Consider the following 71542-nt stretch of genomic DNA (forward strand, 5'->3'; position numbering starts at 1 on the left):
TCGCAAGAAAAGTGACTGGTTTCACTGGACTCTTGCTCAAGAGTTGGGGGGCTCCTACGAGCTGTGGCCAGTGGCCTGAAGGGGCATCTTGGATGACTGGGGGTGAGCAGGAATCGGGCGAAAACTTGGGCTAACGTACAGCGCAAAAATATTTCACTGCCAGCAATCCCAGCTCCGGGGATAACCGCTCCCTTTTATCTAGCTTATGTAGGTAACACCTCTAGGTGACCGGGAATACCCTGTGAGTTCATTTTTCAGCTCTGCCAGCGTCAGATGAAAAGAAAATGAAATAATGAAATAAAACAAAATAAAATAAAATTAAAATGAAATGAAATAAAATTGAAATGAAAACATAAAGTAAAATGAAATGAAATAACATAAAGTAAAATGAAGATGAGATAAAAAATGAAATGAAATGAAATGAAATGAAATAAAATAAAATAAAAATAACATAAAATTATATAAAATGAAGTAACATAAAATAACATAAAATAAAACGAAAGAAACCAAGCCAAAATGAAATGAAATGAAAGAAACCAAACCAAAATGAAATAAAATGAAAGAAACCAAACCAAAATGAAATAAAATGAAAGAAACCAAGCCAAAATGAAATAAAATGAAAGAAACCAAACCAAAATGAAATGAAATGAAAGAAACCAAACCAAAATGAAATAAAATGAAAGAAACCAAGCCAAAATGAAATAAAATGAAAGAAACCAAACCAAAATGAAATAAAATGAAAGAAACCAAACCGAAATGAAGTAAAATGGCATTAAAATGCAATGCCATGCAATGCAAGGCAATGCCACACGATGGTCGCAGTGCAATCAGCCCGGTGGAAGGACGCCAGCCCAGCCCCCCCGACCCGCGCTGCCCCCGCCGCCCGCACCGCTCCCCCCCCCCCGCCCCCCCGGAACCCCCTGCGCGCGCTCAGGGCGCCTCCCCCCGCGGCGGGGGCGTGTCCGTGGCCGTGCCCGTGCGCGGGGCGGGGCGCGGAGACGGGCGCGGGGCGGGGCGCGGAGGGGCGCGGAGCGGCGCGGGGGCGCGGAGCGGGGGCGCAGCATGAGGGCGCGGCCCCCGCCGGCCGCCCCAGCGCCCCCGCGCCATGGAGGCCTTCGCCGCCCGCGGCTACGGCACCGGCGGGCCCGACAACCGGCCGCTCTTCGGGGAGACCTCGGCCAGGGTAAGCGCTGCGGCGGGGCGGGACCAGCGCTCCCGCAGGGGCTCCCCGGGCCCCCCAATAAACCCCCGATGGGAAAATGCAGCAGCAAGCGCCCCCCCCACCCCCGCCTTAATGCCCCCCGATAATGAACGAACCCCCCCGGTAAGGGCAGCCCTCCCCGGTCTCAGGCAGAGCAACGAGCACCGCGGGCAGCCTGACACGGCAAGGAACCTGCCCGAATCCTGCCGACACGTTGAAAAAGGAAAACCCACCCCGTAAAATAAGACAGCGTATCCCGCCCCAACAGCATCAAAAAACAGTAAAGCGACAGCAAAGCTGCACCCCACTGGGAAAAATATAGGAGCCCCCCAAATTCCAAAACAAACCCCTCAGATTGCCAGAATTATTAAAAAAAAAAAAAACCCACAAAATAAAACAAAAGCGAACCTTTCCTGATCAGTGCCCAAAACAAAAATAATCCATCAAAACCACCCCAAACAAAAAAACCCTAATTTAAAAAAAAAAAAAGAAACCACATCCCCAGAACAATCCCCCAAAGCAAGACCCCCTCCCCAAATAAAAAAGAAACTCCCAAAACACCCCCCCCCCCCCAAGGAATAAACTTCCAAATAATCCCCCCCAAACCACCCCCCCTTCCCCAGGCCCCCGGGGGCAGCCGGGGCCGGGGGACCCTCGAAGGGGCCAGGGTGCCCCGGCCGGGTGCGTGTGGCCCTGCAGCCCCCCAAAGCGGGGCCCGGGCCCGCAGCACCCCGAGCTGCACCTCGCCAATTCTGGGGGGGCTCTTTGCTTGGCTGGGGATGGGGGGGGGCTGCTTTTGGCGCTCTCCCGGTAATTAATTTTTTCCCTCGGCGGCTGACGCGCGGCGGTGCCGGCTCTGCAGGTGTCGATCCCCGTCAGCCGCTCGGCCGTCGGCGCTGCCGCGGGTCGGCGTCCGCTTCGGGGGGCTGCGCTGGGGAGGGGGCTCCCCGGGGTGACGGGGGTTTCCAGCGGGGTGACGGCGGTTCCTGCCTTGGCGTTTGTCCTGTTAGGAGAGGTGACCCGTCACCGTGCGCGTGGGTTTGGAGGGGCGCGGGCTGAAATCGCGCTAAGTTATTCACAAAAGCGTATAAAATGCATCGTCCCTCCCCCCTAAATACTGGGAAATGCTGCTGACATGATAATGTTTAATAAAAACGTAAATAAAGTGATACCAGCCAGATTTGGGGGGAAGAACAGAATGATGTGGGATAGGAGGAGGACAGGTGGGACCCCGAGAGGCTGAACTGCGGGGGGACGGGTGTCTCCGCCGGCGGGTGCCAGCCCTGATGGGAAGCGCTGGAGGAGAGGGGACTTCCACCACAGTGCCCTCTGCGGGGGTTCCGATGGCTGATCCTTGGCCGGGGATTTTGGGAAACTTCCAGGGGTGGGGACTTTGGAGCTGGGCAGTGATCCCAGCAGGCAAACACCAAACTTTCCAGCCCAGGTCAAGCCTTCAGTCCCCAGCCTCCCGGCTCTCTCTGGCTGCGGCTCCGCTCGTGAAGGAGAGTGGTAAGCAATAAACATGGGATGCTAATTCCAGTTCCCAGGTTCGAACAGGGATCCGGTGTCCCGCACATCACCCCCTGCCTATCTCCTGCGGCCCCCCGGCTGTTTTTGAAGCGGGACCGGCAGTGGCTGGTGGTCTCTCGCTGCCGTAGCCGTGTCCGACGGACAAGGGATCGCTGCGCTGGCCGGGGGGGGTTTCCTCCGTGATTCACTGGGGTTGCTTAGAGACAGACGCTGGTGAGGTCCAGAGCTGGAAATGTTCCGTCTTGGAAACAGTGAAGCTAAACTTTGCCTTAAAACGGGAGCAGGTCTGCTGGGAGAAGCGCACCTGGCCGGGTCCTGGCTCCGCTTTTGGGTCTCTGCAAGTGATGGCCGGTGCTGGCAGCCCGGGACCCTCTGCTCGGGGTGGGCACGAGGCCGTGGTGGGGGGCAGGGGCAGTGCTCGTGCCCCAGGAAGCCCTGCGCCCAAATAGGGGGTCTTGCGCTGTTGCCAGCAGTTGGAGATGGATGTAGAGATGGGGATGCCCTCTTCTTGCCTTCTTACGCTCTCCGGGTCTCCAGGCTGGTGGCTCTGGGGCTAGAGCCAGGCTGTGGGGACGAGGGAGCCGGGCAGCAGCATTGCTCTCCTTCCCCTGCCGTGGTCCTGCTGCTCCTGCCGAGCTCGCCCTCCCGTGCCGGCTGCCGAGCAGAGGTTGGGGGCAAGCTGGTACCAAAACCGTCTCTGGTGGGAAGGGAGAGCGTAGCAAGACGATGCTGATGAATGCCAAGCGCTGTGGATTCAGCTGTGGTTACTTGGGGAAGCAGCGCTGGCAGCGAGTGGGTATGAGATGATGCAAAGCAAAGGCACGAGCAGAAAGGCGACGGGAGACGGAGCACCACAGATGCAGGACTTCTTGGGAGCGAAGTTGGAAGTAGAAGCTACTTGGGTTCTTCTGTGATGGGAGCATTTAAATATAAACAGGTGGGTGTTAATGGCTGCGGTTTGGAAGCAGAAGGCAATAGAGACTGAGCCCCCAAGATGGCAGTGAGGAGCTGTTGAGCCCTGTGTCTTGAAGCAGGAGGGTGGCCAGCGTGGTCCTGAGCACAGCTCTTCTCACCTATAGCGTATACTGTCTGCTATTCCACGGAGTTTAATGTGGCACCAGATTAAGGTATCCCCTATGGCCGCACTGGGCTGGCGTCTCGCTGCGATTGCTGCTGACCATCTGGACTTGTTGACGTAAGGCATAAAAATGGCTTTTCCGTCATGCCTGCAGAGATGCCACCCGGCACCCACCCTCCAGGGGACCAGCCCGTTCCCCCGTCCTGGCCAAGCCTCTGCCGGGAGCTTGTGCCCCGTGGGCTCAGCCTGCAAGCTGCTGTCTTGGAGGATGCAAGGTACCGAGCTGGAACAGGGTGAAGAACAAAGCTGTCGCTCTGTCAAAGCCTGTGCTGCGGGCACAGCGGTGCGGATACACCCTCAGTCCTGCCTCGGTTTCCCTGTTGCGCAGAGTAACCCTGACCTGGATCCCAAAGGATCCTGGACTGTGCCCTCCTGCTTTGCGAGGACTTGATGCTTCCTGACCTTGTCTGCCTTGCCCAGAGGCAGCTGGAGGGAGACCTCTGCACCGCAGCAGGTCCCTGGGGCCAGCCGGGTGCCTCCAGCCCCTGCAACACCCTCCCCGGAGCAGGGGGAGAGGGCAGAGACCCTCCTGTTTCAAAACGCAGCTTGTGCAATGCTGACACGTGGAATTCATCAGGAACAGCTCACTACATCTCGGCTGCCGGCTGGCTGAACGGGGATCCCCATCAGCGCATCGCGCGCTGCTGGGCTGTATCAGAAGTTAGTGTCCGTGTGCGAGCACCCTGAGCCGGTGCAGGTGACCCCCAGCAGCCTGCATGCTCACTGCTTTGGTGTGCACGCTGCTTTTTTTTTTTTTTTGGTCTTTTTACTCTAGCAGCTGTCATAATACATTGTGATGCTGGAGAAAAATCCTCCCTGCATCAGCTGTGCTGGTTGTAAGAGCTGGCTGTGCCAGCTGGGTGACATGGCTTGTAGGACGCACGTCGTCACAGCCCGTTTCTGCGTGCCTGGTATCCACAAGCCTCTGCCCCGGCTGGGCTGCGCGCTCGGGACACGGCGCGGAGGTGAAAGGCTCCGTCATCCCCAATCCCTTTAGCCGTCTTGGCCTCTGCTTGTGTATTTTTAACCTTTTTGCTGTGCTAAGCTGCCTGGGGCTGAAGTGTCAGCGGGCACTGGGGAATACAGCCTCTCGCCGCTTTGCCAAGCCTGGGATTTCAGGATCAGTGGCTCTTATCTCCAGATCCTGAAATACCACCTTCTGCCGGTGGCGCATTTGGAAAATTTTAGCGACCGCGGGTTTAAGCACAGGGAAGGGGATGCCCTGACCCGCAGGGACTGGCTGCCACGCGGCAAAGCTGCTCCACTGCCGGCATCTGTACCCGATCCAGCCGTCGCCACGATGCCCATCACTCGGCGGCGTGACATGAGAGGTCCCTGTGCCAGGGGGACGCTCTCTCCCGCACCCCCTAAAATAGGCAGAGAGGAACGCTCCGTGGTCACCATGGAGTCTGACCCCGCCGCTTTCTCCCAGCAGACCAGTCTCTGTCCTGGCGAAATGGGTGAATTCTCCCCATCTTAAAATTGCCACCCTCCAGGTCTCTAGTTAGGAGAGACCTAATCACGGCTGAGTTTCTGGATGGTGTATCCTGTCCGTAGGTGTGCGACCGTGTGTCCGTCCCTCTGAGCCTCTCCGTGGGGAGCTGGCTGTGACCGCGCGCTCACCAGGTTACCTGTACGGGGTGGCCACCCACTGCTGCTCTGCAGCCGGCTCCTCGGCTTTCCCTCCTCTTCCTCTGCTGTTCGAAACCCATCTCCCCACAGCCCAAAGGGAGAAGGGATCCCGCTGCTCACCTCCTGCCAGCCTTTTTGTCCTTGGGGAGCCGAGCCCGAATGCAAACTCTGGTCCCCCTCCATAAAATCACCTTGGTGGGCTCAGCCGGGTCTGCAGGGCAAGGGCAGAGCAAAAACGCCGTCCTCTCCTGGTACCGGAGTTGCTTTTGAGGGTAAGGGCCTTTCCACATACCGTCTAGATTAAAGCTAGCTTTGAGTCCTTTAATTATTTTATTTTAGCTTAGGTGGAGGAGCCCAGCTGAGCTGTCGCAGTGTGCTCTCGTGGAGGTAGCGTGCTTGCATTTTGTCCCGTTGCTTCTGTTACTTGCCTGCAGTTACTTCTCTTAGCTCATTATTTGGGGTCGGTGGTGGGTACCTCGTAGATGGCTCCCAGAGGCTGCTGTTGTATCGCCGACACCACATGCGGAAACGCTGGTGAGAAGGGGTTTGTGCCTGGCTGGCGGGGACTTTGTGCGGGGGTGTTGGTGACGATTTCCTACGGGGGTGGGTCACTTCCCACTGCTGCAGCCATTGCCGTGCCCCCACGGCTTGGGGCCTCTGAGCTGCAGGAACATAAACGGTCTGGTTCTATGCAGAGGAGCTGGGGACTAATAGAAGAGGTTTTAAAGAGTCTGCTTGCTGTGGTCCTTCCCCTTGGAGCTGAACAAGACCAGGGCACAGCATCCACCTGTTACTGAACCACAACCTCGGGCACCCGAGCTCCACCGCGCCGTAGGTCAGGGCTGGTGCGCTCCTGCAAGAGCGTGCTTTGCTCTCCGCCTCCTCCTCTGCTCTCTCCTCCTGCCCCGCTGCTGCCCTGCGTTACTTCTTCATGACCTGGGGCTTCTCCTGCTACAAATCATCTTCCAAAATGTAATGCTATGAGGGCAGAAGGGTGCAAGACCAGGTGGAGGGAAACCTGGGTTGCCCTGCCTGCTGGCTGGGATGTCTCTGGCAAGATGCTTTCACTGCTCGAACTCTTTTCTCACTTTCTTTTAAATGTACCTACCTAATGACTCTCAGTATAATTAAGTGAAGTTCTGGGTTTTTTTTCTCTCTGCACATCTTTTCTGCTGTAGCTGCTGCTCTAGCATTTTATTTGGGGAGCCAGCTGTCTGGGGTGTTACACCCAGCCTGACTTCGGCGATAAATGTTTATATTCAGAACACCACCACGAAGAAAGGCAGGAGGCAGGTGTCCTGGCAGGGACGGCAGTGTTCTCCTTGTGCATCAGGTCGTTTCTCACTCCAGCGAGTGCCTCGGTACGGGGGCCTGCCCTGGGCGCGCCTCGGAGCCCGCGGTCACGCAGCCCGGTGCCACTGCTGGTCCCTGCCCTGATGCCATCTGGGGTGGGATTGCGATGCTGACACCGAGGGACGCCTCTTCCCAGGTGCAAAAAGGTTGTCTCCTCCTAGCCGAGTGTTTTATACTGATGGGAAGCAGCAAAAAGAAGTCGGGGGGGTATATGTGTCTGTCCACGCAGGGCCACCATGAGGCGTGTTCAGGTCTGCTGGTGTTAGGGGGGGACATTTGGGGTACAGGGAACACTTCAGCTCCTTCCCAGCAGCCCACAAATTCCCACCTAAGACACTATCAAGCTATTTGTTTTCAGGCACTGAGGCTAAAATAAGCTTTTTCTGACAACCTCCATCTGTGCACTCCCACTTTTTAAAAATTTTTAAAAAGGATTTGCACAACTGTAATGGATTTGGACATAGCAAAGAAGCCAGTTGCAAACGGGCAAACCTGCTGCGCAAGGACTTGGCCAGCACAACCTCCCTGAGGTCCGTGGAGTCGGAGGAAGGGAACCCTTCCCGCGTGGCAGAGCTGAGCGCCTCGACGGTGCTGCTGGGTGTGCTGGGGATAGTACAGGTGCTGGCTGATGCGGTGCTCTGGGCGTTGTTGGTTACCAGCCTGTTTTATGTGGGGTTTTTTGGTTTTTTTTTGGCAAGGTGTGTGTGTAACTGTCCTCTCTTCTCTTCAGGACAGAGTCATCAATCTAGTTGTTGGCGGCTTAACGTCCGTGCTGCTTCTAGTAAGTATCTCCCATCCTGTGTTTCGTGCCTCCCTTAGGGGACGGGGTGAAAACCAGAGTTCCTCCCCAACACAGGCAGCGAAACTTTACCAACTGAGCAGGCTGTAGTTTGGGACCCAGGCAGTCACTCTGGGGTGCATCTGACTTTTGAAACTCTTTGACAACACGAGAAGGAGAATACCTTTCTTCAAGCCATGCTTTAAGATCTGGCTGTGCAATAAAAAGCCCCAAGGCCATGGGCAGATTGTCCATCCCAGCTGAACGTGAGGCTGCGTGAGATGACAAAGTGTTTATGACCCAGGAAAAGTGTTTGCTTCTCCATATTTCCTTCTATTTAGGATTTATCTCTCCTATTTATGGCTTATAGGAGTTTTTCCAAAGTTTGTCACTTTGTCTCGAGCTATGCTTTCCCCAGGCTTTAAAGACAAACCCAACGCCATCGCGACTGGAGAGCATCAGTCCCGCGGTCCGTGGCGGCAGCATCGTTTGCGAGCTGCGGTGCAGGGAGGCGGCAGGGAGAGCCAGGTGCCAGCTGGTGGAAAGCTTGGCTGAGGGGATGCTCCTCCACGGGCAGCGTGCACCCCCGTGCCTGCTGGCTTTAGGGGTACTTGGAGGATGGTTTCCAGCAACAAGCCAGAGCAGGAAAGCTTTCATCCTTTTTTTTCCCCATCCCTCTAAGGCTGCAGTTGCTTCAAAGCGACTTTCCTCTAGAATTTTACATTTCCCTCCAGCTCTTCATGGGGTGGGAGTTGAAGAGCAGGGAGGGGCGTGCGGCCCTGGATGCGAGCGCTGCGGTACGCCAGCCGTGGGGGCGAGCCTCTCCTCGCAGGCGAGAGCAAAGTCTTCATCTTTGTTTTCCTCCATACAGGTCACTCTAATCAGTGCTTTTGTCTTCCCGCAACTACCTCCAAAACCTGTGAATATATTTTTTGCTTTCTGCATCTCCTTGTGTTGCATTTCTGCTGGCATACTTGTAAGTACCGCCACGTCTGCCGTACGAGCTTTTAAGTCTATGACAGGATGAAATCTGAATAAAATCTGCTTTATGTGGTGCCGCCTTCTTTTTTACACTCTCCTAGAAAAGCTTTCCTGCCTCCATAAAACAAGTTGACAATGCAAGAGTGGTAAGCAGTTTCGTATTTACTGCAGAGTAAGCGTGTGAACTAAGCCAACTTCTGCAGAGCAGCTGTGATGCAAGACTTGTCACCTCTGTGACAATGCCACCCGTGGCTGCCAGTGGAGACAAAGCAGGGAATTGGAGAGCAGAGCAGTGAGAGGGGAGTGCGGAGATGGACCGTACTGCAGCAGCCTAGGGGTGGAGCAGAACACACGAACTCAAAGCGGTGGGGCCAGCCAGGCATTTGCCGAAGTCAGTGACCTTGGAGGCACAGGGTGCGTGACAGTGGCAGGAAGCTACAGCACGTAGCATTTCCTCAGGGTTGTAGTGGAGGTTCCTCTACTCAACAGTTGCGACCTCCCAAGAGTTGGTCCCAAGCGCTGGCAAAGGGAACTGGCAGGTCGGAGTTCATAGAATGGTTTTGGTTGGAAGGGACCTTCACTTATCATCTGTCCAACCCCCCTGCCACGGGCAGGGACAGCAGCGGCTCCTTCCTCTGCTGCAGCCTTTCGTACTTGGAGCATTCTCCTTCCTCCAGCTGCGACCTGGAATGGTCGCAGCCCTGAGCTCCTGCCCCTCGCTGCTGGGTAAGCTGGGAAGGGGCTCTCTGGTGCCTGGTTAGTCCCAGCTTCTGCTTCTACGGCTGGTAGCCACGACTGCCCAAGATAGATTGCGTAGTGCAAAACCTGACGCTTGTCCTCATCGACTGGAGCGTAGCCAGTTTTGAGCGTTTAAAAAACCAAACCAACCAACCCACCCACGCTCTTCATGAAAGCTGACAAGATAACCCATGTCTTCATAGCTAACCCGGCACCCTAGTTTCACAAACAGCCTTGCAAAATTCTTGTTTGTGAATTCCACAAGCATGCTAAGAAAACATACGTGGTATTTCTTAATTGTTAAGAAAATTAGCTGGACTCTACACCTAGTCTTCTCTAGTCAGATGAAGCTGGGTTGTTTTACAGAAAAAACAAACAAAACCAAACCCAACTTCTAGAAGTTACCAGTTAAATTTCTATAGAAAGCTGCCTTGGAAGTACTTGGCATTTTTAAGTAATACAAGCTCCTTCTCTCTTCTAGATCTACTGGTATCGACAAGGAGACCTGGAACCTAAATTTAGGAACCTAATTTACTATATTTTATTTTCTATCGTCATGTTATGTATATGTGCCAACCTGTACTTCCATGAAGTGGGCAAATGATGGACACTGGGAATACCCAGCAATGATGCTACTGTGTCAGACTGCTTTCAGCTCAGCCCGAGACATTTAAGTGAGGACAATCAGCCTGAAAGAAGTGGGTTGTGCAAGGATAAATCAGTACATGATTTTCATGTAAATGTATATGTAATGTCCCTCTTGTTGGGGAGAATTATTGCCATAAGACGTGACATTCTGCTTTTTTTGAAGAGCTACTGTTGCACTTAATGAACATCCCAGTTGTACTGATGTTTCAGAATGGCACAAGCTTTTTCATTTTGGAAAAAAATGCATTTTTTTATTACTGTACAAATAAACTGCAGCATTGCAAGGATCTGTAGCAGTATAAATAAATGGCATCTTACAGTTACGTAAGACAAATACTCTTTATTTCGTTTAAACTGAATATACAATTATTTCTGTTCCCTAGGCAACCATTTGAAACTACAACTTATTTTTCACATTAACAAAACCACAGACTGAAAAAGACCAACTCTTGATTATGAAGAGCTAATTACAGAAATAAATAAAATAATTTATACATGAGTCTTTAGTTGCTATAGCTTTTTCCTCTCGATCCCTAGCTAACAGGCTGCTCTCAGCCTAGTGTCTGTTTCAAACCCTTGAATGTAGGAATTAAGTGGCTTCCTTTGCCTCGGGGCCCTATGCCCAAATTCTCACAGAGCTATTTCTCCAAGACTTTGCCACCTCCGCACCACCCCCCATCTACTAACTTGCTGCATAAATCACCTCTGGAGAGGTGGCTGGTAGTGTCATGTAAACAGCGAGAGAGAAAAATATTCCAGCCTACTCACAACAATCTTCAAAGACGTTACAAGCTTGTGGAGGGAGGCTGGTGGGTCCCAGTAGCTTCCCTTTCTCATAGCCCTTCCCTTTTTATTCAGCTTGCTGTAGTGATGAAGGAAAAGAACAAAGAAAAAAAAAAAAAAAAGATTTTCCACAAGTGATCTTTCTGAGCTCTGTCCATTGCCAGCAACGGACTCCGCAGGAACAAGCAGACCAGACAAGTCCCATAAGCATCTGTGTCTTCTTATGCCATAGACGTAGTAACAAGCCAGATGAGATGGGAATACAGACCATTTCTTCATGATGCTGCCCTTGCTCCCTGAACTCTTTGATGGAATACATTTCTTCCGGAAATGTAACAGTCTCTTACTCCATGTATTACAAGAGTCAGTAAGTGCAGAAATTCTCACCCATTCTTCATGAAACATGTGCAAACTAATTCCTGCTGCGGCACTAAGAGGCTACAGTCCACAATCCTTGACTTCTGTCCAGTCTTCCAGATGCGCCGTTCAGCACACCAGTAACAAGTCAGATCAGAATTGACCACGTGGATCCCAGCAGTGAGCACTGCAACAGAGGTTCTTTAAAACACTGAAACACCTCAGCTGAGACGCAGGACATCAGGCTTCAGCTGGCTGCTCTGGAACTCTTTACAAATGAGGTAAATAGCCTGAGCAGAGAAAGTGCACTGTAGTCACTTCAAACTGGAAGTTTCTGTTTAAAGACACGGACTGACTGCTTTCTTTGGAAATGTGGCACAGGGTTGTAACTAATTTCACAATGCGAACATGGTCAATAGAAAATGGACACGATTACTGCTTCTCAGTGACAGCTCACTAAATCTTCAACATCCTTTGAATCTTCTGAGTCAGGACTGCCCAACGATGAGCCAATAATGTGTGACCCATCTCCGTGATGTTGTAGGATAGGATCTGTCAAGACACAGTATATTAAAACTATTACTTACTGTGCCATTATAACAAGATATAAAATACACACTTAAGAGACAGAAAACGCAGCCTGGGATTTTAACCAAGTTTAAGCAATGTTGCTCAAACTAGGCAGTTCTCAATTTCTAGTTTCAAGGTAAGCTATGACTAATATGGATTCAACTGGTGTGACTCACATCAGGTATACTGTATCAGGCCTAGTGCTGACCCTCTGATGGCTCTGCAACGAGATCCTTCCCCTGGAAAGGAGTATTTGCTAGGTGCAGCAGTGGGAGAATATATCTGTGCTGCTTTCAAGTCTGAGATGACTCTTGGCATCGGGAAGCACAGCACAAGCTAGCAAACCCTTCCAGGCGAGCGCTGTGCAAACACCCCCCCCAAATAGCCCAGCCTCTCACCATGAGAGGCATCAAGTGCATTTCTGATGCCTCTGGTCTTCTCTCAAATAAGAAACAAATTTCATTCAAGCACCAGGCATGAAGAAATGCACACTAAAGAGTGAGTTACTTATTAGCCTATGTGTACTAATTCAAGGCTCAAGGGTGGTGGAAACAGCTCAGCAAGTGATGAAGCAGCTGCTGTTCTAATGCTTTTCCCACAAGGTTCAGTGGAACTTGCTTCCACTTCTGCTGATACCACAGTTGGGTAAACAACTTGCTTAAAGTTTTGTAGCAATGACATGGAAAATTATTTAAGAGAAAGTAAGGATCTGCAAAGCGTTGTTTACAGGAAGTCAAAAATGCCATACTGCTTTAATGAATCCTAGCTCCAGCATCAACCAAATGAAGCGACTGTCATACCTGTTAGAGTTGTCAGGGGCAAGACTGATTCGCTGTCTATATCATCTGTTGCCTGGATAAAACCATGGGAAGAAGGAACAATAAGCACAGTCTCATCATCTATTGTAGGCTGATCAACTTGTTCTTCTATCGTTGGAGAACCCAGGTCCTGCGCAACACAGAAGAACAGGACATGAAAATGTACTCTTGGTAGCATAAACAGAAAAACCTGCTTCGCTCAGCCATACTCCATAGTAAGCAATAGACTCCCTGGATGAATTTCCTCTTGTTAAATGGAAACGTCAGCATCTGAGCTAATTTACTTCAGCATGTATAGGACATATTTCATCCTAGTGCAGGCATCTAAAGATGAGAAGAATTCTACCCCGTGAGCAGTATGAGGGCAGGGGGAGAGGAAAGGAGAGTCTGCAAGGTGGTGATAAAATGTTCTCTTTTAAGTCAAATGTTCTGTCTATAAAGAGGAATAATAAAGCTTTTCCACTACTTGCGTAGATGTTCTGAGATACTGAAGCAATACCTTTATAGTACTTACCAGCTCCACAAACACAATAGCTTTACCTGATCTTAATACCTAGTTTCACAAGACCTACTTCCGTGTCAAGTGTTAACTACTGAACACAGAGCTCAAAAGACGCATTTTAATTGCCGTCTCACTCACTGACTGTAGGTTGGCTCCAAACTTTTTTAGCTGAACCTCATTATATCAAAAAATTGGCAACACACTGATTCCTTCCAGGTACAGGTTGTCAATACCCCTGCTCTCTTCCAGTCCTGTAATAGCTGCTGCTACTCCCCCTTCCCTGGCTCTTGTAGTACTGGAATGGCAGTAATGGCTTACTCAGTGTCACAGCACACTCCGGCAGACTCCTGGTTCTGCAAACGCAGTGAAAAGACATCCTAGGTAGTACTGCCAGAATAAGCAGAGATATTTGGATTCCAGTTTTTGTATGTAACGCGCGTAAGGTTTGTTCAAGCTTCAGGCATCACTGATGCAGAATGCCAGCAAATGCTGCTGGCAGAATGGAAGGTACCTGGATTTATCACTGTTTTCAGAGGGAGCAGGAAATGTCTGGGAGAAGTTACAGCCCTCTCTGTTGAAGAAAATCCTGAAGTTCCTCCACCTAGTTATAGCAAAACTTAATTTCCTACGTAGTTTCCCAATGTTTTTGCAAAGGCAACTGCCTGAAAACCCCTTCCCTGGTGCTGCTGAAGAGCAGGGGACTACCTGTGCTGCAGCTCAGTGAATTAGACTGGGTCCAAACGCATACCCATTCATGCAAGGCACAGTGTGCCTGACCTGCAAAAGCAGCTTTCTGCAGAGAGCACAGCGGAACCTGCGCATGATAAGCAGTTATGTTGCAAGGCTTGAAACTGGGAAAAGGAGGTGTGAAAAACTAAAGAAGCCATTGTGGCAAATGGGCACCTTTCCCAGCCAGAAATAAAAAAAACCCTGCAGCATGACTGCCTGCTTCACACTACCCAAACCCACAGTGACAATACAATACTGACAAGTGCGTAAAAATAACACTGACTTAAAGAAAGCAAAATCTAGGCATGTCTTTCTAGAGTAACTTTTCACTTAGTGAACCGTCTGTGAGTGATTCTATTTCCTAGAATTTAAATACACATGTCAAATTTGAATCTGACTAGAAGTGTAAGGCAAAGTAGAATTACAAACTCAGTTTGTTTTTCAGCATAGAAAAAGCTTCAACCTCTTCATATCCTGCTAGCCATAAGTGATTTCTACAACATTTAATTAGGGACTAGGTTTCTAGCAAAAGTTTGCTAATTCTACCTTGAGAAGCTGGAATTTTAAACTGAGAGTAGAAAGCTGATGGGCTGCCTCAGCTGTTGAGAATTTTATCACAAGTATGCCAACCATAAGACAAGAAAGAGGAAAATGGAAGAATAACCCCCATCTTCGGATGTATTCAGGATTCAAACGCTTCTGTAGTAGGAGACTGTTGAGACGTACAAAGATCCTCCTCTTTGTAAAAGCATACTGGATATCCAGTGTCTATTATAAAAATTTTCAAAGACAAAGCCTAACAAAGTCAACACATATCAACAATGGATTTTCAAGACTGATAAAGCAAAATTACAGCAACTGTAGAGCACAGTGTTCTAGACAACAGGATGGGGGATTTGAACCTAACTCATCTCTTTCCGCAGTCTAACCTCATCAAGGTTAGACTGTCCAGCTTCTAAGGAAAGAGGTATTTGCTACCCACTACAGAGAGTTATCTTCTTTTTAGCATCAGTATTTTCCTTGACTTACTCATTATCATAGTTCCAGCAACTGAAAGATGGAGGAATTTAGTATAAACAATCCAAATGCCTGAAATGATTTGGATAAACTCATTTCTGCATCTCAGGTGTTGGAGCTGAATAAAACTGAGGCCAGAGAGAGAAATAAGCGCTTAATTCTTCAAATTCCAATTTAACAGATACTTACTTGGAGTAGTATGTTTAATAGAAGGCCTCAAAAATGGAACCTGTGGTGCTCCTCAAAATATGTTATTAGATTCATAGAGCAAAAACTAAATACTCTACCTCCACCTCCCCTGCTCAGCAGTCTATCTACCTGTAAAGTATGTGTGTTGGACAATTAACAGCCTAGTTTGAAGCAGCATCATCAAATAGTAATCACATGAAGGCAACTGTTCGGTGCCACTAATATTCCTGCTTTCCACAGTCATCACGCAAAAGTACCCTGAGTAGTGAAGCAACTCCACAGCTAGCGAGGTATTCGATGCTCCAGACAAAGTAAAATACAAGCCTTAGTACCAAATTAAATGCTATCACTTTCACACCCGTAACATATTAATGAAGCTCAAGGATAGAGGATCTGAAAAAAATACTTGTGTAACTATGATATACATGAAAGCACTGATGTATTTCATATGAATAGCTTAACATAAAGGTCAAAGATGCAAAGAAATCGTTCTCCATACAGAAATGGAGAAAATACCAGGTATCATCAACTCCCTTACCTCAGTAACGTAAGTGCTGGGTAAATCAGAGTGAGAATCCTCTTCCTGTTTCAGGCTAGCATCTGAAATCTCCTCCTCGGTTCTTACCATAACTCCATCCATCAGTTCACTACTATTCCTGCTGCTGAATTTGGAGGCATCATCTTCATTGTAGGCTGACTGTTCTTCATCACTCAGCTTGGACTGATGGATATCATCGGGGAAAGTATTTGTTTCTAGGGTATTGGGAGGATCTGTCAGGTCAGCTGACTGAATATCTGAATCAACAGTAAGTTCTGCCTGAGTGACGGAGGAGGAGATATCTTCAGCAGCAACGGTGCGGATTATGACACTTGGCGTGTGGCACTGCACTGTGACGTTGTCACTTGTATTTAACAAATGCTCTGGCTGTAAGCAGTATTTGCAAAAAGAGACACAAACAAAACCAAAAAAAGTCAAGAGATTTTCCTCCAAGTATCTTCAAATCCTTCAGCAAGTAAAAGCAAAAGGATTCAAAGAACTCATTACTAAGTGTAATTTAGAGTTTTACATATATAGTGTGTCAGCCCAGATCACCTGTTGACCTTTCCTGGCCTTAAATGATGAATTTGTAGACTGAATTTGGTGTCAACTATTCTTTAAGTCACAAATAAAGTAAATATGTAATATGAAAGAGGCAACTGTTCGGGTGAGGATCACTGTAGATTCAAAAGATCAGAGGATTTTTTCCCCGAATTTTGCATCACTTTTGTTATTCAATCTCCAGTTTGCTTCCCCTTCCCTCCCTCTAATAAGAAGTAATACTGCCACTGCTATGCAATTTTTGTGAACACCAATACTCATTTGTGATAGTAACTGGAAACATCAGGAGACCATAGTATTTTGTTTTGCTGCGGGGCAAGCCACTAGATGGAGACCTCATGTTCAGCCACAGTAAGACCTAAGCTGCTTACTAAGCTAAGTTTTGAAGCCACTTGAAGCTGCTTTTTAAAAACAATACAAAAAAAGAAATTCTCACTCCTCAGTATTTTAAGCAAAGTAACACTGTTATGATTATTCTAGTTTTACTTTCATTAAAAAATAATCCAGCCACCAAGCCAGGAAGCATGAAATTAATTATTACTTTACCCTTAATTGGTTTAGTGGTGGACTTGGTAGTGTTAGGTTAATGGTTGGACTGGATGATCTTAAAGGTCTTTTCCAACCTAAACAATTCTACGATTCTATGACTTAAGAATGGCTTTGCAAATTTAATATGGACATATAGGGGCCTGCATTATTATCTTCCCCTCCCCCCAGCTGCCCAAACTCCAGTCTTTTCACTGCTCAAAATACATACCGATAAGGCATGAACTATGATCTGTTCTGGGGAGGCTGGAGCGGCAGCAGCAGCTGTTAGGGTCATGGTAGGACTAGTTGTCAGTGTTAAAGGAAGGCCTTGGCTTGAGCTTGTCTGTAGTAAGTATGTACCTGGTGTTCCAGTCGGCTGGAGATGGAAAGACTACAAAAGACCACACAAGTTTAATACCCAAACACACTGTCTTCCTGAGCCACACCGAGCACTCAGAGCATGCTTATTTACATGAACTAGCCTAACTGTAACTCCCCCGGAAAACAAACAAACAAATCCAATCCCTTCTGCACTGATTGCTGTACTGCACTCAAGAAAGAAACTCATCTATAGCCTTAGGCTACCAAGACAAGTATTAAGGCCAAGAGTCAATCAGCACGTAAGTACGGAACAAATTCAACTTAACACTGAGATGAAAGAGAAACTGTGCTATAAATTACAGTACAATGGAACTGAGACAATCTTTACTTGCTGGGAGCTTCCTCTGGCTCCGTTATGTCAGATTTGAACAAAAAACCAAGAAGCACAAAGGAAAACTTCATAGCACTAAGGCATTAAGACACATTTAAAGCATATAACTGTAACTCACATTTTACTCCACAGCCCTAATGAATTACACTTCTAGAAATACATTTTGCTTTGAACTTCAAGTTTTAGATGTCTTCCTCTTTCCACTTGAGAACTGGGTTTTTTTTGGGAAATGCACAGTTCCATAGTTTAAGAAGTAGCTGTACTTAAAAGAAGAAACACAGTACCAAGTATCAGTTCTCTGTTACTTACTGGAAGAATCTCAAAGGTCTGTAGTGTTCCACTGTTTAGTGTTATTGTCTCAGAGTCAACAGTAGCAGCAGGGGAATCAGTTGAAGCTGCAAAAGGAAGAAAAAAAAAGAAAAAGTAGGTAAACCAAAATGTTTCAGCCCTGCAGAGAGCATAATATACTATAATACTACATAGCAGGGTACTGTTAATTCCAGTAATAAGAAAACTGGCTACAATCCTAATGACAAGGTTCTCTAATTGGTACCCAAGATACAATACTATTTAAAGAGGGCATTCTACAATCCAAAAGAGCAAAAGAAAGAAAGAAAGTATCGTTTTAGTGCACAGGGATAAAAGCAGACAAAGTTATCTGATGTGATCTAATTACTTTTTGTAATGAGATTCATAAGAGGTTCTGCTATAATTATATCCTTTGGATCATGTATTATTGGTTTTAAACTGGTGTCAGGTTTAATATTGCTATGTTTCCTACAGACCTTTTTTTTTTTTTAATTTTTAACCTTTTCTGTCCTCCACAGTATGACCACCACTGTGAAACATCAGGTGCTCCCCAAGATATTTGCCTACCCTGTGTGTTATGATTGCAATGTATCAAAGCTGTAAGTATTCTTACTAGAAGTGTGTAATTATTTATGCAATTATCGCCATTAATTCTAAAAGTAACAAAGAGAAGCACTGAAAACAGTTTACATGTCAGACATTTCAAGATCAGGTCCAAACAGCTCATACTCAAGGCTTTATAAGGTATCAAAAAACCTATTCAGAACCATAATTATGATTTTTACTTACTCTTAAAAACCTCCCAAGTTCCAGAAAGCTGGAGGCAAATTAATACTTTTCCTGGGATTATGCAGTAATTCCATAAATACCAAAAGGGCAAAAGACCTACATCATGACAGCAGTGCTCCAAGCACTGGAAACCTGGCTATCTCAGACTCTGTGGCTTCAAGGTAGACTGATTTTGGTCTCTTAAGAAGATACAAACTCCGATTTTAAAGCTTTTATTATTGTAGTGGCATGTTTAAGGTTTCCTGCTGCAGATTTCCTGGCACGTAGTAGCAGACACCTGTAAAGTGTGGCTTGTCTGTTACCTAGCCAGTTATGTTCATGAAGCTTACAGGAATTACCCCTTGCAAACCTTGAGCCTTCTATCAAATGCAGCTGAAACTGGCTAATGGGTTCAGCTCTCAGGAGATTGGGAAACAGACAGAGAAGACACTACACAAAACTCACTTGGATTACACGAACAGAAATTCTTCAGGAAAGCAGACTAAAATGGGGAAAAAGGCTTGTTCGGCAGACAGGGGCAAGTGACATCACAAAATAACCATTCCCAGATTCAATTCAGAAAGGACTAAAGGTTACAGAATACCAGCACTTTTTGCCTGCTCATCAAAACCCAATAGCTTTGACCAAGCTTGGTTGAAAATATGAGACCATTGATGTTTTACTACAGATAAAAAGTTCTTCGCTTGGTATTGCGTGACATTTTAATTAAGAAATAAACCAGATAAAATGAAGATGGCACTTAGTAGATTAGGATAGGCTAATACAATCAAATTGTAAACAAAATCTTGTCTACCAAATGCCTATCTGGTCATAGTCTGAATAGGCAGTTCTTAGCCTGATTAACTAATTTTGCCATCAGCAAGACTGAAGCACTAAATTTTCCAAATAAAATTCACAAATGACAAACAGTGCAAAATAGTAGACAATGGAGACGACAGGCTGCATATGGGGTGACCAGATTGGAGTGACTGGAGTTACTTAATAAGATCAGTTCTAAAAACAAACAAGAAGCACTACAATCAAAGTAGACCTGGTAATAAATGTTTGATAATGAGCAAAGTTCATCCTTAAGAGGATGGGAAGCACCAACTTAAAAAAAAAATACAGCAGTTAGAGCAGATCATCAGTGTGACTCAGCAGCTAATACTTTCCAGAGTGTTTGTGCCTAGAAATAACTGCATAATACAGAGCAGGACTAGAAAAACACATTATACACCTTGCCTTCAGTGTCCTTCATCAGAACTTAGGGACAGCAGTGTATATATTTTACAAAAGGAGATCTTGTACATGATATTCATTGTTCTGGACAAGAGCTACCAGAAGAAACTTAAGGAATAAACACATGTATATATATACACGCACACACACACACTGCATTTTCATTAAGAGGCTTGCGTATATGCGCTATATGGCAAGGTCTTGTGTGCATGCAGACACCTACAACCCCTATGTCCAGGCACTCCAATTGCAGCCTCTTGGTACTACTGTCACAGTAATATCTACGTTTGCCTAACGAAGTTAGAAACGGGTAAATGGAATCCAGAAACCCTTAATCTGAAGTTACGGGAAAACCAAAGCAGAATTAGTAAAATTCTTTAAGACATGCCCACTCCTCCTTCACCACCTTAACATAAGAAAGCTTCAGGTTTCGTTAGAGGACAGCAAGTTGTTTGTTTCAGCTACTTACAGACATGCGTAATCTGGACTGGAATCTGCAAAGCTGCCATAGGACTTGGTGCGTTCCCTGTGTTCTCCTCTAAGCGAGCCACTCGAATCTGCACGTGCTGAACCCCCGAACTGGAATTAGCATTTGGTAATCCACTTCCAGATTTGTTCTCCGAAAGCTGGTGCCCTGGATTGTTTTTTTGGTTCTCATGGAGTTGTTTAAGACCCTTTATCAGCACTGAGAGAAAGAATACTTATGCTAAAGCATGTTGAAGATGCACATTTGAAATTCTGCTTGTGAGATTTATCCAAGATGGAAAAAGTAACCAAAAATCCTTCTGAATTTGGAACCTAAACAATTTACAGAGATATATCAACTAGAAAAAACATAAAACACATTTATAGTCAACTACTGGAGTGAACTTGATTTTCTCAAGGAACCGAGACATTTTAGGACACTTGGGGCAAAAAAAAAGAAAAGCTCATAAAATTTTGCACCTCTCTAAGAACATGTATGGTACATCCCCAAGTTAAAATCAAGTGCCAGTATCACTAGCTGTGTAATGCTGCTATCAGAAATAAACCCCCCAATCTTACAAAAGATGGAAGTGGATTTGTTCAAGAGGTTGACCAAAGTGTCACTGGAAATAGGGAGCAAGAGACAGAATTAATCCCTCAGCGCCTACACTGCAATTCTTTGTGCATGAAGCAGCCCACTGCTCCAATAAAAATGCCCACCTTTCTTCCTTATGATCTCTCTCGTCCCACTGAGGGAGTACTTGACATATATAAGGTTACAAAAGCTGAGGCCTCTGCTTTTCTACCACTCAATACAGCTAATTGCTAAACATCTCCCACTATTGACAGCATGACATTTTGTCTGTGGAAAGAGAGGGGATCCTGTTGATGCAGTGGTGTATTTAAACTATCAATTATTTGATGCAACAACTGTCTATTAAGTATGGTTTATACCATATTAAGCATTACAGGCCTACCCTCTCAACTGCACCCTCCAAGCATGACTAATATATAACTACACTGACGACCACAGCAGAAGTGTCCATTAAATTACACCTTTCATTATGACATGACTAATCTCTCTGATTTTTTTTTTCCTCTCCCCAAGACAGAAGAAAGGAGGACTGAAGGTCATGGAGACTGAAATACCCTTTGGCTCAGGCACCAGTTTCTCTGACCAAGAATGAGAGCTATGAGACATGTATCTGCGGAGCTTTATACTCCCAATTCCTCCTCTCCTCCTCGCTGTGCAGCTAATAGATCTAGGTTCTGTATACAGCTAAGGTTCAGCACCTCACACAAATTACATTTTAACATTTTAAAGGTAACATCTGACCTGAGATGATACTGTTAGGCTCCAGATACATATCCTCTTCCACCTGAAGAGGTCACTGCCCTCCATACCAAAGATCATCATCATCTGAGATCTGCCAGCTGAGCTGCTTATATACACGCTCTCACTTTAGCCAAAGTAAGGGGAGTTGGCAAAATCTACTGTTTAGTTGTATACGTCAGCTTGGCTTGTTTCAACTGAAACACTTAAGGATTGCTTGTAGGAGCAATTCAGCCAGCAGATCCAAGGGGCCAGTAACTTCCAGCAAAGCAGCAATGTGCTCTTTGGCCAGAAATGCTGTAAGTAGACAATAAAATGCAGCCTTATTCCTTTGACATTTGTGAAAGGAGTTTTCAGAAGAGAAGTGTGCAAGTAGTACATTACCAGGGAATGAAACATCTTTGTGGTTTGCAATCTGTCTTTTAATGGTCCACCATTTACTCCGAAGCCATTGTGGTGAGCGGACACTACTCCATCCTTCAGCTAGCAAATCCCAATTGATGTCATTTTCATCAGAAACTTCAAGTTCCGCTATCCTGGCAGGATACAGAAAATATTTACCTGTTAGAAACTACCCTCCAGACTGGAAGGGATGTTGTACATCTCCGGTCTTGTCACACGTAACAGCGGCAAAATGGCATGCTAGTGAATGGTCCACCAGAGCTCATGAATCGACACAGGCTTCCAAGGCTCCACGCTGCCAGAGGTCAAGCAGAATCATAAACAGAAGATGGACTAGACCTGTTAGATGATCCAGTCCATCTCCTTGCCATGCAGGATTATTCTCCTTATTTACACATACATTAGGGCTTTGATCAGATTATTGTGAAGCATTCCAAATGATAGTACTTGCATCTTTTCTCTTTGGAAAACCATTCCCCAAACATATCTCCAAGGCCGGAAATATTTCCTGAGATTCACTCTGAACTTTCACTTAATTAATTTCATGTTATGATATTTACTTCTGTTTTCTCCTAAGTAACACTCAACCATCCTTAACAGCTTTTTGCCTCCTCTCAGATGCTTCTTAGCCAAAGTAGATGAAGTTAACTACAGTATTAAACAGTTTCTCATAAATCAATCCCATTAGGCTCTCCAGGTAAGGGACAGTCTTCACGTAATTTTGGCAGATGTTATGCACATACTGGATTCTACCAGAATCTGTCTGAATACTATAAATATCTCCGAATTGCCTCCAGCTCATGTGTACCTGGAGCATATGAAAGAGAGGTGAACAGTGAGAGGGAAAAAATTTTTGTGAAAGTTAAGAAAAGTTCTCTTCACAAAGCAAGAAAGAGCACTAAATACTCGTGCTAGCTAAAAACCCAACAACAAAAAAAAAACCCAAAAAACAAAAAGGGAAAAAAGAAAAAAGCTACCCAAACCAAACTACCCTGTAGGATGAATTAAAGATATCTGGACAGACCAAAAGAGATACCATTTGTACAGAAATATTAAGAATTATAACCAGATAACCAGCACATTCTGAAATGTGGAATCAGGTTCCTCATTTTGAGTTCAAGTCAAACAGCTTCAGTGAATTAGTAAATATTGCTCTGTAAATAATGTTTAGATTCCCTAAATGTCTTGGCTTTTTATTCCCAACCCAAACTACCAACCCATAAAAATCCACTGGCTAAAAAGCCTGAGTTAAAGGCATTCAGAATGGGAGGACGACTGGAGAGAGCAAAAGATTTCCAAAGTTACTACCAGGTTGCCAGTTCAAATGTAGTCAAAGATGCTATCCAATCAGTGTTTGGTGGCCTACATGAAATTAATTTGCAGTCTAGGTTTAGTTCTTTGCAGACAAGATGTCCACACATCACAGACACCACCACACTTGACCCTTGTTGGTCATCTCAGCAGAGAGGCCAAGGACTGAACGGGCAGGGAGACTGAACTACCCTCCAGTTAAGGGTTAAAGCGCATTGGTGGGGCAACGTGTGGGAAGCTTGCACGGTTGCTGCCTGTGCTGTACCTTTTATGTGGAATAAAGAAGACTTCAGTCTCCAGGGTTTTCAATCTGACACCTTTCACGAACACTAACATTCACTAAAAAAACAAAAAACAAAAAATATGTTCAATAATAAATCTCTGGGAACTGTAAACACAGCAGTGATTTTTGGAGGGTTCTAGAGTTTTTAGTGTCTAAGAAACCAGCAAAAGGGACCCCAATGGAATCCCGCTAGCATCATGTATTACAAACCTTTAAAAGTAACTAAAAAAAACAAACCTCAAGATCAGATTTATCTCATCTTCCTTGGTCCACTCAGTGCCCCCACTTTGTTTCCAGTTGAGATAGTTGAGCCATTTAGAGCGGCACTGCTTTTCAGAGCGCGTCCCAACCCGTTCTGCTACGGCAGCCCACGAGACACCTTGTGTGACAATGTCACCTGGTTCTGTGCTAGTCAGCTCATGCACTACTTCTGCTAGTCTTTTTTCTTCTTTCTCCGTCCACTTTCCTGAAAGAGAGAAAACCCCTCCAACTTAAGTAACAGCAGACACCCTCTGTTCTGATCCGTAACTATATACACTACAAAACAAACAATACTTTACTCCTAAAGTGCATCTGTCTCTTAATTGACACCAAATATACAGTGTATGTTTATAAACATTAAACAAAAGGGAAAGTACTTTTTAATCCATCTCAATAAAATACGCTCCAGTGGCATAAACATATGATGGATAATGAACTGCAAAATAAACTGAATGTTCTGATCTTTAAGAAGTGAAACTGGAGAAACCTATACCAAATACTTTCTAAAAATGTCCCCAGATTTCACACTGTAAGTTCCTCATTGTACGTTCAGAGTTACACATCTCTGAAAACACCACTGACAAAGGCAAAGGTGACAGAGTTTTAACTAGAATATCCATTAGTGACACCAGCATTTACCTCACCTGTATTGCAGGTATCTTTCATCAATCTACATCGATCTTTTACAGATGAAGCACTTCTCCCCAGTGCAGCTCCTATAGTGGCCCAATCGTTACCATGCTTTATTCTCAGCCTAAATAGAAACATGCTCATTAGCACTCTATTCAGTTAAGAGATTACCAAAATATCAAATACGCTCTAATAAAAACAGGATAAATGTGCACTTTACAGGCTTAAAGACAAAATGGGGAGCCACTTTGATACTACAGTATTAACATATTTTCTATCATCGCTGCTAATTTTTCTATCTGTTTCTAGAAGCCTTTTGGGCCAGCTAAGCCACAGGATCCTCAATTATAAATTGTTTAATATCTAACTGTCTTGCAGGAATGCTGTAAGGCTTAATTACTGCGTTAAATACAATATGAATGTTTAGATAAACAGCAACATCCATTCTACGCAAGTTCCTCAAGGATTTTCAGGTGGTATAGAGATCACTTGAGAAATCTAAATAATGCCCTATGAAAACCCAGGCATCAGTTTAAATGAGGCAAAACACTGCATAATCATGTTCATAATTTTAACTATTATTTTCCTCCTACACATGACAACAGGTTGCTTAACATGTTGAGCCACGGCTACCTCTGACACATCTGGAACCACAGGCACCTTGTGAATGACACAACCAGCTAAATTGATCCAAGCATATCCATCAGCATAACGAAATATACTCCCTTCCTTCCTTCAGTCCAACATGGTTTCCTCAGACTGCTCAACCCTGGAAAGCTACAAGAGGAGATAAAATCTGCAGCCCCTCCTCCTTGATCTATCAGGCTCATAGTCAAAATCAAAGAGCCTTACTGACAAGTTCTGTATCTCTCCAATACTTCATAGGGGAGATCCTACCCTTGACCTGCCACTGTCTTTAGAAATAACCTTTGCTCAGGTTTCCTAAAGAAAGGGAATTTCTGTTTTTCAGAAACATAACTGCAGATGTTGACTGTGCTTGTAAAAATCTGAAATATCACTAGTTTCAACAGAAGGCTTGCTTTAGACCTTTGTTGCGTATTGCTTACGTCCTGAATATACATTAGAAAATTAAAAAAAAAAAAATACAAATGTAGTTTCATTTCTCTTTAGATTAATTTAGTGACCACTATTTTCTGATAGAGTCAGAGCAGTCAAACTTACTCGTAACTTTTCAGTGACTTCATGTAACAAAACCAGTAAAAACTACTCAAGCTACTAAATATAAACAAGGTAGTGTGACCTTATTAATAAAAATACTTACTCTTTAAGCTTTTCAATTTCCTCAGGAGTATACCTAAACAACGGGTAAATTAAAAGACATTATTTTAAACAGAAAACACACAGAATAAGGATTTTTGCTTTACTAACCACACAGTACACATTTAGTTACAAGAGATTAAGGAATTTCAGCGATAAGGAACAATCTGACTGAAAGCTTTGAAAGAACGTGAAGAACCAATGCCATTTTCCACATTAGTGCATTTCTAAGCTTATCTGGGCTAACATTCCTCTCATTTGCCAGCAAAATTCCTCATTCTTGGTGATCCTGCACTAAGAGCAGAATTAGAATTTTGTGTATTAGTCTCTCAAATAAACAGCTATTTTTCTTCTTTCCTCTCTCAATTCACAATCACCATAAGGCTCACTTTCCATTAAAAAAAAAAAAAAAAAATCAGCATTGAGATGGTATTTGGTATTTTTAATTCTCAACTACCTTTCAAACTAAAATCTAACATCCTTTTCAGCACTTCTGGATGGCGCCATACCCACTGCTTTACACATGGGCAAACCAAGGGCACAGGGATGAAGCTCAGTTAGCTCAAGGTGACAGTTATAGAAAGAAAATACATATCAGCAGATCCATGCTTGTGTCCAAGTCTTCTAATCATATCAGAATCCTCTCTGCACCTTTGGGTTTTTTGTGTTTGTTTGTTTTCTTTTAAAGTTGTGGATACCATCAATTTAACACAACTATTGTCAAGGTTGATCTACCAGAATTCAGCAGAGGTGACTTACGGTTAGGAAGAGCTAGGTCTGTTTGGCTAGAATCTTCTGTCTCACATAAAACATGTCAAACGTTAAATACATGACCCTACTCATACCAATAAAACCATGCAGCATTAGAGGTTTTCATACTTTCCAACATGGTTTCTGTCATCATACATGCGAAGAACTCTTCTATAGACAGCAAAGAGAGGCCGATTCAGACCCCAAGCTATTGTCCTGTAGAAATCTTTTCTCTCATCTTTTGACATTTCAAATATAATTTCAGTGGCATCTTTTATTCCACGGGCCTAGAAGAAAGCATTTAAAAATAAAAAAACCACAAACAAAACACCTTAGATAAACTCCTAGAAATCAAGAAGTAGAAAACTTAAGAACTGAAGCCTATGCAACTTTCCATGTATCTCAAATACTACAGTCCAAAAGCTAAACTGAGTATTTATGAATTTGCTACCTCAAACACAAACACTTGAACACTAGCTTTTTTTACACTGGAGTCCAGGTAGACACAGAAGCTTTAACTTTCATCTACATTTAGAAAAAATCTGTCCAGGGTCTATCTGAAGATCAAAAATTGAAGCATCATTTAGAACAGCATGGCAAATATACTCTGGTGGAATTATCCTGGGGTTATACAGTGGAAGGTTGTCAAAAAGTGCTATATCAATTTATTACATAATTTTAGATATTATTTATCTGAAAGCAATTTTTTTTTCAACTAAACTACTCTTCTTGTTCTGATGGAAATTAAAAGCAAATTTGATAAAAACCCACTGGAGTTAAGTATAACAGGAAAGATCTAGTTTAACAGCTTAAACTACAAATCACTACATTTCAATTATTCGAAGTAGTACAAGAAAGCAGATAAATGGAAAAACAATGAATCACATGAATCATCAGTAACTCAAAAAAAGTTACTTAGCTGGCTTAAAAAAAGTTTTTCTAGATTTAAAAAAATACTACTACTTATGAATGATTTTGTGGCAGAAATTCTAATACAAGTGTGGGCAGGCACACTTTCTACAACTAATACTGAGGATTTTTATATCAGTAAAGACTAAATTCAGGACTTCTTTTGATTCACAAATGAAGGATGGTGAACCCGTAATATCCAGGCTATATATTCTCAGCTGTAAGTGCTCAGCTCAAACATTCTCAGCTGTAAGCTTACCACCAATATGACTTATGGGCAATTATCACTGTCAGCGCATTAACTGCATGCCTATTTTTACACTGAACTGTGACAACAATATATTAAGGGGAAGAAAGCCAATACAGGCATCCTGTTAGTGTAGTAAACAAATACAGATATGACATCAAAGAAGTCTGGAAGTTGTATTCAATGCTTTTTAAGGAAAATTAGCTCTATTCCTAGTGCAATTTTTTTCCTCTGCCTTCACCAAAGATTTCACGAGTGCTGTATATTCAGAGAGAGAAGTTAAGCCACTTAAGCACCCTGACGTGATATTTAGAACAGGTTATATTCAGTACACAAATTAAAAGCAATGTTACACTCGGTAGTCTTAAATCCTGTGTATGGATACAATTATCTTACGTATTTCAAATGGGTAACGACCATTTCTACTATGAACCAATCAGAATCACTTATTGCACATTCTGGGAAGTACTGAAGAAAGTTGGTTGCTAGCAGGGGCTGCATCACCACACCAACTAGCAGATAATATACTCTAACACATACCTTTACATAACGCTCAATGTTGCTCATCAAAATGTCAATTTCCTCCTTCGACCACATCCCTTGCTTCCACTTATGGCCTGAAAATAGAAATGACAAACTAATTACTGGAGTGAAAGTCAGCAAAACAACAACAACAAAATATCAGAAAAACACAACCCTCAGTATTGCAATTAACAAAGAAAAGAGTGTAGTAATTTTAGCTACTTAAACTAACTAGAATTAAGTTTAAACAGATGTTATTTCAGAACTGATATACAATCCTTAGTAACTGTCAACTAATGTTTAAATAATGTGACTCAGAACCCTCTTCAAAAACATCAATTTATTAAAAACAGAACATGGATTCCTCTATGTGCTGTCAAGTCACATTTTCAGGCTTTCTCTTCAGCCACAACTAGAAAATCTGTCTTTAAACTGACAGCTGAAATTTCCATGTGCTGAAATGATTCCAGAAGCTGGGACTTAAAACATGACTCAAAATATTACTTGAGGAACTGTCAACAACGTGGGCTTCTCTTACATGCCATACCACTTCCCAACATGTGAGTAGTGCTACCTACTGTGAGTGCTCTTCATAGAGGTAAATGCTCTACCTCCTCTATTTTGACAAGCTGGTCCCTATCTCTTTTTTTTTTTTTTTTTTTTTGCATTGGGAATAAAGCCCAGTGGTCACAGTCAAGATAGACTCATGGCAAGTGTTTTATTTCCCAAATAAAAGCGGCAAACCAGTAGAAACAAACATCATGTTTCGTTTCTGTGTATGCCCTTAGTAACTACAATGCCAGCTAAGCTTTAAAAGCAAACCAATCAACTTCATTCAGATAGAAAACTTCAAACCTGAGGTCTATCAATAAAACATTAAAACATTCCTACCCTAAATTTATATATAGATTCCTTTTTTTTTCCCCTCATGCTCATACCACACTTGATATTAATGATCACTTATCATTAAGATTATGCTGGTGACCCAGTTTAGGTACTGGTGTGTGCTGGCTACCTGCCCACCTCTGCTCAGAAAAATGAGGGTACTTCCTTCTCAGCCTGCTAATTACCAGAGCTGAGAGGCAGAACACACCAAAGAGACTGTTTACTCAAATCCAATTATAATGAAAAGTACAGGCATTATTACTAATGCCATTGGAACTGATGAGAGAACACTCTTCCCTTGTGCCTGATGGCTTCAATCTCTTCTTCCAAAACTAGAGAGAGGGAACAATAATCTACTACTTTATCTGTGATTCACATCCCTATCCAAGCATCTGCACTGACTTAAAGGGACCCTACTACTCTTTACATAGAATAACCTTTAATACCCAACTATTTCAGGAAAGGAAGTGTATTTTGCACTTCACGTGTTTGCATATTCAGTGCCAAGATTACTATAACCTGCCCACAGGTCTTCACAGAAAGCATTATCAGGTGGAGACTGCTATAAAATGATGAGGTCAGGCAACACACCTCAAACTCCTAGCTACTGTAAAAGGAGACACATACTGGGATTCCTCCACGGCTGATCTCTGTGACAAAACATGGAGACCCCAAGAAAAGTTCAGCTGGTATGGATTCTCAAATTTTTTTCTCGGCATATTTTATTGGAAATGTCTTCCTCAAATTATTAATCTCTTGATTAGAATCACCAGATTTAGTGCCCTCATTCATTCACAAGTGTAAATGCCACTTGTGATACATGGTAGCTTGATATGCCTGTGAGACAGCTGCAAATGCAGTAAGTTTCTAATACTTAAGAAGACACACATCAAACATGAGGCCACCAAGTCACATGGAAACAGTCATTTCTCTGCCAAATCACCAGTACATACTCCTCCAGTCACAGCTGACAATGTGCTGCTCCCAACCAAAGTCCTTTACTACTGGCTACTGAAAAGATCATTGTCTCTGTGCTTCTTTTCACCCTAAAGCACAGCACCTGTAGCAACATGATTTCTCACTACTTCCACCCCGCTGCCTCAGTGCTGTGATGCAAAGGCATCTCTCTGCTATCCCATCTCTGCCCCAATTCTTGGACTGAACACCGAATAGCTTTGAAGCCCTATAAATCAAACAAATAAGGAGGACAGAAAAAAACAGGGAGAAATTATTTACTGGCTGCTAGAAGCAGCTGTTAATGCACACTTGGGATCAGTGACTGAAATGGTCATTGATAAGAGTCGCTCAGCTCCCTTTCTCTGAATTACCCATATCCAACAGCCAGGTTCTGTATGCCTCACCCACATTTTTTCACTGACTCAGCAGTACACTCAGCTCTCTGGAGTCTACTCACTGGGTAAGAGATCATTTGCTTCTGTGAGAGAAAGCCATTACTTTTTTCCCTAAAGTTTTCTAACAAAAAAGGGGATTGCTTTCGACTGACTGAAAGAGAGTTTCATTTTTTTTGCCCTACAAAGAGGTAAGGTCAGGATAAGAAAAATAGTGGAGAGACTGATGAAATTGGAGAGACAACATGTCTTCATTTCACACTATGTTGTTTCTCTAGGTTTAGAAAGGCAATTCCCCTGAAAATAAAAACAAACCCCCCCTCAAAAGTTCAGCAACAACAACATGATTGCCCAGGTACATTTTGAAAGGGAGGAATGCCAATGGGATGGCAGTTTTAGGAGTAGCGGTGGTTATTTCAGTAGCTGCTTGTCTACATAATCCCTGTTCTTCCTGAAACAACTCCATTCCAGAAACTGTTTAATACGAATCACAACACAGTAGCCAGACTAATAAGCCCTACTTGGAAGAGGACGTATTAGCCAGATGTACCCACCTCTGACTGCAGCTCCCTATCTCCTACCCAGGCAGAAGTGCAAACAGAGCAAACACAACTGTCTGCCCCATTTGTGCCAACGCACATGACCTACAGCAGTTCTCTACCGTGGCCACTAGAATCACTGTCACCGCTGCAAGCATGGTGATCTTCCCACTCCACCTGTATCTGGAGTTCCAACTTTCTTCTTGCACACAAAGCGTAAGAGGGATGGTGAAGACTTAATGCATTAGATCTCTCTGCATTAGATCTCTCAGCATTTCCAGAATCAGTCTTCTCAAATAAAAAAGCCAGACCAGAGATTACTTTATGCAACCTGCAAAATGTTCTGAGACATCTGGAATAGTTTACCTTTTTACAGTGTGGGAGAACTGCATTTGAAATACCTTACCTTTATTTGTTAGAGAATCCTTATCCTCTTTGGTTGTGAACCAGGCTTGACTAACAGCTGACACTTCTTCATTGCCCATTGGGGAGATTTCATCCAGCTGTTCATTCTGAAGAATCTTGAAAAGACCAATATGAAATCATCGAGTAAGATCTTCAGTTCTTTCTATCACCTTGCATTTAACATGGAGGCATAAATTGAAGGAAAATGAAACCAGCACACCTAGTTACCTTGCTGACTGCTCAGAAAGTGCTACTTTTTAGAGATGGCATTGTAAGTACCTTCACCTTTCTTAAAACACCTGAGTAAGATTTAGCATCTTAACACATAGATGTTGTAAGAATTAATTAGGTAACATTCTTCATCCTCTTTAATGTACATACAGTGAACAGGAAGAGTCTCATTGGCTTTGGTGGAAAGAGGACTATGTCCAGCATCTCCAGTCTAGGACTTTTAAACGTAATACACCCATAACAAGAACTTATGTAACTGTTAGGACTGGTGACAAGACAAAGCATATTTAGGCCTGTTATAAAGCTTAATTTATAATCAAAGAATGACAGAAATAACAGATAAACTTGTCTTCTATGCAGATCACCACAGGGCAAGTAATTATCAGGGGAGGGTTATACCTATTATTGTTTACTGTATTGCTCTTTGGGCAGGAAGTTACACTACAAATAATCTGTCATATATAAAATGATTCAATTGCACTTTTATAGAACAACATTTTGCAAACAAGATCCATGCTCAAATACCTTAGTTTCATACTAAAAATAATCGTATTCATTTAATAAGCCCTTTCTGCTATTTGTTTCCCTTGTCATTTAGATTTAAATAAAAATGCACATCAAATAGGTCAATTTTGAAGCTTTACTGTACCTGAATCTGAGTAACAGTTCCTTCGTTGATCTCATCTTCAGCTACCTCAGTGGTAGCAGTCATGGTCACCTCAAAGCTCTGATCATTTTCTGAAACTTCAGAATGGACAAGTTAGTTGCATACATTACTCCTGTAACATTTTTTATGCGTGTTACACATTTTATAAAATGCTACCTTTGCACTGAAAATTTGAAAGAGGCCTTATTCAGTATTATTCGTTGACACAGCAAAATCATCAAGATGATTATCAACTGTTCCTCTTCATAAAACTTAAATATGGGTTTTGAAACCCTCAGTTTTACACTTATCCTTCAACTTATTCAATGCACCTGTGCCTGCAGTACTCTATCTGCAGGTTTATTTTGCCAGTACTGTATAGATAACAATTGCTGCAAACCCATCCAAGGCTCTGAGAAGTAAAGATGATACTTAAGTATATTAATAAAATTTTAGAATATTTTGCATGTTTTATTTTCATGTGATCCAAAGAGTCCACTTTTAACCTTTACCAACAGAAACATTTGCTACAATAGTACATAAACTTAAACCACTTACTTGGAACTGCAACGACAGAAATGCACGGAGTGGAATCATCAAGACTTTGATCATCTTCTGATAAGCAAAGCCTCTTGTGTGGAGGTTCAGTGCTGTCTTCAGAGTCTACTTCATCAGTTTCTAACAACAAAAACATATACAGGTTACTTTCTGTTAACAAAGTGGAGCTTTGGACCAAGTTCTGTTAACAAAGTAGACTAAAACAAAAGGTAGAAGCAAATGTGATAGGCTGGTTTGGTGCTTTACCACCTCCCAGGAACTTGGTATAAGTTATAGGCAATAACAGTTCACATGCTTTCTTCAACAAACATTTTCTGTGAGATTTTCTCTGTAAATTCCATCCACAGTCCATTACACACAAACAAACCCCTTAAGTCTACAGAAATTTGGGTACATGCTTGGTTTAAGAACCCATTTCCACGGAAATAAATCAGAACAGCTATATCCTTGTTGGGCATGTACATACATGCATTTTGTGATTTACACCTAATTTGACACTTTATCCTTCTTTATACTGAAACAAAACAAATTGCAGCACAGTGAGCTGAATCCAAGCAGCTCACAGAATTTGGGGGCAGGGAAGTACGATTGTTGGATCAACGAAAAAAGAATTAAAAATACTATGCAATACAATTCTGTACCATTTTGAGGGCAATGAAGTATAAGGTTCCCTTCAGTGTCCTGAGTCAAAGTCACAGAGTTCACGGTTTCTACTGTCACTGTGTCAGACTCTTCTTCAACTGTGCTCATACTCAAACCTGGAAGAGCAATATACAGATTACTTTTCTTCAGTCAGACTGCCACTTTGACCATAATGCTGCTTCCTTTATCTCAACCAACCAGCAGAAACTCCCGCAGAGAATGATGTCTGTCTGTCTTTTCACATGAACAATGCCACGGTTTAAGACATTCACCTGCCTTTACTTTTTCTGCATACTTATACATCACACAGAGTAACATCAGGTAGCTTCAAAGCTACTTTTCCAGTTAAAAACAGTACCTAAACTCCCTACTCAGGAGCATTTGCAATCTACTATTTTTTTTTTAACCAGAAACCTAGGCTATTACTTTTTCACATCTGATACTTTTTGTCTCACTAATATTTGTTCCACTGCTCATTTAATAATTATACTGTTACATAACCTAAAGCTAGTCAGGACTGAGAAATATTTTTGTAGTGTCATACTACTCATAGCTGCACTATTTATAGATTGCTAAGTTGCAAGGTTTTATCCTCCTTCCACACGTATAACTAATTTGTGAAGCTACTATTTTTTCTTTACCATTGAAACAACAAGAGCAACAGAAAAATTGGGTACAAGCAATCACCAGTATAAAAAATTACTCAGAAAATCCAAGATAAGCTGTATACACTGAAGTCAGTGAACTAGGGCAATACAGAGTGTTTTTGATAATCTCATTTCCACTGTAAAAGTACTACGAAGAAACTCAAAGCTTGTAAGAACTTGAATGTAAACTAGCACTATTACTAATCTTGAAATAAAACAAAACCCACAAAAAAGTTCTAATCCACCAAATACGAGGAAATGTAACCTCTTCTGCTGCAGAAGCTAAATGAAATCACATCTAAAATATCCAGAAGCTTTGCAATGATTTCATCAGTTTTGAACACCTGGGTTTGGTGACTGTCTTCGGCAGAGCTTTGTAAAAAGAAAGTACCATCCATTTCTCCTTGAAGTGCTCAGTCGTTTTATGTGTTTTCTCATATGTCAACAACAGGAAAAAATTACTTGTAACTTTTATTTTAAAGCCAAAATAATGCTATAAACATTTTAAACTTATGTTGTTAAAAAATCCTTGACTATACCATAACAAAAAACCAACCAACCAACCAAACAAAAAAAATCACAATTACATTACAAAACTTCCATGTACCAGGCAGGGATACCCGTATACAGATATGTAAGTGGAATTACCACCTGGATTTTAAATCCCCTGTATAATGTTAACAATACTGCTTCAGCAAGAAATGATTTGATTTTTAATCAGAAAACATGTTCTTTTTTGTATTGAAGATTCCCAAGAGCAGCATCTTCTTGGAAGGGTAAAACTGCTGCCAGTCTTTCAATAAAATTACTTATCACCTCTCAAGCTTGATGAAGATTTGGCACATCTTTAAGCACATGTAGTGACTGATTCCTAGAATGAAGTTATATTACCCTTCTGAACATGTCAAAAATTTCAGATACCGTTGACATTTTAAATCAGAGGGTTCTCACATTTACTTTCATATCTACCATCAGCAACAGCTCCTTGCCACATGCAAGTGTAGGAGGCAATAACTTCCTTAAGATTCATCTGCTTCTGAGTTTTACAACCTCTGCCCTATCCTTTACTAGAAGTGATGTTTGCTGCACAGCTATAGTACTGATTTTTTAAGAAGAAGCAAGAGCGGCATCTTTAACTCTACAACACGAAGAAAGAAATCCAAAGTGTTATAGCTAAATTAGCAGACTGTAACTTGTTCAACTCAGTTTTGAGTTATTCATTTAACTTTTGGGAGTGACCAAATTGGATAATTTTGGAGGGCCAAAAGAAATATTCTCTTTTTCATGTTCATACGTACTTTCTGAATAACCTCTACTACAAGGAATGCTGTAGCAAAAATTCCCAAAGTCACCTGAAATGCCATGGAAGATTCTTTTTTAATTATACGTGAACAGATACTGAAAACATTTATTTTTCTATAATCAGCTGAAAGCACCTATTTTTTTCTCACCATTATAAAAGCTTGAAAGACAGATTTCTTTTTCTAAAACACGTCAGCCATACTTCACCTAAAGCAGATCCAGAAGCAGCAGAAGCTATAGCACCACCCACAGCAGAAGAGCATTCCTTCTTTTTATTGAAGGAATACTTAAAAGTTAACACAGAGATAGCAAAGCTGGGCCATTCTTTCCCCAGTTACTCAGGATTTGCTGAGAATCAAAGAATACATTTATAGGATTAGGCTCCCAAGTCAAAAACACAGAGTAATTAGGGTTGTCCATTTGCCTTCTCTCCCTCGCTGGTTTGCCATGTTATAAAAAGAGGACGGCATGGAAGGGGTCCATACATCCAAACCTGGCATCTCCATCAAAGGGGGGGAGGAAGATACAGCATGATCAATAGCTGCTACCCTAACACTTCCATACAGAGTCTGTAACAGGACTAAATAGACAACAGCTGAGGCACCACATCTAACAGCAGCACTGGTTCTTCTGATCAAGTTAGACATCTACATTTGTCTGCTTGAGCTCCCAGGTACTCCTTACAAAGTACCAAAAACTCTGCAGAGCACATTGTTCAAGGAACTGTGATTTCCTAAGAAGCACTCCTCAGTGTAATTCCTGGACTGAGCCGGGTTTTATAACTTTTTGCCAATCTCCCAAGAATGGTTTATCCCAACAGTAAGTACAGGCTCTCCAGAAAAAAAACAATAGTGTTCTGTGTCAGATACTTGAGATTTAGCATATCTCAAGTTTTCTGAGTAAAGGTACTAATCGTAACCAAGCTTTGATAAAAACTTAGGAAGAGCCAAATCGTTGATTTGACTGGAAAAATTCCCGTCAACTTCAATAGATATGGCCTCAACTGAAAACTGACTGCAAAGAACATGAGGAGTCAAGTTAAAGTCAAATGCATATTTTGGACATTATTTTTTTATTCATTAGACTACACAAGTACAAGAAAACTGAAAGAAACAAACTTGTTCTTTCAAAATACATTTACACCAGGACATGAGTGCTAACCCATGAAGACATGAATTAGTGATCAAAAGGTGGGGAAAAAAAATCTTGAGTAACTGCAGTGGTTCTTCTGTGTGAACAGGAAACAATCTCCAGATCTTATAAAAATCAACTGCTTTTCACATAAATAATGACAGAGCTACCATGTATACTGAAGATACATCAAATATGACATATGGGGGGACCACCCGGGGTGCACAGCGAGCTCTGTGGAGAAAGCACAGCGCTGCTGCAGGAGACAACGCCCTCTGATGCAGGATTCTTTGATGCTGGCTGCAGGGACACTGTACTTGCCCAATGTCCTTGATTTATCACAGGATGACAGCCGGAGCCATGCTAAACAATGCCGTGCCACTGCAGAGGTCTTTTAGGATGTGCCATGCGAATTTTGTTTAATACAAACCTCTGCAAATCCACTACACGTCCACTCTTGAAAAAGTTAAATACAAAGTTAATGAGAGCCAATGTTTCTTAATTAGTGAGAATTACAACATGAGTAGTCTCATCACCTCCAAAATAACACCTCCTTTTCATAACTTCAACAAGTAGGCTTTTGAAAATGCACTGCTTTCTATTGAGAACAAAAAGCTTCCTTTAAACGCATGACCCAAGACTTTTCTTTAATCCTTGATTCAAACACACTCTTTATAGACATACCAATCTACCACTAATATTTTATGTTCTGAAGGAGGGTGTTAGCTTGCAGGGGAAGGGAACACTGTTGGATGCACATACACTAACAGCGTGGATGTGTATTATGAAATGCAGTGAAGATAGCATAATCTTAAATTTCTAAGCACCTTAGAAATCAGCATAAATTTAATAAGCACTTTTTGCCTTGTTAGATTTTTGGGTGTATTTACCAAACCCACACCAACATTTTTAGGAGTTGCATTAAATTTTAAACAGGTTTCAACATGCAACCAAACAGATAGGAAAATACTTTGCCTACAAGAATCATTTAATATAGAATTCCAGTACCAATTTTCCACTAAAGCCACATAATACAGCAGTTGTTATTTGTTTGGGAAACATGCAGCAGATTTAGGCAGAAAACCCACAAAGCTGATTTTATACCAAGTTACAAAAAAAAAAAAAAAAAAAAAAAAAAAAATTATACAAAATTCCTGTAATTCAAAATCATCTTCATCAAGCAGATGGGCTCAATTATTCTGTGGGCTGTAAAAATTAAGCACTTCTAAGAAATAGTATTTTTACCCTTGCAGACAGAATTCTGTCATTATGCCTAATTATTAACTGAATGTTATGTCTAGTCTTCTGTGGACTTGTAAATCTTCTAAAATTCCTACATGAAATTGTATTAAAGGCCATGTTCTCTGCACTAGGCAAAAAGTAAAAGTGTATTTCACTAAATCCTGTAAGAAGCAAAAATTGAAGTTTATTAAGGGAGGCTTCCGACTATTGAGGCATTTAACTGGAACAATCACATGGGATGCACTGGGATTTAAAGGCATTCATTCAAGAGTAACACAAAGGAAACAAAGTCATTACAGGACCCCATATACCTCATATTTAAGGAAGCCTGAATGTTTGGTGTATTTCATACCATACCTCTTACGTAGTCAATACTTACAATACATTATCAGGAGTTTTTATTATTCAACTAGTGTCAATTCTCTTATACTATTATTCAACAAAACTCGTTTTCTCCACACCAAATGGGTTCCACTCAAGTCTAAAAATCCACTACACAGAAATTGTAACAGCTGCAACAACAACAGTTAAGAGGGGACCAAACCGGACAGGTATCAAATAGAAGGACACAAGACCTGAGTTCAAGACACACAAAGATTTATTAAACTGTACCAGCATGAGCTTACAGTCCTTTAGGAAGTTACATTCTACTCATCCGTGGTATTTAGAGAAGTGGGCCATCACAGAAATGGAATATATGGGAGACACAATGGGACAAACTGTTCTCATTTGCATCGATCCAAATTTGGCAGAACTCCATGAGTTCTAGCCTATCCATTGATATTTTACTAAAAATCACTGAGCATGCTTTAAATGTCACGGGGGGGGGGCAGCTAAGTCCTAGCTCTTTCAAGAAAAAAAAAAAAACACAGAAAGTTATAAGTTTTTTTTTTTTTTAGTAACAGAAAATGGCTCTCAGGCACAAGGTTATGACTATGGATAAAAATCTTGAGAAGTATGATATGTACTAAATATTCTTTTTCTTTCATGGAAATCCAGTTTCATTCTAAGCATACCACTAACTTCTTCACCTTTGTAAACAACAGGCAGAAATTTAGCATGCAATAAAATATGAAAAGTGGATTGTTATCCTAACTGTACGAGGCCTAAGACTGATAAGGAAAGCCACAGCTCTGGCGCTTTCTGATGGACAGATGAGCACAGAATTAACACTCGTAAATAAGGGACTATTAGAAAATGTAAAATACAGTATGGACACATGGAGGTCTTCATCTCTTACACACACACCTTTTATAATTTTGGGTGGTTAAGTCAAAAATCAGTATTTTTAGGCATTCTATTAAAGGAGTTTTAATTAACGTTCAGTCTTTTTGGTTTAGTCATGAAACATCATCCAGAAAGTTTCAGTGAGTGTCTGGAAAACAAGCACAAAGTTGTTGCCATTATTATATTCACGTGGACTGATGGAAATCAGAATTTGAATGAGATGTGTCCATCTCATTGCAAAGCCTCCACCTCCTGGTTTTACAAAGGGATTTTAACTATGCTGTCAAGAAGCCAACTTACATCTATGGCCAGAGCAGCGCTGGCAAACAAAAAGCATTTTCTAGATTACTTCAACACATTGTTAAAGTGGCCAGGTGGGGCTGAACAATGGTAACTCTTTGTGAGTACGTACATACAAATACTGTCAGCTAAAGAGGTAGCTAGTAGAAGCGTAATACGCTTCACTGTGCCCAAGTGCACAACCAAGAATAAAAACACCTCAAAAAGAAAAAAAAAGAAGAAAAAAAGGCTTGTCCCACTGGAATCCTGTATTTTGCCGAAACAGAGAGTGTAACTCCAGTGCAGAAAAGCCTGGTACCGCTTTTAGATGAAATCCCTGATCTTGATAGAGTTACGCATTTCAGACTCCACTTAAAAACAAAGCCCCAAGCAACCTGTAATCACAACTCTCGCTGGAAAAAAAGATTATGAAACAAAACAGATAAAAACCACAAGCTTAGGATACCCCGACCGCAGACCCAGTGAGGGGAAATCGGGAGATTTAAACGTGTTGGTGCAGGTGGCCTTTTATTACAGACATCAAGGGGAGTTTGAAACAGAAATAGCAAACAACAAAAAAAAGCCCCGCACGCCGCCCTCCCCTTCCCCTGCCCTCCCAAGGGAGCTGCGGTTTGGCAATTTCCAAGCTTTCCCCTATTTTGCCGGCCCCCCGCAGATTTCTTTCTGCGCAGCGCTCCCGACGCCCGGCAGCGCCCCGGGAAGGCGGGGAACAACGGGCCAGGGCCCGGGGGAGGAAGCCGGCGTGCGGCAGCGGCCCTGCCAGCCCTGCCCCAGTCCCCGGCACTGCCCCTGGGGCGGGGGCAGCGCCCCGCAGGCGGCGGCTCCGCGCCTCAGGGCCCGCCTCAGCCCCACGCTGCCCCCCGGCCGCCAGCGCCGCCATTTGGTCCCGGGCCGCCGCCGCCGCCATTTTCCCGTCCTCTCGGCGGGCGGCGGCGCTGGCCGAGACCGCTGCCAACTCCGCTGCCAGCCCGGCCCGGCCCGGCCCAGTCCGGCCGCGGCTGAGGCGTGGGGCCGGACATGGCCGCCTCCCCCTCCCGATCCCCTCAGCCTGCTCCGCTCCGCGCCGCCGCCGCCGCTGCCCGGCCGCTCCCGGCCCTGTCAGCCCGCAGGCCCCCGCGCACTTACTTCCTGTTTTGGGTCCGGGCACTTGAGAAACCAGGATGGAGACTCCCAAGTACCAGGATGGAGGCGCCGAGCGGCAGCGAGCGGCGAGTGGGGGAGGCGGAGGCAGCGGCGGGGCAAGGCGCAGGCAGCCCGCGAGCCCGCCGGAAGGGCCCGCCGCCCGCCCGCCCGCCGCTTCCGCCCTGCCGCGGCGCCACAAAGCGCACGGCGCGGCCTCCGCCGCCGCGCTGGTGCCACAAAGCGCACGGCGCCTTTCGCTTCCTCGCTGCGGGGGAGGCGGGAAGGGCCCCCCGCGGCCGGCCCTGAGGAAGGGCCTCTCGCTCCATCCGCGCCTCCTTCACGGCTCGCCCTTCATTTCCCTCCTGCCCAACGACCTGAAAAAAATGGCGTCTTATCAAAAGATGAGCCTTAAAACGGAGAGTAAGCGAGCGTCTGGCAGTGCGCAGGCTGTGGTGCTCGCCGCCTCACGGAGCCGGTGTATGCAGGTGCCCTGACCCTTGGCAAAAAAAAGTCACCCACTGAGCCTCCTCACAGTGAAACCGGGTAGATAAGGCAAGAGGGTGAGCAGAATCCCCTGCCCGTGATTTTATGTGTAAAACCTCGTTACACTTGGACCACAAAGGCCCTTTTGGCTACTTCCCTTACGTGCTTGACCTCCAGCTGCATCCTCCCCCAAACCTCGGAGCTTCAAAGCGTGCTCTTGTCCCCTGTAAACAGCTTTTCTGCAAACCCTCCTCATAGGCTGTGGGCATCCCAAAGCCTCGGGAGAGGCTTGCGGAGTCTGTTCACTGGTCAGGATGCAGTTGTCCTAAACATCTGGTGCCTTTTAATAACTTAAAACCCCAAAAGCGTCGAAGATGCCTGCAGGAGACTGGTCAGCATGACCAGGGGAGCCCTGCGCAATTCTGAAGCAGCAACTGGAGGGAGGCAAGGCAGGGCAGATGCCCTGTATGCTCTAGGGTATCTCGAATGGGGCTAGATGGCTATGAGTAGGCAACTGCATCTTGCATATAAGGTTTCAGGTGGCTCTGCCCAGAACATGCTTCGAGGTACTGGGGCAAAGAGGGTCCTCCCTGCATGGCTATTCCCAAGGAGTTTCTGTGGAAGGGGGCACAGCAAAGCTTGGTTTCACTGTCTTTTATTCTAGATTAAAACATAGTCATGCACAAAACCTGGGGATCTGCACCTGTAAAACAAAGGTTTGTAGCTGGGATGTGGAGACAGCGGGGCTGAGACTCAAAATGGTAATGGGGAGACAAGGCAGGGTAGGGAGGAGACATTGCACATAAAATTGTGGTGGTAAAAGAATGGAGATGAAATGCATGGCTGGGACAAGAATGTAGCTGGGATAAGGAGCTGAAAGCAGGATTTATAGCATCTGTTTTGTTGAAGCACACTTAAATTAACTCTGGTGTCAGTGTGCTTGGTCTTTCTGGACGTCAAACCTCAGGGATCTCAAATTCCACATCCAGTAGTTGACTTCCAGGGAAAAGTTTCTTTCAAGTGCCCAGTGACCTTAGGCACTCCTTGGCCAAAGTAGAGGTACAATTCGCTTTTCCAGGGTTGCATACAGCTGTTGGATTCACCAGCCCATGATCTCTTGCAGCTCCCTGATTTTTTTCCCCAATTTTTGCAGCAAATGAAGCAGGGACCCTACATTTGCTTTTTTTGAAGTACTTCTCTGCTTTGGTTCCCCCACCCCACCACCCCAGGCGGCTGTGGTCTTGCTTTAAAGATAACAGGATATCATTTAGTTGAGCTGTACCAAAATGCATAATCAGGAGGCTGAGTTCAGACTGTATAGGAAGCAATAATTTTGGCATTTCATATATGTCTTCATGTGAAAATTTCTAGAAAGACCTCACGTAGTAAGTGGCAAACATGAAGAGGACTCCTTCCATACCATGCTTATTTTGTCCATATGTTATCCCATCAGTTATGAGCATTTTTCATGCTGGGTATGAAGGTTTTCTCCTTACTCTCTTTTTATCTTATTTATCTGGAGGTATCTTGTAGAAAACAGTATTTTAACCACCAAATCTGTACCTGCTTTTACGTATTGTTGGTATTTGGGGATGTGCTGTAGTGAGATATGATGATGACAAGCCATCGCTGCCAGATGATGTGGCAGCACTTTGTGAACTGGGGCACTGGGAGCTGTATGCTACTGTCCTGCATTTTAGTCACAGATCTGCAAGACTTTTTGCACAGTTTTGGGATCATGACTCCTGTATGTGCCCCATTTCCTGTTTGTGCAATGGAAATACTATCACTTTCCTCACAGATACATGATATAACTACACCCAGGAACATTTACTTTATATCAGATTCAAGATATATGTAGAAAAAGCGATGGCTGGGGTTCTCTGGTGTTTCATTAACGGGATGAAATCTTACTCTGTTAACAGACCCTTGTTCTGTGGAGCAAATGTAGAACCTGAGTTGTCTCGTGTTAAGGGAATAATTACATGCATAGAAACCTACTTACACTGATGAAAGTATCAAACACAGACCTAACAATCCCTTTTTTAAATAGCAGTTAGTTTTTTACCCATCCATAGAGTTTCCTTCCAGAGGACCTGCGTTCCTGGTAGCCACCAGGTGTCTCTACTGCAACGTGCTCTGGACCCACCAGTTGCATCTCAGAAATGGAACTTTTCTCCCTTTGCTGTGATGAAGTTGAAGCTAGATTAGCATTGCTGTGTAGGTACAGTACGCTCACTCCTCATCAGTCATTAGGGGAAAAGTGAGACTGTGGCACTGATTGATAAGAAGAAGACGTGAGATGGAGGATCATTAACATGCTGGTGACTCACCATGGTGCTTAGTAACTCCTGAAGGCAAAGCATAAACTCTTAAAAATCCTAGATCTGATTACAAGGACTGTGACAGGAAGTATAGAAGACTGAAAGCTTGGTGTAGATCCTTTTTCTTAATAGAAGAAGAAAAGTTTTATTCTGTAAGATTCAGGAGAAGAAAAGCAAAAAGTAGAAGTTAGAGAAGGCCTTGAATTATATGTATTAAATACTGGGAGGTGGGCAGGGTAGATGATGTACAAGGTGGCAAGCAGTGTGGCTGGCCTTAGTAGCTTCCTTTTGAACTGACCCGTAAGAGTGCGTACGGTGTAAATATGAAGCAGGTGACAGAGAGGAGTTGTAATCAATACTGGAAGCCCTGAAGCAGATTTTGATGTAGCTGTAAGAGGAAATCATAGATCTTGGTTATGTTATCAAATCCATGGGCTGGGGTATGAAAACATCGCTTACTGCCTTCTGCCTCTCAGGTTAGGGAGACTGGCACACTAGGTGATGTGCAGCTAAGGGCCAGGGAGTAGGAAAGGCTGGTGGAGCAGTTGCAGGGGTGGGTGAGTAGCACGGATGAACTGATACAGGGATCTCCCTGATGTCAAGTCAGAGCAATTAGCAGAGGTACAGGAGATATTTTGTACAACCGTTTTATTTCTGTCTTTCATGTTAACTGGCTGGGATCAGCATACCTAAAACCTCTGTACATTGCTTTAAATGTTTAAGTCCTGCAGATCCCAGCGGGCAGTCCAAACTGCTAATACTTCAGACCAACCTAACCACTTCGGGCACCCCTGTCTGGGAAGTACTTTAGGCTCCCAACTTTAGTTTCCCAGGGATATGTGAAGTATTTTTGTTCCGAGATGAACAGCCACCTCCCATCCTCAGCCCCAGAGATGCACTTTGAGACAAACATTTGGGCAGAGCTGCTCCTTTCCTTTGTTGTAGAGAGCACCAACACCCCAGGAGGTAAGCTCTCTCCTGCAGTAGACAGGACCATTCCCTGGAGCTTCAGAGGACCTAGTTGTGGTGGGAAAAAGTCTTGAATTTGGAGAGTTTTTACTTTATTTAATTTATTACCAGGTAGCACCAAATTCTCATCACTGATTCAGGTATCAAAAGGGAACATAAACAATCAAACACTTAAGTAAACACATTTTCTCCCCCTTCTGCAGACTCAGCTTCCCGTGGGTGCCTGATGGGTTTATGCTTAGGCCGTTCCAGTGCCTTTGGTAAGGTGACAATGCAGCAGGCTCGTATCAGGTGTTTAACAGTTTCTTTCTGCTGTTCTTTGCTTCTTAATGATTTTCCTCAGCTCTAGCCTGGGTCACTGATGGGCTGCAGTCCCGCAGGGGTGTCCCTGGCCTGGTGTGCATTGCCCATGACCGTAGTCCCTTGGGAGTGCACCCCTTTGGCATGGAGCATCTCCTTCCAAGAGCACATCGCCAGCCACATGTCTCTGCAGCTGTCTCTCCCTTTGCCTGTCTCTTTACCTGTATCTCCTCCTTTTATGGCCGTCTCTGCCTTAAATCTACCTGAGCAGCTCCCCTGACCATCTGGTGTTTTGGCACACAATGGCTCATTTACAGCTGTTTCAGAGCCAGCCAGAGCACCTGGGAGTGGCCCAGTACAGGCCACAGCCTCCTCCCATGTAGGGCACCTGCAGACCCTGCCTTCTCAAGCCCTGGCCCATTGTGCCTCCTGCTTCTGAGACAAGATGGCTTTCCACTCTCTGTGCTGCAGAAAAGATGGGCATCTCAAGGATTTTGGCTTCTGGAAGTTCATGTTATACATGAAATGATTAAATGCAGAAGGAACTACTAATTTCAGTGGGCTAGATCTCACCAGGGAGGTCTTCGGTTGTATGTCTCTGCATTGGCAGCACAAGGAGCTTTGGTGCTCACAGGGGAATGGTCCCTCTGCTCTGCCTTGGCATGTAAGATGTGCCTTGCTTGATGCAGTCTGGGGCACTGGTCCCAGTTCAGACCCTGGACTGGCTTACTATTCTTGTCTGTGGTTTCATAGAAAGGTGCTGTCACAAATTGTGCCTTTTTCCCCAGTTCATTGCAATCCACAGCTTTGGAGGTTCTCCTCGTTTGGCTGCATGTATTTATCCGTTGTGCCCACTTAGCTTAAGATGCTCCCTCTGTTGCTTTGGGTTGGTAGAGCTGAACCACTGATCTGATCCACCAAATGTCTGCTGCTGTAACTCCATCCATTCCTCGTCTCCCTGACAGGCGTCGGGGTGCTGAGCAGCAGTTCAGGATTCACATTCCAAAAATGCATCTTCATGTCAGTCATAAAAATTTTGCTCCAAGCAAAAGGCAAGTCCACAGAGAAGAGCTGGACTCTCTCTTGCAGATTATCCCCTGACTAAGCCTTTGTACGTGGGTTTTTCCATCCTTCCCTAAGGAACTGTATCTTGCTGTTGCAGACATGGAGATGTTACTCTCTAGGGCAGGGAATTTCTGAGTGGAGGTGGTAGTTGGCACAAACTGGAGGAAACAAACCCAGAGGGAAAGACACCTCTCCTTGCTGCGCTATCCTGCAAATAGTCTGATTCCTGTTTGTTTATGACATTATTCATATTTACATAGATTTCTATCTGTATAGATATGTATCTAATTGCATATGGGTATAGCAAATATATGCATTACTTATTTATAGAAAAAATATTTTTGTATATAAACAATCTAGTATTTATATAACACTTGTTCATTTATGTGCTCACAGTTTGGTAGGTGCTGGCTATGGAGGATTGCTCAGGCTCTGAAGAGCTACAATGAAAGAGAGAGATGCCAGAGAAAGAGTAACAGAGCATGGTGTGAGCTTGTGTGGCTTCTCCACTGCAGAGAGAATCTCCTGTAAGAAAAATTATTACCTTGGGGCCAGCCTAGGAAGAATCCTATAGAGAGCAGTCACTCATTTTGAGACCTTGTCTTTGGTGACAATCTCATATATTTCCTCACTTGCACCTGAGTGAGGCTGTAATGGACTGACCCACCTTGAAAGCCTCTGGTGATACGTTTTGAATGCCTGCTGTGTCACTTACCCTCTGTCAGAGTCCTGGAAAATATTAGAGAATGCCATTGTATTCAGAAGCCTCGATACGCAGTCTGTGGAGCTGGGAAAGAGGGCATTTTCCTTTCTTTTTTTCCTGAAACCTCTACTGAGACACCTAAATTATGATCACAGTCAGGCTACGTTGTATGGGCAAGCACACTTACCACTGGGGTTGCCATCTGGAAGTGCCCAGCTCTCCCCACAGACTGGGGCCATAGCAGTAGTGATCCCACTGAACCTAACCCAAGACTAGCAATGTTTGTGTTGATATAGCTAAATATGAAGAAGAAAAAGGAACAGAGTCCCAGAGACAGTGAGAAGAGGGCAAGCTGCCATCAAGGTCTACATGGATCTGAGCTGCCAGCGGCATCGGGATGATGCATTCTTCCTAGTACTGAGTACAGCAGGAAGGGAGCTGTGCAATTCACAGTATCCATAAAGGATTTGGTGGCTGGAGGGGATATTCAGGAGCACAGGAAAGAGGAACTGGTTTCTGTAAGATGGGTGTATGGGCAGTAGAAGAGGAGAAGGAACAAAGCTTCACAGAATCACTGGCGGAAGAGAAGGGAGAGAAAAGGGCAGAGCAGATGGGAGGAGCAGATGGATCCCAGTTGGGAAGCAACTTACTGTGTGCCACTGAAATCGAAGGCGCTGGTGGCAGGGGGAGGCATGAGGAGAAGGTGGCAAAATTTATTTCTTGCTGTAGGAGGGACAGACGAAAGTGGACACGTGCTTTCTGCATGGCATCATACATGGATTGTGTGCAGGGGCTATGGGTGGGCAGGGGAGCTGCAGCTGTGTAGGGGAGGGAGGAACAACACGAGGGACAAGAGCTGGTTCCTTGGCCTGTGTCACCCATAAAATTCCAGTAGTTGGAGCTGTATGGTCATGGTCTTGAACTCTCTGAGGAGCTGTGGGAGGAGAGCAATGTATTCCATGCTGGAAAAACGTGTCCTGTTTTGGAGCTGCAGGTTGATTTAGCTTCCATGTAGGTTCAGTTTTTTGGCAGTGTTTGCCAAATGTTGGTTACCATGAAAGCAATGACAAAGCTCCCGTGCATTTGAAGGGGGACAAAGTGTTTTCTTCAGGCAGAATGTACCATTTCTCATGTAATTCTACTCTCTGCTGGCAGATGGTGCTGCGATATATCCAGGAACTGGGAACCAGCTGCTTCAACTCAGAGGGGATGTCAGCAAGCAGTATCTACATTGTATTTTCATTCTGGTTTGTTCCTAAATTTGTTTTACTATGAAATGAAATTCTTCTCCTCTTTGTTGTTCTGTTTCCAACTTCGACTATCTAATCAGGTCAGCCAGTTTTATTTTTCTCTCTTTGGATTAGCACAGAGCTGGCAGGCAGAACTCAACTGCAAAACCGAATCTTTCCATTGGAAGAAAAGCTCTTCATGGCATTATTCCCCTCAATGTAGGATTTTCTTGTGTTTACGAAACCTGTCTTTTGGGCCCATGCTAGTCTTGCAGCCTCCTTTTAATAGTAGTCTGGAGTTTCTGTCAGTAGTTACACTAGAGGCACAACCTAAACAACCTTTCAGGGTCACTTCTGCCCCAGTTTTTAATATTTCTTTTTATCTTGTTTGCTTGATACTGTGGCTCATTGCTGATTGTTTTTCTTGCAACATACACTGTGATTAAAGGTTTCTCCCAGTGGTTTCTTTCTGGGAAATAACAAAAAAACAACCCCAAACTGTTTTCTATTGAAAAAAAGAATATTTGGAGGAATTAGTGAAGAGTGACATCAGCCTATTTAATCTCTAAATTTAAAGGTCTAAAAAGCTGCTGAAAAGTCAGCAATAGTCCTCATCTCCTTTCTAGAACTGCTGTCCAAGAGGTGCCTAAAGTCTTCATGTCTCCTTGCTTTGCTTGAGAGGTCCCTGGAGCCCTGCACCCATATTCTCAGGGAGCAGCTGAAAATGCTAGAGCTGAAGACCAGAAGCACCAAGAAAATGTAAGACCTTATTCCGGCAGCCAGCACACTTGGAGCCAAACAAGGATTTCTGTCACTAGCCTCAGATTTCTCCAGTGAGGGTGTAATGTAAAAGTCCTAGACACTCCAGGGAGCTGGGTGTGAGACCCCTGTTTTGTCCTGCCCAGCTGAACGTCAGGCTTCCTACCCTGGGGTCATCATCAGGCTCTGTGTAAGAAGAGGGGGAGCAATCCCTGCCCCGACCTTCACCATCCCTGCCAGAATGCAACATGACTGAAATGATCTGGGTTAAGAAAAATGTCCAAAATAGGGATTTTTTGGTTTTTTTCTGCTGTGCCCTGGATCTTTTCAGTGACCCAGTTTTCAGCACAAACCCACAAAGCTCTTACAAAGCCACAGGAGAGGGCTGCAGACATGTGATTAGAAGTGGTTGCAGGAGGAGTACCTTAGAAACCTCTTTAGATGGCTTCACTGTTGAGGAGAACATGCTCATGGACCCATGTCCCATGTTGAGGAGGAGCCTGGACACAAGCCTGCCAACTCCTGGGACAGGGACTGTGCCAGCAGCTCTCATGCAAGAAGTGAGCACCGGTGCTCCTCTCACTTTCTTCCTTTTTAATAAGAAACCAGTCCATTAGAGACTTGTTCTGAGGTGATGGCCAGGTGGACAAGTCCTCCTAGGATGTAGGTGCCTAACACTTCCTGTGGATGCCTCACACTCAAGAAGAAGAGACAAGAGGTTGATTTAGGCCCAGTTTCAGTGATGATTTGAAATGCCCATGTACCTCATCTTGGGTTCTTTCATATGTTCAGAGCAAGGCTCAGACATGCCATGTGGTCTATAGAGTGGACTTCTGTGCCCGTATGCCGAGGCACTGATATCGGAGAGATTGAGTATGAATGCAAGAAGTTTGTCTCTTGGAAAGTTCATTGCAGGGTAGGGCTTGAAACCCAAGCCACAATCAATCTATTTTTTCGTATTAGAGATGTGCAGAAACTAGTGAGAAGATTGCTTCAGAAGCAATCAAAGCAGTAAACCAAATTTGGCAATTCGCAGGGCAGTGGCCAGGATAACACTATCCATTTCCAAAAGTGACAGTGTGATATGTTTCTGGACTTTAAACAGGCCTGTATTTCCATGTGATTTAGGAGAAATATATTTCACATTCTAATCTGATTTCCTAGGCTAGAGCAAAAGTGAGTAAATGATCTGGTAATACTACCTGGCAGCTGTCAAACGCCTTTTTGCTGTCTAGAGAAAAAATGGAAGAACATATGTTCTGAACTCTTGCTACTTAAGTTAGAGGATGAAAGAAATAGAAGGGGGTTAAGTTGGAAATGAGATCATGCATTATGCCCTTTGGACAGCATGTAATCTGGCTAATGGCATCAAAGAGCTATATAAGTAACTTCATTAAAATGAACTTGTTTCAAATGAGCTAAATAAATCAGACTCATTTGTCAAAGAGCTGGGATGAAATAATCAGGTTAATTTAAAGCTGCTCGCTGGGGGCACGATTCCTGAATTTGTTCCACCAGTGAAACTGCCATCAGTAGCTTCAGTCACCAGTGGGAGCCCTGAGCCCAACATGAAAATGCAGACTGGGCTTCCACATCTGCATTTTCAGGAGCCCCTGTCTTGAGTCTGTAGCACAGTCTCCAGAATCCCACAGCTGAAAGCGTGTGTTCCAGGGCATTTAAAGGATGGTTCAAGACTCATCAGATCTAAACCCTTCGCTGGTGGTTGTGAGCTCTTCAGCCCCTTAGTCTGCGCTTTGCTGTCCGTTCTCTGCCTCTGAATTAAAGGTGAAATTTTCTGGAAAATGAGTTGCTTTTGGTACCTATCACTGCCTTGGTGGGAGGACTACATGATGGAAAATGTCTTTTCCCCACACTTAATTCGATGCTTTGTGCCTAAATTTTCCCTTTCTTCATTAGGCCGTTTGCTTTAGCAGTTTCTGCAGAAGTCAGAAGGATAAATCCAGTTCTTTAGGCTACAGATGGACTTGCTCCTCCATGGTCCCAACAACCTTTACCTTTCTAGGGATGAAGACTTATTCATAATAATTACCTGCTGTAAACCCACTCCACTGCAGTGGAGTCAGTCGAGCTGTGCAGATTTAGACCAACTAAGGATGTGACTCTGTAGAGAGTGAATGAATAGGAAGATTGTCCTGTCCAGATGCAGGCTATCGTCTGTCTTTTCTGGTTGAATGCAAACCTCAGTTACCAGTTGCTTGGATTGTGCTCCGATGGAGCAGGAACTGCCCATATACCATCATTGTGCATTGTACATCCTACCTTTACCATATAATCAGTTTTCCTCTTTGTTGCCTTTTGGATACTTTTCTTCTACATAGTGGGGGGAAAGGATGAGGACATGGGTCTCACAGAAAATGAGTTTACAGTCAGCATTTATAGACAGCCACATTTCAAACAAAGGAGTGAGAAGTTGATTCTTCACATTTATATCTGCCAAGATCAGAGTCGGGGGTATGGCACGTTGTGCTCTTATGCAACAAATCTGCCCTGAAGCACCTGTAGCTGACAGCTATGGATTTATCAAATGAGAAACTGGACCGTGAATTCAACTTCCAGGAATAAAAAGCCTTTCAGCTTTTTAATACATCTCGGTCCTGCCCTTTGGTTGTGCTCCAGCAATGATCCCCCAGCTCAGGTGAAGGGTTGTGCAGGTGACTTCAGGCTGCAAGAGAAATTCCTCATCCAGCTTGGTTGCTGATATCAACCTCTGGGCTACTCTAGCCCTGTGAGATGAAAACAACTTCAGGGATTTGTTCACCAAAGGGATGGTGGATACTCCAATCTCACTCCCTCCTACTATCTTTATCAGCTAGGAGATACACTGCCCAAGGACTGTCCTAATCACGGGTTATCCTCTGGTTCCCAGCTCGCTCTGTACCCGTTAGATGGGTACACTGCTGCACTTCCCTGTGGAGCACTCTGACCCCATAGGGTTTGGTTGTTGTTTTTTAAGCTCAGTGACGTGTATTTTTGGCAATTTGAGAGCTCATGTGGTTACAGTGAAAGGTGTGCATTCACCACCCACCTCTCAGTGGGACCAACTCAGGAGTAAGTGCTGGGCAGAAGCTAAAATGCCTTCCCAGAGTCTGGGGTACAGCGGAGCATGGCAAAGAGACCCCCAGCTAAGAGCTGCAGGACTCAGCTCACAACCAGCTCAAAAAGGGATCGAGCTAATAAATCCTAGACCTTATTATCAGGATTTTTCCATTGGCTGAGATTCCCTTCCTTCCCCCAGGTCCAAGTTACAGGGCAGCTTTCTGCTCTGGTAGGCATTAACAAACATGTCAGCTCACCTAGGGCTGACACAGCTGCAGCGTTCATGCAAGCCACATTGGTATCAAATAGCAACCGTATGTGTGGGGCCAGAGGTTTTAGTGCTGCGGTATATTTGATGTGATGCAGAATGATGTGCTAATCCATTAGTAAATGTCAGCATGCTGTCTGCAGTGGAAATTGAATCACATCCAAGCGGAAAACTTTGCTTCAGGTGTGAAAATGATTTGTGGTGTTATGAGTTTCTTCATTACGGTAATTTCGATAGTGCCAGTTTCTCTCTAGGGCTGAAACACCTTATTCTCTCACTTTTATGAGCGGAAAGGAGTAATCAGTTGGTGAGGTAGGCAGCGGCGGCAACGGTAAGTTCTGTGGCTGAGCACTAGATTAAGGCAGACAGGGGGGTTCCTGGAGCCAGGGAAACCCAGGGAAGAGCAGGGAGACCCGCCTGGAGCCGGCAGCTCTTCTGAGCAAGGCTGACGCAGCTCGGGCATTGCCAGGAGCAACCGCGGGAGATTCAAATGGCCCTGGGACGCGCCAGCCAGGGCATGGCGCCGCAGTTTGCACAGAGGGGCGTGCAGGAAGGGCGCTGCAGCCTGCTTGTAGGCCCACAGCCCAGGGAAGTGCTCTAGGTCTCTGCCGTAATGGTGGGCACTCGCCTCAGAGTTAAAACCAGTGTTCCTGCAGAGAAAACCCCTGATATGTCTGATGCTTCCACCCAGGCAGAACCAGTAAGGAAGGAGACTTCAGTACAGGTGGTAGGTTGCAATGAGTGCTCAGACCCTTCTCCTGGAGAAAAGGTAAGTACCTGCATGAGGTGTGCACAGGCTGGTGATCTGCTATGTCAAGTGGCCCGGCTGCAGGAAACAGTCAAAAGGCTGTGCAGTATTAGAGGAGCTGAGATGGAGATAGATAGGTGGTTTCAGAACCATGCTCCTGTAGCAGACACCACTGAGAATGAGGCATCTTGGACCCTGGTGACCCACAAAAGCAGGACCCCGCCTCAGTCTCCAGCATCACAACCAAGAACAGATATGAAGCTTTAACAGCCATAGACACCCACGAGCAAGGTCTGCAAGGAGAAACTGTGCCAGCAGCAGACAGTGGATACTGTAAAAAGAAAGGACAAGTGCTCATAGCGGGTGACTCTCTGTTAAGGGGCACTGAAGGTGCCCATCTGCCGACCTGACAGGGAGTCGCGTGAGGTATGCTGCCTTCTGGGAGCTAAGGTCTGAGATATTGCCGAGAGGGTGCCACAGCTTGTCAGGAGCACAGACTACTATCCACTGCTGTTCCTTCATGTGGGCATGAATGACACCGCAAGCCAGAACCTGGGCAGAATCAAAGATTATAAAGCCCTGGGGGTGCAAGTGAAAAGTACTGGTGCCCACATTATCTTTTCCTCCATTATACCAGTTGGAGGAAAGGGCGCAGCCAGAAATAGACGTATAATGCACATCAGCTCCTGGCTTCATGGCTGGTGCTGTTGTGAGGGTTTTGGCTTTTATGACAATGGGACATTCTTTGATGACTAAAACCTGTTAGGGAGGGATGGAATCTACCTGTCTAGAAGAAGCAAGGGAATCTTTGGCAGCAGGCTGCTGGAAAGCAGCTCTGCGGAGAAGGGCCTGGGAGTCCTGGTGGACGACAAGTTAACCATGGGCCAGCAATGTGCCCTTGAAGCCAAGAAGGCCGATAGTATCCTGGGATGCATTTGGAAGAGTGTGGCCAGTAGGTAGAGGGAGGTTATCCTCCCCCTCTATTCTGTCCAGGTGAGGCCACATCTGGTGTACTGTGTCCAGTTCTGGGCTCCCCAGTTCCAGAAAGACAAGGAACCACTGGAGAGAGTCCAGCGGAGGGCTACAAAGATGATTAGGGGACTGCAGCATCCCTCATGAGGAAAGGCTGAGAGAGCTGGGTCCGTTCAGCCTGGAGAAGAGGAGACTGAGAGGGGATCTTATCAATGCTTACAAATATCTTAAAGGTGGGTGTCAGGAGGATGGGGCCAGAGTCTCTTCAGTGGTGCCCAGCAACAGGATGAGGGGCAATGGGCACAAACTGAAACACAGGAAGTTCCATCTGAATATGAGGAAAAACTTCTTTACTTTGAGGGTGACAGAGCACTGGAACAGGCTGCCTAGAGAGGCTGTAGAGTCTCCTTCTCTGGGGATGTGCAAAACCCACGTGGACACGATCCAGCCGGGTTAGCTCAGTTGGTTAGATCATGGTGCTAATAACACCAAGTTCACAGGTTCAATCCCTGCTTACTGCAGGGGGGGTTGGGCTCGATGATCTCTCAAGGCCCCTTCCAACCTAAAGCATTCTATGATTCTATGATCCTGTGCAACCTGCTCTAGGTGAACCTGATTGAGCAGGGTTGGACTAGATGATCTCCAGAGGTCCCTTCCAACCCCAAACATTCTGTGATTCTGTGATCCTCTTAGGGATTTGAATGCATCTGGAAGATCTTTTCATTAAGTGTTTGGGGTTTTTTATACCAGGTGGGTCATATCCTCCTGATTTATACTGCTATAGATTGGGATTTATCCCACCTGGCTGATTCTTGTCAGAATCTGTCCAGTATTTTTCAGTTTAAACCGATAGAGTTAGCCAGTAGGAGCACTCTAACCAGTGAAATGAGCAGGATTTACATTTCAGATATCAGACTCATTCTGTCAATTCATTTGTAAAAGCTTTTGAACCATCTTGAGCCAACCAGAATTAAAATAAAGCACAAAATATTACACTTGTGAACATATGGCTGGTTTCCTGTATTATAGCAGTGACTGCTATACTGCAACCTGCGTCCTGGTTCCTGTTATAATTTCTCTTTCATCTGCTCACTTGTTTTTGAGATGAATTTGTTCTCAAATTAAATCAGCACAAAGATGTAACTATGGTGTGTGGTTGCTGGCAGGCCACCTTTCAGTGCCATTTGTCATTTAGAAGGAGCAGGACACAGGATAAGGACATGCTGGTGATGGCAGAGGTTACTCGGAGACAACAAGAAATTTGGAAGGGACATTTCAGCTAGAAGCAGAATCTGTATTTCCATCTCCTTCTCTTACTAAATCCAAAATGTTTCTGAAACTGAGAAACACAGCCTTTTCAAACATTGATGACAAGGCAAAGCTACCGGCAGTAAATGAGGCATTATATCATTGAAAAAAAGCAGTTTTAACCATCAATCTAATGAACAGTGAAAGGACATCTGGCCTGCCTCTAACAGGTGATTCTGAGTTATCTGTGTAGGAAATTCTTTTTTATCTCTGCAGCTGATAAGGCACGTCACTGGTGATCAGAAAAATCTATGTTCAGGGGAAAAAAAGGCATCTCTGCTTACAGGACTGACAAGAAGAAAAAGGAATTGCATTTTTTTTCCCCTCCTCAAATGAACAATATGCCAATTAAAATATTCTGTCATCAATCAGCTAGTTTCGAAAGAAAGTCTAAAGTCATCAATGTTAAGATCGTAGTCTTGAGATCCACTTCTTGTGCGTTCTTCCCTTTAAGACAATGTGAGCATCTATATGAGCAGGAGGAAATGTGCATTCAATGTCTGCAGGATCTTCACCTTTTTCAGCACAGTCCTGCTGAGAAATTAAAAATATCAGCCCTCAGGATTCCCAGCATGTAAATACTTAAGTGTATTCTTAACTTCAATCATGACTGGTTCTATGAATTTACATCAGGAACATACATGTTGGGGTCCAATGCTATACATGTTTGTAATTGATATTTGTGTATTTAGGGCCTTTTTCAGAATGGTTGAAATCCAGGGAGTCGTAGAATTTAGAGAGCCTGAATTTGAGGTCGTTGCACAAATATTGCAAATCCCTTTTAGACTTTTTGCAAATCCCTTGCTGAGAAATATTGTCAGCTATGGCAAATGTAATATCAGAAATATTGACAGCTATGGCAAACACCCCTATGATTAGAAAGCCTAGCAACTCCTAGGCTTTTTTTTGAAAAAAATTCAGTTCTGGTTACACATATGAAAAAAAATCTTGATAAATACCCAACCCAAATGCATGGTTTAAAGAATGTCAGTTGTAACATTAGCCCTTTTGGGTATTTCATAGCACCTCAGCCCTCTTGAAAAGATAGCTTTTAATAATTCACGTATCCCTGTAGCGTGTATTAGACGTCACACACAGTTGTTAAGAGTAAATGGGAAAATACGGAAACAAAGCCAAGAGAAGTACATTTCAGCTAACAGTAAATATTGAAGCCTTTCATTCAATAAAAGAACAAATAAATACTGTTGATATATATGCAGCGATGTGGCTGAAATCAGTGATTTAATTGTTGTTGGGGTTTTTTTCTTCCTTTTTTGTTTTTCTGTACTGTGCCTTTAATCTCAGAGCTGTTTGCTGCCTGCTGCGGCAGCAGCTGTGAGTCAGGCCAGTTAGTCTTTCAGCTCTGATGCAGGATGCTGCACACTGAGTCCTGACTTTTTCCTCTTTCTTTCCCTTTATAATGATGATTTGGCCATAGCAGCCCTTCTAATTGACATTAGAGAGGATCGAGCCTTTTATATCCTGCTCTTTCAGGCTGATGGAATTGCCTTAGCTCTAAGACACTGTTCACTGGTAGCAAGAAGGTCAGACTCCAGCATTAAAAAGTAGGTTTGAGGTGCAGATTACCAATGTGCTCCAAACTCGGCTCTGAATATTTCCTAAATTTGAAGCTGCTCATATCTGAAGTCAAGCCTGAGAGGCAGCAAAGACCACTTGTAGAGATTATATCTACATCCAGCCTTCTCCCAGATTGGGTAGCATCTAGATCAAGGGTCCAAGATGTGGACCCCTGCCGAAATTTAGTAGGAGAAGATATTTTCTCTGAGTGCTGTGTGAAACTGTGTGAAGTCCCTCTCGCTCTGTGACCTTCATGGAGTCTGCCAGTCAAGTTCAGTGTCTCCTATGCAGCTATTTTTTAACCTCGCAGTGTGTAATAGCTCCATTATGCGCACAAAGAGCTGAGAGGGATGTGAATATAGCACTGAAGAAGTGACAAAAGCGTGTGTTTTCCCAGAAATTATTTCTATACAACTTAATTAAATTGGTTAGTGCAAAAAAATGCAAAAAGAATTAACTTTTTGGTAAATTAATAAAAACATATATTTTGTGCTTTCACAATAGGAAAAAGGTGAGTCAAGATCTAGTGTGTTTATCACAAGGAGAAAAAAACCCTGAAAAAACATTTCACCAACAGCCCAGCAGCGTATATGAGAGGCAGACAGATTTCTTTAGAAATGTCTCTGTTTTCTATTTGCTTATTGCAGGTAATCATTACCTTTTGATTTGAACAGTTCTATGCAAATTCATTTTGTCCTGCATCAGTATATAGGAAATCCCTGAGTATGGGAAAATTTCCTGTCAGGAAATTTCCTGGCTACTATGGAAAGAAGCGTGGTATAGTGGTAGGGTCATGCACACAGCAGGGAGCCAGGAGTTCTGTCTCCTCACTTTGCTTCTGCGTTGCTACTTAACCTTGCATGAAGTACTTATGCCTTGTCCTAGTCAAAAACTAGAACTACTCAATTTTCAATTCACTCTTTTTTAAAAAACGAGGCTTTTCTCAAAAAAAGTTGTGGATAAAACCATTATTGGTGACAATATTTAGATTTGATCACCAAAAAAAAATTTTAAGCTTTATTTTCAGTAAGAAAACCCTAAACGAAAGTAGCCTTTTTAAAAAAAAAAAAAAAATTCCCTTCTCTAAGAAGGAGTCTGAGAAGCCTGAGCTGTCCATTAGCCTCTGGGGCATCGTCTGTAACACAGCTGTTCTCATGGTGTGATGTATCCCGGTTTGGACTCCTATACAGGTTTTCAGTTTCATAACATGGTTATAGCAGTTTAGTTCCACTCAAAGGTGCAAGACCAATTTTAAATGCCAGTCCGAGCACTGTCATATTCTAGCGTGCTTTAGCACCTTGTTCCCTCTCATCATTGTGAGCCTGGCAGGTTTTCCATTTTTGAGATAAGGAGAACATTATTTACCGTCTCAAAATGCCATGAAGTTTGATTAACATTGATGCAATATCCCCAAAGTACATAATTAGCAAACATTTGTATTAATTTCTTTCTTGAATTTGGAATTGCCTCTTTAATTTTACCTTCTAACATGGCCACTTAGATAGCCATTGCCAGTTTGAGATCATTTTCAGGGCTGAATGACATGTGGGTTACTGTGCGGAGGCTGTATGGCTGTTCAGCCATTCGCCCATCAGAATTTGGGAACTGCAATCCTCATTAGAGCATGGGAAGCTGGAGAAGAGCCGCTTTACCTCTGGCTGTCTTTACCTCTGGCTGTCTTTACCTCCAAGTTTCAAAAGTAAAACTTCCCTATGGCAGAGACAGGACAAAACCGATAGTTGAAGGAGTAGGTGTGCGACTGTACCAGGCCTGAATCCTGACCCAGGGCGGTGACCCAGACCTCAGCCTACCTCCTGAATACCCCAGGCACCACGGCTGTTGGCTCCCTGGCAGGATTCTTAGTTTCTCCTGTGAGATTTTTTACACTTTGTCTAATTAATTAAATAATCCTTGGGTCAGTCAGAGATTTCTCTACCTTGGAAGTAGCCGGTTCAAGATGGTTTGGACTCAGAGGTATGTTCCCCCAGCCCAAGTGAATACATTTAATACAAAGTTCTTGGCTATTCTGATGTTTCTTTTCCTCTGTCTGAGCTTGCTTCACAGTGCAGAAAGCAAGCTGACAATAGACCCCAAATGTCACATGATGGAAAAAATATTTCCTGGCCATCTGTGTTCAGGTTACTGCACTGGTGAACAAAGAAATAAATAATGAGATAAACTGTTTATAGAGCTATTAGGACAATTATAGGATTTTTTTCCTTGTGATAAGCATGAAATCTGATTATTATTATTACTTACGGCTATCTGAGGGCTAATGCTTCTCATAGGAGCTGAGGGTCTGGATCAGTATCGACATCTGTGTGGCTCAGCATCCTGCCCCTGGCGTGTCTGCACAGCTGCATCCGAAATCTCACACAAGCAGGTGGGGAAGAAAACAACTCCAGCCATGACCTCACCAAGACTGACCTTCCCTGGGTATTGACCTGCTGTGAATGAATAACCTCGGTATCTGTGTAACTGCTGAATCTCTTCCCTAAACATCCATGCTTGGATACCAGTGTGAGTTCTTCTGTTTATTTCCAGGAGCTCTGCACACATTAGTGATTAAGGATGAAATATTATCCACCACTGTTAACAACTGCTCCCATAGATTCAAAGCATCAAAGCCAAGACCAGGACCCCCTTGTGTGACATACCACACAAAGAAAGAATAAAAAGATGTTTTAGCTCCAAACAGTTTATAATCTGTTTATCAGAGAAGAGGTGGCAGGCAGATGCGAACCAACAGAGGAATGCTGCAAACCAGGGAGTTTGGTTGGCAGGCTTGGCAGCAATTTCGGTCTCCCAGCTGCCTTTTCGTTGCCGGTTTGTTTGGAGGCACCGCTCCTGTACATGCTAGGAACTGAGGGGACTGCTGGGGTGGGGAAGAGCTGTCTGCATTACTCAGAGAATCAAATGGGTTTTTTTGTGGACCAAGCTTTCATTTTATTTGTTATTTTGAACCAAACCATGTTGTTAAAAAGCAAGATTTGACCTTTGCTCTCACTTTATTAGCATCCATGGTTCCAGACTGTTGTTTATATGACCATTACCTGAAATTCATATTTGTTGAGCCAGCTGCTGTTTGCTTTGGCTGTTGTTTGATCTTTTTCTGTTATAGTTGCAATGGAGGTTTTATCGACTTCCCCTTTCCACAGTGCTCAGAGAGAGGGGCATAGAGAAAGAATTTCTTGACTTATAAAGGGGATGTAGGCAAACAGTCACCATAACATACAGTATCCAGTGTGCTGAAAGCAACCTTTGCCGACAGGTTTCTTGTTCTCCCTGTCAAGCCTTTTGCTCCTGGAGCGGTGAATGCTGTGCTGAGTATCATCTGCTCAATGAGAGTTTATGAATTAGATTTTGAGGCCTCATGTGCCTGTTGTTAGCGCTATCATTTTGCATTCACCCCTACTTTCAGCAGTGTCACAAAATCAGGTTTTAGCTACAAGGGTCTGTTGTTGCCTCTAACTCACCTCTTGCATAGCACAAACCTCTGAATCCCAATTAGTAATTTCTGCACAGAGTGGGAAATTCTGTTTCAGCCGTAGCAGACCTTTCACAATAATATCTGGCCATGATTTAAAGATTTCTGGTAATATACAATCCACACAACCCTACACATGTTGTTCCATGCCTCACCTTTCTTGTCACCTTTCTATGCCTTATTTTTAGTGTGAAATTATTTAGCATCAGCTTCCAGCTGGAGCTGATTCTCCTTATGACTTTTTTTGGGGGAAGGAACCACCTAGAATCGAAAATATGCTTCTCACACAGGCTGTGAACAAGGCACCTGTGAACAAAGCACCTTTTAACCTTCTCTGAATAAATGGAGGAAAAGGAGTGTTTTCCCTCTTGCTGTGAGCTCTGCTTTCCAGACTTATTTAGATTAATTACATATCTATTTTTTTTTTTCAATTGCAGATAGGATTGGAGGTCTTAGGTGCCTGCATTTTGGTTCCACCATTTCACAGCCTCAGAAAATACCTGTCTATGGCTGAGCTGACTCACCCTATAAATATTCTGTGGAAAGGTGCAAACCATTACACATACACCTTTTATAGCCATGAAGAACTGGGGACACCTAACACTGCGGCTTCCATGCATTGAAGAAATGGTTATCATCTTGATTAAGGAAGTAATCTCCATGCTGAATCAGAATTAACTTGAAGAGCTGTGATTTCAGGAGCTGCAGAAAACCACTCCTTTTTTTATTAGAGTTTCAGTTAATTGTATATGGAGAAATCATCCTCATCAAGAATATCCTTGCTAGAATGTAATTAATTGCACATTTCCCTTCTCTTTGGCACATCTGAGGAGACCTGCAGAATCTCTTTTTGCTCCAAGCAGCCCATGGTTTGACTTAGGACCATAAAATAGCTTCCTCCAAAATGCAGATTTTCTAGAGCATGTTAATACATTTGTCAAGTGAATAAATAGTTAATAGCTAAACAGTTCAATGTGCTGTCAATGTAGGCTTTCAAAAAAGCATTAAATAGCCAAGAAAAAGAAATGGGAAACAAGCAGTTGCAAAGCTTCTTTAGTGCTTTGTCTATACCCTGCTAATTTCTTCCCTGACAATCTTTCATGCACAGTGGCCTCTGTTTCCTTTACCTGTCACAGGCAGTCCTGACCGGACCCAGTCCTACCTGCTGGCTGAAGGACAGTGATTTGGTTTCCGTTTCCAGGGCACATATTGAGCAAGGGATTTCTATCAAAAATACTAAGTCTTTTCTCGTGAATCTGGAGCAAAGATGGTCATGAGCTCCTGCAAGCTGCCTTTGAGGAAATGCATCATCTTCCTTCAACTTTCAAAACTTTTAGGCATTAAAAAGTGCTTTCCTAGCCAACAATACCTCTGCATGCTGATGAGAGTTAATGACGTGATGCTCTCTTCTCTTCTCTTCTCTTCTCTTCTCTTCTCTTCTCTTCTCTTCTCTTCTCTTCTCTTCTCTTCTCTTCTCTTCTCTTCTCTTCTCTTCTCTCCTTCTCTTCTCTTCTCTTCTCTTCTCTCTTCTCTCTTCTCTTTCTCTTCTCTTCTCTTCTCTTCTCTTCTCTTCTCTTCTCTTCTCTTCTCTTCCTCTTCTCTTCTCTTCTCTTCTCTTCTCTTTCTCTTCTCTTCTCTTCTCTTCTCTTCTCTTCTCCTCTCCTCTCCCTCTCCTCTCCTCTCCTCTCCTCTCCTCTCCTCCCTCTCCTCTCCTCTCCTCTCCTCTCCTCTCCTCTCCTCTCCTCTCCTCTCCTCCCCTTGGCTGAGCTGTGCTGTGGCTGCAGGCTGGGTCGGCCAGGGCTGCAAGAGCAGCAGCACTTGGTTCAGAGGGAGGGAGATGGGGTCAGTCCACAGCAGCAGTATATTTTTTTTAAAAATGGCTGGATTGTCACTCTATTGCTAGGAGACAAAATAGCTTAATTCTCTGGCAAACCCTGGAGTGAAGACTCACTTATAGGCCAGGTGTGCATATCCTATTTAGAGTATTAGTGATTTAGAAGGAAATAAAAGGAGGAAGGAGGGGGAGGGAAAGAAGGGGAAAGAAAAAGGCAGGTTTGTGTTTGAACCTGACCTTTGAGTAGGAGCCATCTGGATCTTGCAAGAGCCCTGACATACCCGAAGGGACAATGCTGGATAAATGGAATAAAACTCACTCATTACCTGTGTTTAAGTTTCATGGGTGTTTTAGTGCCATTGGGATGTTTTATGGGGTCAAAATATTAATCAAATCTCAGTATCTACCCTTCAGAAAATCACAGAGAACCTGAGCTGACAGGAAAAGCCCTGTGATACTTCATCTCTATAAAAGGAGATCTGAGATTTAAAAATCAGCCCTGAATAAAAGCACATGTGCTTGTTTTGTCATTGCATTATTTTAATTTTTAATGATGAAGTTTCCAATATATAACTGTAATTACACTTAAATAAGACTACATAAGAACAAGATGGGAACAGGTGAGGTTCTTCAGGGTGGTTGCACTAGAGGGTCATTTTCAGTGTTGTGCATCTCCACTAACTTCAATAGGATTGCAGCAGAGCTGGCCTCGAGGAAGCTGTAGGTTACCTATAGAGCCAGCACCCCACTGGAGACCTCATCTGCAAAGGACTGAATCACCCAACTCACATCGTCAATACTCCAATGAGTAGAGATGGGCAGAATCGCTTTTTGAACAGCTGCTCCCTATACACAAATTAGCTTTCATACCAAAGAAAAATTTCATGCCTGGTGTGAAGATATTTCAAGCCTGGTGTTCAGCTTTGTGCTTTATTCCCAGAAGAGAAGATGGCTCAGGCTTTGTTTTGCCAAATGGGGGAAAGCTTGCACAGCCAGGAGTGCCAGAATGACACATAAAAAGGCCAGGCATGACAATTCAGCTCTGCCTGCTTCCAAACTTCGCTTGCATTGATTTTTGTGGACATCCAAAAGGAAAGATAAAAAGAAATGAGGAACTGAAGAGGGAGTTCCCCTCTAACCTTTTCTCTTTCTCCTGTCAAAGCTTTCACCTGCATCTTTCTTAGCAACACGCTCTGCATACTTTGAGTTTCACCACTTGACAGTACTCTTTTGAATTCCTATAGGTAGTTTCAACAAGTGCCTTAAAGATGCATGATAATTAAAATTAAAAGGGAACTGGTTATTTCTGTGCAAACTTTGCCAGAAATTTAGCATCCTACAAATTATAATTGCAAACTATCATCATGAATATTCATCTATTAATAAAAAAGGTGATGTGAATGATTTATTAGATTCTAGGCAGATTTGGAAGCAATTCTGCAGCCAGTGCAAATGAAAAGAGTGAGTTTGTCTTCATGAGGCTACAGTCATTTACAGACTGAAATAACCTCAGCATTTTCTATTTGTTCCCTGAGGCTTTTATAGGAAGGCATTCAGTGTATCGGGAAACCCAAAAGCGTATTTCACAGGAATTAAAGATGACATTCTTAAAAATTTCCTCATGATTACATCTGATCAGCTTATTTGTCTTGGCGAGGGTACAGGCTTTTTCAATCCAGGCGCCTCGGTTCACTGAAATGCACACCTCGTGTAATTTTTCCTTTACAAACTAGCTGCAAAGTGGGCAATACTGAGAGTGTGCCAAGTGTACAAATTAAATGGGGAAGACAGAAAGAATTGGAATAAACCTAGTCTGGTCTGATCTGTGATATTTTGATATCTGAGTATTAAATGCTGTAGCAGCTGGATGGTTCAGACAGGGTTTTTTTTTGGCTTTTGCTAGCTTATGAGCACCAGATTAACAACTATGACTGCAAATGTCTGTATTTGGGGTGAAAATGGTACTGGAGATGAGATTTGAAGGCAGGAGCTGGATGTCTCATTTCCATTGTAGTCTAAAAAAGTGGCCATTTCTTCACAGAATCATAGAATGCTTTGGGTTGGAAGGGACATTTAGAGGTCACCCTGCCCAACCCCCCCTGCAGTGAGCAGGGACAGCTTTAACCAGATCAGGGTGCTCAGAGCCCCGTCCAACCTGACCTTGAATGTTGCCAGGGATGGGGCCTCCACTGCCTCTCTGGGCAACCTGTGCCAGTGCTTCACCACCCTCACTGTAAAAAATGTCTTCCTTATACCCAGTCTAAATCTATTCTTCTTTAGTTTAAATCCGTTATTCCTTGTCCTGTCACAACAGGCCTTGCTAAAAAGATTGTCCCCATCCTTCCTGTAGGCTCCCTTTAAGTACTGGAAGGCCGCAATAAGGTCTCCTCGCAGCCTTCTCTTCTCCAGGCTGAACAACCCCAACTCTCTCAGCCTGTCCTCGTAGGAGAGGTGCTCCAGCCCTTGGATCATTTTGGTGGCCCTCCTCTGGACCCGCTCCAGCAGGTCCATGTCCTTCTTGTGCTGAGGGCCCCAGAGCTGGACGCAGTGCTGCAGGTGAGGTCTCACCAGAGCAGAGTAGAGGGGCAGAATCACCTCCCTCGACCTGCTGGCCACGCTGCTTTTGATGCAGCCCAGGATACGGTTGGCTTTCTGGGCTACAAGCGCACATTGCTGGCTCATGTCCAGCTTTTCATCCACCAGTACCCCCAAGTCCTTCTCCGCAGGGCTGCTCTCAATCTCTTCATCCCCCAACCTGTACTGATATCGGGGGTTGCCCCAACCCAGGACCTTGCACTTGGCCTTGTTGAACCTCATGAGAGTCACACAAGCCCACCTCTCCAGCTTGTCCAGGTCCCTCTGGATGACATCTTATCCTTCTGGCATGTCAACCGCACCACTCAGCTTGGTGTCATCTGCAAACTTGCTGAGGGTGCACTCGATCCCACTGTCTATGTCATTGATGAAGATTTTAAACAGCACTGGTCCCAGTACGGACCCCTGAGGGACTCCACTTGTCACTGGTCTCTATTTGGACATTGAGCCAATTCCTTATCCACCAAGCAGTCTACCCATCAAATCCATATCTCTTCAATTTAGAGAGAAGGATGTTGTGGGGGACTGTGTCGAAGGCTTTACAGAAGTCCAAATAGATGACATCCATTGCTTTTCCCTTGTCCACTGATGCAGTTACTCCTTCATAGAAAGCCACTAGGTTGGTCAGGCAGGACTTGCCCTTGGTGAAGCCGTGCTGGCTGTCTTGAATCACCTTCCTGTCCTCCATGTGCTTTAGCATAGCTTCTAGGAGGATCTGTTCCATGATCTTCCCAGGCACAGAGGTGGGGCTGACAGGTCGATAGTTCCCAGGGTCCTCCTTTCTTCCTTTTTTAAAAGTGGGCATAACATTCCCCTTCTTCCAGTCATCAGGGACTTAACCTGACTGCCATGACTTTTCAAATATCATGGAGAGTGCCTTTGCAACTACATCAGCCAATTCCCTCAGGACTCTGGGATGCATCTCGTCAAGTCCCATAGACTTGTGTACATTGAGGTTCCTCAGGTGGTCTCGAACCTGATCTTCCCTTACAGTGGGAGGGGCTTTACCCCCCTGGTCCCCATCTTGCGGTGCATCGACTCATCATGAACATCATGCACAGGTGAAAGGGCAGGATTGCTAATATCTTCCAAGATTTAAAATGTACTTATATCCATATGCTTTTAAAATAACATAGCCTGAATAATGTAAAAGTCATCTGATTTCAAATATCACTTAATATAGCTTAACAAATCCTAGGGAAAACCATATGGCATTTGCGTTTCACTGTAACTCATCTAGAAAATTAATTTAGTTTAGCTTTTCCTTAACTGGGTAAAGGGAATAAATCGTAGTAACTGCTCTTTTCCTTTAAAAGGTTTATTTGTCCTGGAGTTGGGTAGGATATAAATGTTTGATTTTAAACCCTTATTTTACAGACAACTACAGAAAAATATATGAAATCTGAATATTAACATTTTGGGAACCTGGGATTTTAGTAATTTAGAATATGTTTTCTGAAGTCTTTGAATTTCAGATAGTAAAGACTAATATAGCCAGAACTTACATAGTTTACTGAAGAAAAGAAATGTTTTCAACAATAACAGAGAGGAATTCATTGTTTTTACTGAAAGGGACAGGGACATTGCCAGCTTCTATGTTACACTACAGTTTTGTATATGGTTTTATGCATACAGGGAAACACATGAACACATGCAAATCTTGAATTTGTAGTGGGTATTTTTAAGGGCACATACATATCTTGCCAGTACATTTGAGATAAACAAGGTTACAAGGAACGTGTGCCATGACTTGCTCTGGAATACTTTTTGGTGTTTTGCAGTTTTGTTAGCTTTTTGTTCCATTGCTCTCTTCTTTTTTGAGTACAAGTAATGGATCTTGTCACTCTTCTCTCTCTCCTTTCCTTATAAATCCTAGGGAACAGCAAACATTTCTGCCATACTGCAGACCCTAAGTCAAATCCACCCATACTATCAGGAAAAAGCTAGAGAAACCAACAGTCCCAAATGCAGTGGTCCCTCCAGGATCCCCCATGCTCTCAGAGTTTCTGATGTTCTCTCCTGGATCCCTCACCATCCCTGCCCAGGTAAGAACAGCCATTGACCACTCTCATCCACCCAGCCCAGCCCATGTTTCACAAGCTTTGGGAAGCTTGCTGTGACCTTTGTGACCATCAGAGATGACCATGAAGAACTGACCATCGAATATTTAAATACAAGAAAATCTATGTTTTTCCAATGAAAGGGCTATTCCTCCCCACCAAAGAGGTCAGGGAAATCTGCTTGTTCCAACCCACCCCCTCTACTCCGCTCTTGTGAGACCCCACCTGGAGCACTGCGTTCAGCTCTGGGACCCCCAGCATAAGAAGGACACAGACCTGCTCAAGAGAGTCCAGAGGAGGGCCATGATCACAGGGCTGAAGCACCTCCCCTAGGAGGACAGGCTGAGAGAGTTGTGCTTGTTTGGTGTAGAGACGAGGAGGCTCCAAGGAGACCTCATTGCAGCCTGCCAGTACTTAAAGGGGGCCTACAGGAAAGATGGGGAGGGACTCTTTATCAGGGAGTGTAGTAATAGGATGAGGGGTAATGGTTTTAAACTGAAAGAGGGTAGATTTAGATTAGATATTAGGAAGAAATTCTTCACTATGACGGTGGTGAGACACTGGGACAGGTTGCCCAGAGAAGCTGTGGATGCTCCCTCCCTGGAAGTGTTCAAGGCCAGGTTGGATGAGGCTTTCAGCAAACTGATCTAGTGGAAGGTGTCCCTGCCCATGGCAGGGGGGGTTGGAATTAGATGATCTTTAAGGTCCCTTCCAACCCAAACCATTCTATATGCCTGCCCACACTGTATAGAGACTTCCCACCTTGAAGATCTGTAGAAGCTTGGACACCTCCAATAAGAGCACAATCCCTTTACAGAAGGACAAGTTTGGGCCCCAACAGCAGCCCAAGGGCAACAGCATGTTCTGATGCTGCTCGAGGAGGGCTTGACCCAAAAAAAGGTCCTGCTGAGTCCTCGCCTAAGGATGATGTCTTCTTAAGGTGGTTCCTCTTCCCTGCCTTTGCCACAAACCAGAGCAATCCCTGCCAGTGTGACCTTGCCTTGGCCCCTTGTTGCAGCTCTCTCAGCCTGTTGGTCTCTGAAGCTGCTTCACTCCTAATTCAGCACCTTCATGGTCGCCTGTCTCACCTTCCTGCCTCTGATTGAGTCCTGTTTCAGCTTTCTGAGTTAATCCTGAGCACGTCTAGTGTCCTGACCCAGCCTAAAGCAATACCAGATTTTGTTCTCCATTCCCCTGACCATGTCTTACCAAGGCTGAAGAAATCCCTGCAAGGTCACAGTGGTGCCTCTGCAGTCAGGCATAGCCATTTATTTTGAAATGCATGAAATTGTATCTGAGGTTCCTAATCTTGTGGGTTTTTTTGTTAGAGAGGCATCTTTCTGCCATTTTAACTTTCTACTCAATCTTCATTTTGTGGGGTATTCATTTTGCAGTCTTACTATGCTGGGATATTAAATTCTCATTTACAGTCTGTAGGAAGAGATTCTTAAATGCTCCTTAAGTAGGTGATTCAGAGTAAGAGCCATTTCATGCGGTCTGACCCAAATGTGGTGTTTATAACTGTGTACACTCTGAGTACATGTCAGGGTTTTCTTCTGTGCTTATAACAAACTCATCAAGTTTGTGGAGAAGTCTTTTTTTATTGTTCTCAGAGAATGAAATATTGTTTTTTCTTTCTCGGTCACCATGGGAAGGATCTGAGAAGCAATTTTGGAGCTGACAACTTTTTGCGAGGCTGAGCTGGAATACTAATTCAAAACTCTTAAAGTCACATTAAACATCTGATCAAAGTGTTTTGGGTTCCATTATTGTGGATTTCTTAAATAGAAGCAGATGGTGTTTTACTGTGTGAAAGCATTGAGATTTCTTTCCTTTCAGTTTTATATAGGAGGAATACTATTCATATAAATTCTTATGTAATTCCTAAAAAAAACCCCAAAAGACATAAAATCCTAGCTTGGTTAACAGAACTCTTCCTAATGAGGTAACTTGTCCATCTCTGTACCACTCTTTATTGCACCTTCCAAAACAGAACTTGGAAGCCCCTGATTCCCCGCCATTAAAACACTAGCACGTAAACAGGTTTCATGTGATTTATATCTTTTGGTTCATCAATATTCCCCTTACAATAACATTTGAGCAGGAAATCGTGACTGTCTTTAAGCATCACTATAGACAGGGCTTAGCTAGGAAGCCAGGCCCAGCTAGCAGGCCACACTGAAGTCCCTTCTATCATAATTTTAATAATAACCTAAAACTGATGGTGCAGCTCCAGCCAAAACTAAAGCTCTGCCCATGTAATCAGTTGACTGTGAAGGGGCCTAAGATCAATGTTTCTGTATTTTTCTCCTGAAAAACACTCTATTTTATCAAACATACACAGGAGGAACATTGCTCCTTCCCCATCAGCTTTGCTTCTGCTTTATTTATTCTTTGCCCCAGAATTACAATGCAGTAACTTTGCAAGTCTGTGGGTTTACCTCTACTTTCTTTTATGAAGAAATGTTGCTATTATGCTCCAGGGTTACGATGAAGACTAAGAGAGCAGTTTATGCTATTTTCTGTCCAAAGCTGCTCTCTGAGGCAATCCAGGGCAGTTCTGCATTACAGCAGATCCAAGAGGTGATTCTCCTAATGACGTGATTAAAGGCAGAACTTCTTTGGGTGACAAAAGTGGATTCTCAGGGGAGGATTTTATGAATTAAGCAGGGCTGGTTCTGTAATTCAGGATTGGTCCTGTCTGGTCTAAATCAAAATCAAACCTGAATATATGTATTTTTCTTTGCTGTATGGAATAATAAGGAGTGTCAGGCTATTACCATGACTGATGTAAAGTGAATCCTGTCTCTCAGCACTCTCCATTTCTATGAATTTTGCATAGAGGTTAAGAAAGATAATGATCTTCATAAAAGCAGCTCTCAGAATCGCTGCACGAGGCCGGGAGTTTCAGTGCCTGGAATGTGGATGAGGTATCCACTGCCCTGGAGATTGCTTCCAGACTTGCGTTTCTAAGATTAGCAAGGGCTCTGCTTTCGGTTATCCTGCATAATGGTATCACGTCAATGGGGCATGTTAGTTTAATATAAATTGTACATGATAGCTTTGCATTTCTGCTCAAGAAAATGGACCCTTTTTCCTGTCCAAAAATCAAAGCACTGTTAAAACTTGTAAAGCATTTAAAATTCAGTTTTATTGTGGGGAAGGCTGCAGGTTTTTACAGTTTTGGAGAATGAGGAATTCCACCCAGAGCTGGACCTGGGGCAGTTCAGCTTCTCCGGCATTACCTTGCTGTGACTTGTGGACTCTGGCTTGAAGAAATAACCTCGTCTTTGGACACAATCTTGGTGAAAACAACAATCTGGATATGGGCTCAATCATTTAAATACTTTGTAGGAGCTTTGCAGGGTCACATATAATCCTTATTGTAACAAGTGGAAGTATTCTTAGCAATGTCAGTGATTTTTAATTATCTTCTGAAACTAGCACTAGTTTGGGATGCCCCTGAGCAAGTGTATATCTACAGCACAGACACCTGCATTTCAACGAGCTGCCGAGACCATTCTAGCCAGTGGAGAGAAGCAGGTATCTATTGGACATCATTCATCCTATTTTAGTGCAGATGTCTAAAGTAAGCCATGTGAATCCAAATGTGCAGCAGATGGCTCTGAAATGTTTGATATTCTGGATGCTCCACCTTAAAAATCAGAGAGAGCTTTAGTCTATTTAGTCTATTTTTAGCAAATCAGTGTAACAGGACAAAATCCTTCGGTAACTCAATGCATAACAATCATCCCACAATCTTTTTCAATCAAAACTGTGGTTGGTACAAAACATTCGTATTCTTAGCTCACTTACTAAATATGTGTTATAAACTCAATGCTACAATTGCATGGAGACCCCACGATCTCTCCCCTCGCAGCCTTGTTGAATATTACAGCAGCTTTGGTTAACACTTGCTGGTGAGAGTCCCTCCTCCATTAACTCAGTTGCCAGCTTTGCAGCAGCTCTGCAGTTGCCAGCTTTGGGGACTCCTGACACCGCTTCGGGATGTTTGGCATGGCAAGCTGGCTTTGATTTAATATTGCTCTTCCCTGGGTGACATTCTGCCAAGAATTTTATACGTCTCTGAAACAGTTAAGGAATCTTTAAAGTAACAGTAAAATGAACATCACTTACTAAAATGCAAAATAAGAAATCAGTTATTAGATTTAAAGTGACATATCAAAAGATAAACAATAATATACCTTATAGTTACCTCTGCACTGGCAATGGGATGTCCGAAAATTAGGTGGTGAACGTATTAGACGGAGAAGGTCCTGGTCAGCTGGCCTGATCCAGGCTTGCAGTCCATTAGCACAAAAACCCAAGTATGTTGGGTGGCAAAAAGTGGAATCAGGCTTCACAGTGGCTGTGTTACTTTTAAACTTTCAGGATCTGGGGCTTTTTGACCCCGTTGTACTTCCACTGCCTCTAGATGATGCCCTTTTGGTTGATACTTTATTCATGAAATCCCATTCACCTGTGTTTGCTGGAGGCATAGAAAGGGGTACCCACAGAGAGTAGCCTTCTGGGAAGCTGGATCTTCATGTAGGTGCCCATGTAGAGGACAACTGCAACTGGAGCAGAATGGAGCACCCAGTTCATCTTACACAAGTGCCAACAAAATGTCTGTATTTTGCCTCACTATCAGGGACGCAAGCATGTGGTTGGTTTTCCTTGTTTTCTTCCAAATGGGGGTTGAATGTTTTCTTGTGATTTCCTGGGGAGAGGAAAAGGAAAATCCTTGGCAGTATAAGCCAGCTGCATTGACCAGACAGGGAAGTGGTGTATTTGGAAAGAAATTATAGTTTACTCATTTGATATTTTTGACATAGGACTTCTTTGCGGTTTGGCTTCACGAATTTTTTCTTCTGTGTTTGTATTGTGCTCAGCAAATTAAAGACCTGTTGTCATCGGCCCTAGGCATTAATGGATTACCTATACAGCAGCAGCCTGCACATTCAGCCAGCCAGCTCAGTGCCTGTGCCCATGCGTGCAGAGGTGACGTCTGTCTCTGTTCAGCTGCTTGTGACACAGTGGGAAGAGGGCTGAGTCACCTCTGTTATCCCTGCTGCTTAAAACATCTTTGCCTGCCAGGTCCTCTGGAGCATTTGGGGGTCAGCTGGGTTACCTCTGTTGGACCACTTCAGTCACCAGCAATATAGATAGGTATATGTTATATATTACATATATATATATACACATTAGTTAAATATAAATATAAAATAAATATATGTATATTTAATTAGAACTGAAGTTTAGCAGAAATATACTGGGAAATAAGAATACCCAGTCTGCAGGATTTGTCTCTGCATGTGGGAAAGTGGTAGAGAAGCGAGTTGTCCAGCTACGGCAAAAACACCTAGTTATTACGATGGGTGAGATGAGTACAACCTCTCATCAGCTTTTGAAAAGGCCTGTAGTATTTTCATTACCTTGATAAATATCAAGGGTCACTTTGAGTCTTAAAACAGAGATTGCTTCGACAAAGCTTTTAACTTCAGGCTGACATTTTACCTTACCTCCATGGTAAAGCACGTTTTTAGACATTAATTCAAACACACTGT

At 43.8% G+C, this 71542-nt stretch overlaps 2 protein-coding genes across 3 annotated transcripts; one reads left to right on the forward strand and one right to left on the reverse strand.

Annotated features, from left to right (window-relative positions):
- Window positions 1–1105: 1105 nt before the first annotated feature.
- On the forward strand, window positions 1106–9955 carry TMEM243 (transmembrane protein 243). Its single transcript, XM_075727784.1, has 4 exons — window positions 1106–1183; window positions 7585–7635; window positions 8504–8608; window positions 9833–9955. The coding sequence occupies exons 1-4, from the start codon at window positions 1106–1108 to the stop codon at window positions 9953–9955; spliced, it is 357 nt and encodes a 118-aa protein (XP_075583899.1).
- A 363-nt stretch (window positions 9956–10318) lies between these two features.
- DMTF1 (cyclin D binding myb like transcription factor 1) lies at window positions 10319–40333 on the reverse strand. 2 transcript variants are annotated; one of them, XM_075723004.1, is made up of 17 exons: window positions 40240–40333; window positions 33265–33381; window positions 32624–32743; window positions 32069–32163; window positions 31190–31304; window positions 28029–28105; window positions 26462–26619; window positions 25587–25619; window positions 24319–24428; window positions 23651–23879; window positions 21802–21953; window positions 20089–20304; window positions 17613–17698; window positions 16821–16982; window positions 15503–15889; window positions 12510–12657; window positions 10319–11691 (listed from the first exon to the last, which is right to left on the reverse strand). In XM_075723004.1, the coding sequence occupies exons 2-17, from the start codon at window positions 33371–33373 to the stop codon at window positions 11582–11584; spliced, it is 2307 nt and encodes a 768-aa protein (XP_075579119.1). In that variant the 5' UTR covers window positions 33374–33381; window positions 40240–40333; the 3' UTR covers window positions 10319–11581. The 2 variants fall into 2 exon arrangements, with proteins under 2 accessions (XP_075579119.1, XP_075579126.1); XM_075723011.1 differs by lacking the exon at window positions 33265–33381.
- Between the last annotated feature and the right edge of the window lie 31209 nt (window positions 40334–71542).

The sequence above is a fragment of the Pelecanus crispus genome, chromosome 1 (assembly GCF_030463565.1).
Source record: "Pelecanus crispus isolate bPelCri1 chromosome 1, bPelCri1.pri, whole genome shotgun sequence".
NCBI classification, from domain to species: Eukaryota; Metazoa; Chordata; class Aves; order Pelecaniformes; family Pelecanidae; genus Pelecanus; species Pelecanus crispus.

Excerpts from the sequence above, each read along its gene's own strand:
- TMEM243 (XM_075727784.1), top strand. The coding sequence starts at position 1,106 with ATGGAGGCCTTCGCCGCCCGCGGCTACGGCACCGGCGGGCCCGACAAC. Across the intron at positions 7,636-8,503 it reads TAACGTCCGTGCTGCTTCTA|GTCACTCTAATCAGTGCTTT; the intron begins GTAAGTATCTCC and ends TCCTCCATACAG. Across the intron at positions 8,609-9,832 it reads GCATTTCTGCTGGCATACTT|ATCTACTGGTATCGACAAGG; the intron begins GTAAGTACCGCC and ends TCTCTCTTCTAG.
- DMTF1 (XM_075723004.1), bottom strand. The coding sequence starts at position 33,373 with ATGAGCACAGTTGAAGAAGAGTCTGACACAGTGACAGTAGAAACCGTG. Across the intron at positions 23,880-24,318 it reads GAAAGATACCTGCAATACAG|GAAAGTGGACGGAGAAAGAA; the intron begins GTGAGGTAAATG and ends TCTCTCTTTCAG. Across the intron at positions 12,658-15,502 it reads CCAGCACTTACGTTACTGAG|GACCTGGGTTCTCCAACGAT; the intron begins GTAAGGGAGTTG and ends TGTGTTGCGCAG.